Source organism: Vicia villosa, linkage group LG5, assembly GCF_029867415.1.
Source record: "Vicia villosa cultivar HV-30 ecotype Madison, WI linkage group LG5, Vvil1.0, whole genome shotgun sequence".
Classification (NCBI taxonomy): domain Eukaryota; kingdom Viridiplantae; phylum Streptophyta; class Magnoliopsida; order Fabales; family Fabaceae; genus Vicia; species Vicia villosa.
This window is the reverse complement of record NC_081184.1, coordinates 150,333,884-150,405,972: the sequence shown is the minus strand read 5'-3', so window position 1 is coordinate 150,405,972 and position 72,089 is coordinate 150,333,884. Positions and strand designations below refer to the sequence as shown.

At 31.9% G+C, this 72,089-nt stretch overlaps 5 protein-coding genes across 8 annotated transcripts; 1 reads left to right on the top strand and 4 right to left on the bottom strand.

Moving 5' to 3' along the window:
* Positions 1–5,283: 5,283 nt before the first annotated feature.
* LOC131607774 (protein EXORDIUM-like 2) lies at positions 5,284–6,529 on the bottom strand. Its single transcript, XM_058879732.1, has one exon. It carries the CDS (start codon positions 6,472–6,474, stop codon positions 5,566–5,568), a length of 909 nt encoding a protein of 302 aa, XP_058735715.1. The 5' UTR covers positions 6,475–6,529; the 3' UTR covers positions 5,284–5,565.
* A 28,110-nt stretch (positions 6,530–34,639) lies between these two features.
* Positions 34,640–46,640, bottom strand: LOC131603160 (7-deoxyloganetin glucosyltransferase-like). Its single transcript, XM_058875430.1, has 2 exons — positions 45,957–46,640; positions 34,640–36,308 (listed from the first exon to the last, which is right to left on the bottom strand). The coding sequence occupies exons 1-2, from the start codon at positions 46,498–46,500 to the stop codon at positions 35,362–35,364; spliced, it is 1,491 nt and encodes a 496-aa protein (XP_058731413.1). The 5' UTR covers positions 46,501–46,640; the 3' UTR covers positions 34,640–35,361.
* A 2,446-nt stretch (positions 46,641–49,086) lies between these two features.
* Positions 49,087–51,861, top strand: LOC131603158 (metacaspase-3-like). 2 transcript variants are annotated; one of them, XM_058875428.1, is made up of 5 exons: positions 49,087–50,435; positions 50,582–50,921; positions 51,004–51,121; positions 51,256–51,453; positions 51,560–51,861. In XM_058875428.1, the coding sequence occupies exons 1-5, from the start codon at positions 49,997–49,999 to the stop codon at positions 51,617–51,619; spliced, it is 1,155 nt and encodes a 384-aa protein (XP_058731411.1). In that variant the 5' UTR covers positions 49,087–49,996; the 3' UTR covers positions 51,620–51,861. The 2 variants fall into 2 exon arrangements, with proteins under 2 accessions (XP_058731411.1, XP_058731412.1); XM_058875429.1 differs by lacking the exon at positions 51,560–51,861 and having other exon boundaries at positions 51,252–51,438.
* Positions 51,862–51,874: 13 nt separating this feature from the next.
* Positions 51,875–57,843, bottom strand: LOC131603157 (outer envelope protein 64, mitochondrial-like). Its single transcript, XM_058875427.1, has 13 exons — positions 57,469–57,843; positions 57,106–57,258; positions 56,892–57,016; positions 56,260–56,385; positions 55,701–55,883; positions 55,393–55,534; positions 54,547–54,715; positions 53,837–53,971; positions 53,529–53,729; positions 52,849–52,976; positions 52,720–52,771; positions 52,475–52,544; positions 51,875–52,252 (listed from the first exon to the last, which is right to left on the bottom strand). Exons 1-13 carry the CDS (start codon positions 57,714–57,716, stop codon positions 52,170–52,172), a joined length of 1,815 nt encoding a protein of 604 aa, XP_058731410.1. The 5' UTR covers positions 57,717–57,843; the 3' UTR covers positions 51,875–52,169.
* A 7,035-nt stretch (positions 57,844–64,878) lies between these two features.
* LOC131603156 (probable protein phosphatase 2C 9) lies at positions 64,879–67,726 on the bottom strand. Of its 3 annotated transcripts, none has more exons than XM_058875425.1 (6): positions 67,493–67,726; positions 67,317–67,405; positions 65,972–66,211; positions 65,584–65,860; positions 65,318–65,472; positions 64,879–65,235 (listed from the first exon to the last, which is right to left on the bottom strand). In XM_058875425.1, exons 2-6 carry the CDS (start codon positions 67,341–67,343, stop codon positions 65,095–65,097), a joined length of 840 nt encoding a protein of 279 aa, XP_058731408.1. In that variant the 5' UTR covers positions 67,344–67,405; positions 67,493–67,726; the 3' UTR covers positions 64,879–65,094. The 3 variants fall into 3 exon arrangements, with proteins under 3 accessions (XP_058731408.1, XP_058731409.1, XP_058731407.1); XM_058875426.1 differs by having other exon boundaries at positions 67,317–67,402; XM_058875424.1 differs by having other exon boundaries at positions 67,317–67,410; positions 67,493–67,725.
* Between the last annotated feature and the right edge of the window lie 4,363 nt (positions 67,727–72,089).

The window sequence follows — 72,089 nt, the reverse complement described above, 5'->3', positions numbered from 1 at the left end:
CCATTTCTTATGTCCAGTAAATAATTATAATTAGAAAAGAGGAAAAAAATTCATGTTAAACCATAAACCTAAAACTTAAAATAAAGCTACGCATAAACATTAAACTTAAAACTGAAAATGAAAAACCCTAAAACCAAAAATAAATAATAGTTGAACAAAAAACCCTAAAACCTAAATTAGAAATGGGTTACAAATTACTAACTGTTGGGATAACTGAAGCTTCAAATGTGCCTTACCACTTGTTTTCCCAAAATACGCTTTTCTCACTCCAATTTTGCTTACGCACTCCTTGTCTCCAACGTCTTCTCAATAAGCTTATTTTCTCTTAGGGTTTTGTGAGAGAAAAATGAAAATGAAAAACCCAAATTTTACTGTGCCTTTTCCTTTAGTCATATGTGTTATTTTAATTTAATCCCACATTAACACCAAGTGCACTTTACATGGCCAATACATTTGACTTTGACTCACAAAGTTTACAAAAAGGACAAATGTGACTCAGTTTGAAGACATAAGGGATAAAATTGGTCTTTTTAAAAATTTAAAGGACGAAAATGGACTCTGAGTTAAAGATAAGGGATAAAGATGATATTTATCCTAAAAATTAGTTAATAATTGTCAAGTGTTAATTCCTTGAGTTATAGGACAACAGATTTCCTTATAGAATTAAGAGAAAAGGATTGGAGATAAATTTTTGCTTGTTTATTTCATTCATTCAATAAGAGTTATATAGATACTTTCATATAATCTAGCGATGAATCCACTACTCAATCTAATGGCTCTCACAGATTACAAGAAATGAAAAATGTTATTCAAGCATCATTTTCTACTTTTCACACGAAGTCCTTGAGGTAACCAAATCGAGTATTAATTCTCTTGGATTTCCCTTTCTCATTGGGTTGCTCAATCTCAATGGGTTTAGGTGTGATTTGTTCTCCAGTAATGTTGGTGTCAATAGTAATTGGGTTACTAACAACATATGGCTGGAAACGACACCTTATCCTCTCATTGATAAGTTTCACAATGTGGGGCTAAGCTTTACAGCTGGTGTCCTCATAAGTAAGTCTTTGCCATTGAACGAGTAGGAGGTGTGAATGACGTATCCCATTTAGAAGCCATGATAGATAAAGGGTTGACAAGTGGGTGATTATTAATTAAGGTGGATTGTATGGAAGGATTTGTGGACTCAAGGGGACCATGGTGAGGTATCAATAAGGAACACTAAAACACAATGTGAAATTAGAGTGTAGGGGGAAGGTCTAAACAATAATCTACATGGCCAATTATGTCGAGGATTTTGAAACATAGTAGCATTGAGAGAGTGAATTCTTCAGCATAAAAATGTTGACATTCCAATAGATGATTGTTACCCACCATAACTTTAGGGTGTTAACAAGGAGAGATGAAAGGTTGAGAAATTCAGAAATTCTACTTTGGATGAAGTTATGTGTACTACCCCTATAGATAAGTACAATGATGGTGTGGTTGGCTATTTGACATAGGATGTGTATGGTGATTCTGACAGTAGAGCCGAAGAGAGCTTGGAAAGGAAAGACGTCTCTTTCAATGAAAGTTTGCAAAATTGTACTTGTGAAGGACTAGTTAACAAAGGAAGATAAATTTGTGTTGGGATTATAAGGGGTGGAAGAATTTTTTTTGTGGTTTGAGTTTGAATCAATGATAGAGTTTATCAATATTGTCCTCTTGGAGTTTGGAAAATGTTGTTGTGTGGGATAATGAGGATGATTCAGGTGCTTGAACCTCATGACGAATCTTTGGATATAGGCTGAAAATAAAGCAGATAAGGAGGAAAGGTTATGGAAGACAGACAATACGGTTGGAAAAACATTCAAATTCATTGTGGTATTAATTAAGAAAGCCATGTAGGGCAAACTTAAATGGAGCTTGATTGGGATTATCATAGTAATTGAGAGCATGATGGATCTCAAGATTCTGTAACAATCTGAACCAGGTGATGAGGTTATTGCAATACATCCACTGGTACTAGCTCAAGGCGGATCCATCCATGTAGAAATAAGCTATAGTGATTCATTCATCTTATGGTGTTTAGAGATAGTAAAAACAATTGTGAAAATTTGAAGATCCTTCCATGGTGTCATTGCTAAAGCATTTGTTGCTTGGAAAATATTCAGTTTGTGGAGCCCTAACCTCAACTCTCTCTCTCTCTCTCTCTCTCTCTCTCTCTCTCTCTCTCTCTCTCTCTCTCTCTCTCTCTCTCTCTCTCTCTCTCTCTCTCCCTCTCTCTCAAAGTCTCCTTTTATAACAACTAGCACTGAGATTAAACGCACTTTGTTTGTGTAGATTAAGTAGAGGTATTGTCGTTTGTTGAGCGCTTGTGATCATTTTTTATTATGCATCAATGGTTAGTCACCACAATAGGTAACCATTATATTATTAATCATGTTCATTTGTAAGAATTGACTTAAAAGAATTTTTTGTTTTCTGCTGCATATTTTATTCACAATTTCCCTTCACTGTGTCCTTACATTGTCTCAGAAAAGGCCCAAAGGCATTTTTCACAAACTATCAGTCACCTGCTATGACTTTATCCAAGTCTTAACCTATTGACTTATCTCAACCTACACATATCAAGTCACCCTATGAATAAGAAAATGAAATTTCTCTCTCCCCTAACATATCTCAATCAAACTCACACACCCTACCTCATCCAAATGTACTTAACAATATCCCTGAAACTTCTCAAGAAAGAATAACCTTAGACAATGGGGGTGCATAACTTTACCTGTTCAAAACCATGACTCAACAGGTTATTCACAAGACACAACTATACCAGGTTTGGTACAAGGCACAACTGCTTACTTTCAAGATACCAACTCTCCCAACAACTCATCCAACACTTACCCTTAAGTGTGGTTATTACGTCTATGATCATATTGTACCAACCAATGGGAAATAGACATTATTAAAACCTAAACGAACACAAGCTATGAAACTTGAATACAATGCACTCATGGCTAATCAGACACAAACCATCATAAAGTTACCTCCTCACAAACAAGTTATTGGGTGCAACTGGGTCTTTAGGGTCAAAGTAAACCTTGACAGAAGTTTAACTTCAACGATACATCCAAACCAATTGTGAAACCAACAACAATCAGAGTGATAATCAATCTAGCACACACCTACAAATGGGACATTGAAGAAATAAACATCAATGCCTTTCTAAATGGCAACCTTCAAGAAGAACTGTACATGGTTCAACAACCATACTTTGTTTATCAAAACAAGGATCTAGTGTGTTAGCTCAATAAATTTCTTTAGGGGCTTAAGCGAGCTCCAAGGGCTTGGTATGAAAAATAAGCTCAAACAATTGTTAATCTTAAATATTTGCGATGCATAAAGATCATCAATCAAGCCAATGGATTACTTTTTCTAACCCAATCAAAATATATCAAAGATTTACTTGTTAGAGCAAAGATGAATGATAACAATGGTGTTCACACTCTTGTGTTAAGCAAGTGAAATCTCAGCAGACATGGCTTCTATTTTGGGTTGGGTAAAATAGTCTCACGTTGTTTAGGAATTGAGTTTAAGGGTAGTTTAACTACAACATACATACACATCAATCCAACAATGCGCCTTTTTTTAAGGACAAAGTCATTCGGGTTCTCACACCCAAAACGGACAATACCTTGTAGTCGTAGTGACATAAACTTGATGTCGACCAGAACATTAGCCTTGTGTGTGGAAACTCAAAGTTCACACTATGCCCCTCGACATTAACTTGAGGGCCACTATTACGGCTTGGCTAAAATAGTCTCACATTACTTAGGAATCAAGGCTAAAAGTAATTTATATACAAAACGGATACACCTTAATTCAACAAGGGACCTTTTCTAAAGGACAAAGTTCTGAATGTTTTCACACCTAAAATAGATAATACCTCGTCGCCATAATGGCGCAGACTTAAGGTCGACTGAAAAAACTCCTCACCATTATGTGGCCCTCATCTATATAGATAAATAATTTGTGCTTTACAATATGTGACATTTATACATTGCATTCAACGTGAACAAAACTTCCTCATCTATATAGATAAATGATATGTGCTTTACAATATGTGACATTTACACATTGCATTTAACGTTAACGAAACTTGTAATTTCATGCCAGCATCTCTTAACACTCATTGGGTTGCGCAGTATGAAGAACTCTAAGATATTTAAGTGTTTCAATTTCTGATTTGCTGCAAACCTTCTTGTGAGGTGTATGAGTCAAAAGCTCAAAGACTAGGCAAGTCTCGTTTGGTTAAAGCTAACAAACTCAATTATTATCTATTAAGTGCAATGTTTTAAAAATCGGATCGGACCAGTTGAACCGGGAACCGGCCAAATAACCGATCTGGTTCAATAGCTGAATCAAAAATGTCATTGAACCAGTGTGAACCGGTCTAAACAGTGTAAACCGTTAAAACCGGGAAAACCAACGGTTTTTCTGAACCGACAGTTTAAATGTATTTGTTAATTTTAAAATATTAAAACGATGTTGTTTTGATTATTTTAATGAAAAATTAAAATAAAAAATAAAAGAAAATAAAAGAAAAAAAATAAAAAAAAATTGCAGATGCGGTTGATTTTGTTACCGATGATTTTGATATTGAAGAAGAAGATCGCAACATGGAAACAATTTTTCCTTTCTTCAAATTAAATTTAGTAGACTATGAAATTATTTTGTTATAAATTATTCAATTAGATTATGTTGTGATTAAATTCTCTATGCAATTATACTTTTTTATTTTGTACTATTTTATTATGCGTGATACCTATGTTTAAAATTTGAATTTTTGAATTCATTCATAATATGATATTTTTTTAAAATTTAAGTGGTAGTTATATTTTATAGAGACTGAATCATCCGGTTCGACATGTTTTATACCTATATAATTTTGCTATAACGATCGGTCTATTCAATCGAGTTATCCGATTTAATCCGATTTAGTCATGCAGTTCGACGATCAGTGACCCAATGGTTCGACCAATAAACTTGATCCAATACTCTCACCAGTTTGATGTCCGGTCTAATTTTTAAAACATTGATTAAATGTTTGTAAAGTGTTAAGATAGTTGGTTAAACTCCATTAAAAGTTAGTTAAAAGTATAACTTCTATTATCCACTCAAGGTAAAAACTGATGCTGATGCTGACAATATTGATTAGCAGCGGCAACCTTGATGCAATTTTTAAAAAGCATTATGCAGAAAATGAAAGATTTCCATTTATAATAAAATTCGTTCATACTACCATAGTTTTTAAATAAAATTATTCAAATTTTTTCATAAACTTCAATGTTTACATGGTACATTTACAATCTTTATAAACGGATTAATACACAAGTTGAACAATGTATTAGATGAATATATAGTAGGCCTACAAATGTGGGAAGGCCTCAAACACAAACACCACCTCCTAGTCAGTCCCGGAGATCGAGCATTCATCTACTCTGGTATTTATCAACCCACCATATCATTATATATCTACACAACCCGGTACACAATATAATGACACGTGTCCATTCTACGGTCCCATTTTCAAACAAGAGTCCTACATACCGAAGTCTGCGGGTCCCACATTGCGGGCAGAAGGAACCTCCTCCCGTTAGCACCATGCGCATTATAACTCGAACCAGTAGTTTTATCGACAAGAACCCGACCCGCATAACCCGGGTAGGCTCCACTACCGAAAACCCCCGTACAAGCCGTAACAGCTTCTAGCGGCGCTGTCGCCGGCCCCTGAAAGTACCCGTTGTTAAAGGGATTCGTGACAGTACCAGCCAAAAGCGTGGCTAAATTGATGATCATTCCGTCAACACCTACGTCGCCATTAGGTGCCACAAGCGGCGGTGACTGTGGGCCGTAAATTGGCTGGTGAAAAGGCCACGCGCACTGGCCGGGACATAGTGTCTCAGCGTTTCCAACCCATATGTAAGGAGTTCTTGCTCCAGTGTTGCCACGTGGAACAGAGCCATGGGTCCCGCAGCGACTCATACAGAAGCCGTCAACGTTAACGTCTTTGGCGGTAAGAACAACGGTGATGGAAGAAAGTTCGTTGAACTTGGTGGCTAAACTGAGGAGATCCTTTCCTTTTAGATTCTTCCCGAGAGTATAAGCCGGATGCAGGAACTGTTTTCCTACGATTATGGCAGAGGATCCTACCTTGTATTTCTCGGTGGTTTTCCACCATGCTGCGGCTGATGGGAGAGGAGCACCGGTGGTGCTAACAGAGTTGATGAAATCGACGATTATCGATCGTTGGATGGGGGTGAATGTTCCGTACCATACGAGATTAACGGTGATGCGTCCTTTAAGGAGTTGGCCGTTATGGTATTTGAGAACTAGAGGCTGTTCTTGTACAAGCTCTCCCACTGTGAGTGTGGGTAACAGTACAAGAAGGGCCAGCAGTGCAGCGAAAGTTAGGGGAAGTTTGTAATTAGAAGCCATGTTCAGAGTCCAATAAGGTTGTTATAAGTTTTTAGGATTTGAATTTGAATAGAATTGGAAAATGGAAGGGGTATTTATATACCCGGTTGGAGGAGACAGCTGTGAGTGGAGAAGAGGATGGTGATATTTCTCCGCGGATGTTTTTGACTTGATATTTTTTTTGCCAGCCTGTGAAAGTTTGAACCCGTATGACGTGGAGGTCTAGAAGTAGGATGGAGTAGATTATGATTTAACCTCACTTATACTTTGAATTTATGATCCCAAGAAATAGAATGGTTACTTACTTGTTTTACCATGCGTTTCAGTAGAAGTTTGAATCTGACTGAATGGGTCCCATGGGGAATTTTACTGTCAATATTGACCTTAGGATTGAAATTGAAGGGTGAGATAGGAGGCATATAATTTGAATGGATTCGTATGACGTCATATGCAAAATTCAAGGAATAGTAATTCAATAAAGATGATGGTGAAATCGAAGTTTTTAACTTGTTACATCTCTTGCACATCGGATCGAGTCGGTTTGGATTTGAGACCGAAACTCCAAATAGTAAATCTTAACTTTGAATGGAAAAAAAAGGCAGACCTAACTTCTAATTGGTTCAATTTTGGACTTTTTGGAGTTCAATTTAAATAGGTAGACCTAATTCTTTTCTAGCGCCATGTGCGAAAATATATTTATGCTATTAGATTCTAGAGATATATTTCCTCCGTCTCATAATAACTGTCTCATTTACACTTTTTTTATGTCTCAAAATAAATATCTCTTTAGAATATCAATGCAATATTTATTATTTTTTTCCACTACTATACTCCTATATATTAACTTTCACGTTTTTCAACTACACTACTATCTATAATAAATAAGGGTACTTTAGTAAATGATACTAACTTTTTCATTAAAACTAACACATCTAATCATTTTCTTAAGAACCGCGCAAACCTCAAATAAGACACTTATTATGAGATGGAGGGAGTATCTTTGAACGGCCCAAAATTTAATAAATTGTTGAACAAAATTATGAATCAATAAAAAGAATTTATCAAAGATACAATTACGTAAACTTTACGTAGATGCATCTCTGGACGTACTCAACTTCAGTACTTTTATTGTTAAAGACACCAAATTTCATGCCAAATTTTTCGAAGATGTATCGACGACAAACTTACGTAGATGCATCTTCGGACGCTATTTCTTCAAATACGCTCTAGAGTCCCTTCCTTACTTACTCATACTCTTTCAAAATTCATTTCTATAAACACTTCTCAACTCCATTATCTGAAACTCACTCATAACACTTTCAATCTTCATTAAACAACATCAAACTTCATCAAACAGCAGTATTCAAATATCACTGAGCAAGAATAATCAACTTGAAGAGACAAATTGTAAGTTTTTTTTAAGTTTATTGCGTTTAGGTAAAATTGTGTAGAAGTTGAGTTTTAGGTTATGTAATCGAAACATTTTTAGTGTTTGATACTCCCTCTGTCCCAAAATAAATGTCACATTTGGAAAAAAAATGTCCCAAAATACTTGTCACTTTAATTACCAATGCAATTTTATATTTAATCTTCTAATTGTACTCTCTAATAAATACTATTAATTTATTATTTTCTCACTTAATATTAATGTTCTTTCAAATACATCAATAGTTAATCAAGATAATTTGGTAAAGTTACCATTCTTTCTCTTTCATTTATTACTGTTTCTTAATCTCCGTGAAGTGGGTCATTGCGACAAATAATTTGGGATGAAGGGAGTAGCTTAGAACTACTGAGGAACAATTTAGTTGGATAGTTTTCACGATCAATGGATTATTTTTTATGATTTATGGGTCGACATTCCACCATTGACGGTGCTTGGAGTTGCAAGAATTTCTAGAGCTGCATCTCAGAAATTTTTCAACATTTATCCAGAAACCGGAGATGCATCTCTATAAGCAGTAAGTTTGTAATGTTTTGTTTTTTTATTATCCCATGGTGTAACGTTTGTCTTGTTTATTTACAAGAATTATGGCTGAAAGACCATCCCGATTGAGACACAATCAGGTTGTACAACATGCATCCGTTTGGAGGAAAAAGAGTCAACCTTCCCAAGCTCCTTTTACCTCAACACAAGTTGATGTGGAGGCAGCGTCAGGTTCTAGGGCTCGTGTCTCTCCTCCTGCTTCGTCCTCCTATAGCAGGCGATGGTCCCTTGCTCATGCCTTTCCGCCTCCAGCTTCACGTAGAAGCATGAGTTCACTTATTCAGGTACCTGAGGCAAGAGGGGCATCACAGGCCCAGGTGACACCTGAGGCATCACATGCCAAGGTGACACCGGTGTATATGTAGAAACGTGATAGGCTAAAATTCATCAACCATGTGCGAAAGGTCACTCACTTGGATGAACCTAACGAGTCGTGGTTTCACAAAGTTTTGCAGCTATCAGGGTTGCGAGACTTGAGTCAAACTAATTATGTTATAGTTAAACATGGTATCCATAATGCGTTTGTGGAGAGATGACATATAGAGACATCATCATTCCATCTACCACATGGTGAGATGTCTATCACACTAGGCGATGTCTCGTTAATGCTGCATCTTCTAGTTAGGAGGAGACTTTTAGATCATGGGAGGTGTACCAAAGATGAGGGGTTGGAGTTAATGTTAGACTATTTAGAATTTGACCCAGAGGATGCTATTTAGGAGCTTGACTTCACCCGTGGGGCTCATGTTATGTTTATTTTTTTACATAAGGTGTTTATGTATGAGATATTGAGATCACGACAAGCTGTTGGTGATAACAAGCAGGTATGATGGATAGAGAGTATGCTATGAGAGCATACATGTTATATTTGGTTTGCACTGCCATTTTTATGGACAAGAGTGCCACTTATATGGATAAGATATACCTGCAGTACTTTGAGGACTTTGAGCAGATATATGAGTACAACTAGGGGCCGCTTATTTGTTCTACTTATATTCTAAGTTATCTGAAGGCTGTATGTGGAAGACAAGGAACGTGACAGCCGATATCACACTTTTGACAGTAATATTTCTTGGTCTTTTATTGGTTGTGTGTCATTTTGTTAATTATTGCAATGTCGTTACTAACTAATGATTCGTGTTTTTAGGCTTGGATGCTCCTGCACTTTCCACGTATCTCCGGTTGGCCACTTAAGCCGACTTCTATTGAGGATAATATGTGTGCTTCTGTATTTGCCCCTCTTAGAAGGAACCATGCGACAAAGTCATTCAGAGTGTATATTGACCGCTTGGTATTTGAGGATATACACTTCCACTGTTACTCGATTATTGTGAGACGATTCCATTGGATGGTTGGCTTGCGGGTCACAATTGACGGCTTCTCATCTTCCTGAGCGCATCATGGGTCAGTTCGGCTACATGCAATCCATTCCTAGAGACCATTTTGTGTTTGCTCCTTCCACTATGAAATGCAGGGATATGGATGCTATATTTGATGATTATGTTAATCATCTAGTACTAGATGAAGCACAGAGTTCCATGACACCAAATGAGGGAAGCTATGTTGATGGTTATATTTGGTGGTTCTTCCGGGTGTCACATCCTTATATGGTACATGATGCTCCAGGAGACCCACCTAGATCAGCTCATCAGAAGATACAAGAGGAGAAGCATGTTAGGACAAATCATTTTCATGATGTCTTGCCTAGGTGTCATCGCATCATGAAGATTGGGCAAATGGTATTATTATTATTATTATTATTATTATTATTATTATTACTAGTAAAAGACCTGTGCGTTCGCACGGGTCGCCAATGCCGATATAAATATTAAATAAATATTATATATATATATATATATATATATATATATATATATATATATAAATACATATGAATTAAGAAAAAAATATCTTAAATGATGATTGTCATATAAATATTAGTTTAATTTATCAGGTTGTAGTTGTTGTCCGAATATACATAGAAATTATGTTGAAGAATATATATGTATTTGGATAATACATTTCACATAGAGACATAATTGTATCAACAATTGATTTTTTTTCTCATTCATAAAAGGTGCAATGCCTTTGTGCCCGCCACGCCACTCACTCATGGTTTTGTAGAGCGGAGGCAAGATTTTACAACTCGTGTGTAGGATTGGAAAAATAGGTCATGGCCCGCCGGCCACACCCGCACACCTGCCAAATCCACCCCGCAAAAACCCGCGTCCGCCAAAGTTCGCCCTGCCAAAGTCGCCGCCCGCCAAAACTCGCCTCGCGTATTTGTTCAGTCTGTCTCGCCTTAAGTTCGCCTTTTTTTAGTTAATTTCAGTAATTCTAATTTTGGATGGTTTTATTTTATACCTTTATTTGTAAATATATGTAATATTTTTTAAGTAAAATTTGTTAAAAAAATGCTTTTATAAAAAATTGTTTTAAAAAATAAGTGAAAAATTTAATTGAAAAGGTAAAAAAAGCGTATTAATTTATTTAAGAAAATGAAAAAATAGGCGGGAAAACCCGCCGCCCGTCATCTTGGCGGAGCGAGCATGATTTTTATGCCTATTTCACTTGGCGGGCTTGTCTGCCCCGCTTGTTTTTTGGCAGGCTTAAGGCGACCCGTTTTGCCACCCCTACCCGTGTGTGCATTTATAAAAATATTTGTAACTTATTTTTCGTTTATATAAATAATTGTATCAACAGTTAACTTTTTCTCGTTTATAAAAATAATTGTAACTTAATCTCGTTTATAAAAACAATTGTATCAACAGTTGACTTTTTCTCATTTATAAAAATATCTGTAACATGTTCCCGTTTTATAAAAAAAATTGTATCAACAGTTGACTTTTTCCCGTTTATAAAAATACTTATAATTTATTACCATTTATAAAAATAATTGTATCAACAGTAAATTATTTCTTGTTTATAAAAATATTTGTATTTTATTCTCCTGAAGAGTAATATTAATACATAAAAAAATTTGGCAAAATAAATAATACGAGACAAACAAAATAATGAAAGGTATAGAGATGATTTTAAACAAATTTTACAATGAACTAAAAAATAATAATAATATTGGATAAAAATTAAAAATAATATTAGAGGTAATTAATTATTATTGTTCTGAAAAAATATAGTTCTTAATTAAAAATAAAATATCAATAAAAATTGAGGTAATGTAGTTATTATGTATCATTATCAACAATTTTTATGGGCTCCTACCCCTACTATGTCTACCCGCCATTTTTTTTCGTAGACGCGCATTCACAAGATGAACATGATTCAAATTGCAAAGGTTGAAAATATATATTGAGACCAATTTACAATAAAATAGATACTAAATAGGCAAATATTTATTGCATCTGTAATGGTTGTGTTTTGTAACCTACTACCTCCGTTCCTTTATATAAGAGACAATTCACCTTTTTAGGTTCATTGAATAATCAATGTATCTGGTATGTATATTGACTAGAAAAGTGAATTGTCTCTTATATAAAGGAACAGAGGTAGTATTAATTAAGAATTATTATTACATATTAAATATAAATATAAATTTTAGAGGATCCACACACCATAAAATCTCCACTTTATTTTTTAAATCTCTTCCCTTTGAGTTTGATTTTTTTTAAATATATTTCATTAATAATAATGATAATAATAATAATAATAATAATAATAATAATAATAATAATAATAATAATAATAATAATAATAATAATAATAATAATAATAATAGAATGATGGACATACGATATTCATATTCTCATACATGAACATACAATTATAAATAATAAATAAATCTACTATAAAATATACAAAGAATAACAAATTTGTGTTTCATAGAGAAATGGTCAATACCAACTCTTTCTTTATATTTGATATATTTAATGGAAGAAATATAAATTAGAATTAATGTCATTATTTTTTATGGATATTAAAAGAATGAATATAAATTAGAATTAATGTCAACTATTTTCAAGGTGGAAGATACAATAATGTGTGTTGAAAGGTTTTATATGCATTTAATTTTTAATTTTTAATTCTATACAAAATCTTTTTTGTACGTTTATTTACAATTATTTTATACTGATTCCTCTCTTCCCTTTAAATTTGAATTATGTGAAACTATATATTTGTTGATATTGTATGGAAGTTAGAGAGTTATTTGAATTCCACCTTTTTATGATTAATTAATCATAATGATTACTTTTAAATATTGGAATTGATTGGAAAACTTGTAGCATGCAACAAATAATGATTGTTATTAGATATTGTTAAATATTAAAGACATAAGGCATGCTAATATTCATATTCCTAATTAATAGTAAATATTTCTTTTCCCATAAAATATAGTAAACCATAGTAAATACACCATTACAACGTCTTTATAGATTAAAAACAATTAATGCACTTATTTAAGAAAATAAAATTAAATCAATATATTAAAATTTGAAATTAAATCAATATATTTTGTTGGTTAACCATTTTTTGATTTTTTTTTTTTAAATTTGGTGGATGTTAATTTTCTTATTATAATAGTAGATGATAGGAGATAATAGTAGAATTCAAAACATAAAAATAAATCAAAATAGATTAAAAAAAATTATGCACTTATTTAAATAATTAGTTATAACAAATATAATGTCATTAACATGTTTCTAAGGATCATATAATCAAAGTGTATATTTGAAAACGTATATTTTACAAATTTGAAAATAATGTTAATATTGTAGTTAATATTATAATTAATTATAATTAAATAAACATTACTTTTAAATACACAAAAAGGGGTCCATTTCTTTTAAATAATATTTATATTAACAAATTTTGAACAACATCATAGCAGAAACAACCAAAGTAGTTATCACATAATTCTTTTTTTTATCAAAGTTATCACATCATTCTTGTTCACTTGCAAATACCACTAAATTTGTTAGGAAGGAAAATTGTGCACAAAAATATCATCAACTTTGTATATATCTCTCAATAATCTAACCTTTCTATCTCGATCATCAACAACCCCACATGCAATTTCTGTCATCATCACTAAGGAAAGAACTTGCTGATCATCTAAATTCACCAAAGATATAGAATTGATTCCTTCCAGAATCTCATGAAACCCACTCTTGAATATCATAAATAGTGCATATGATATGTGTCCTAATAAAAGCATAAATCAAATACAGAATCATTAATATATGACTAAATAATTAGCAAGAATGCACATTCACCTCTCAATACTTTTATACTGGGTTGAATCTCATCTTCCTCGAGCAACACTTTGTTATCAACAACATGGCCTTAACAATCGTTAGTTGGTCCAGTGGTGATTGGTGCTGGACTTGGTAGGGAGAACCACGGTTCGATCCCCCGCAACTGCGATCAGGAGGGGGATGGAACCACTTGATGCCAGAACTCGCCCCCGAACCGGACTAAACCGGTGGTATAAAGCCAAAAAAACAACAACATGGCCTTAAAAGTTAGTTCCTTATGCACCCAGGCCCGTTCAATATATATTGCCTCAACAACGCTGGGAGTTTTGATGTTTCAACAACTACTGTCTTAACCAAACCAACTTATATTTACAACAATCTTGAGCATAATATCAAATATCCACATGCAAATTTAAGAATTTTGATTTAAATTTTTTAAATACGGCCTTAGGCTGTGCCCCACTGGAACCGAAGCGCTAGCTATCGCCTCTAACATTAAAGACTTTAGAAACTTACTTATGAATACTGTTCTCGACAACCTTTGAGGTAGGTATATAAACCTGCAAGTTTGAAAAATTCCAAGAGTGAGACCAACAAATTGAGGTAGATATATAAACCTGCAAGTTTGGGAAATTCCAAGAGAGAGGCCAGTTATAGAATAGAAGAAAGACATGGCTGCTTCTGAAGTTAAACATCCAAACCACCACAATTATTACAAATAAAATCATATAATTCACAATAACTTCACTTCCACCATCTTTATGCATTTGTTTGTCTCACGAAATTTATATCTACAACATTAAAAATTGTCAAATAATCAAAAACTACTAATTCAATAGAACAAAAACTAAACTATATATAATAATTAGAATGAATTAATGTATGGTAATGTTAAGTATTAAAAACATTAGATACAAACAGATATTAGTACCTTCACTGATTTCGAACTCATCCCGTCTTCGAAGAGATGGATCTTCACATCCTCCACAACCTTTGTCTCAAAAACTGATCGATGAACATAATCTAACTCATGCATAAATGAAAAACAAAACTCGAAACAATTTTAGCATTGAAAACAATTTTGATAAATATGTAACAGATGAGTTTAACTTCAAATTACAATTTTTAACTTATTTCCAGTTTCCATGTATGGTGATTTGGAATTTTGGGAAATTGATGGAGTTTCTTTGTCGACCACTTGGCGTGTATAGTTGCGAAGCGGAAATTACAGTGACAATTCAATGTCGATTCATGAATCACAACAACCACAACAATAAAATAGCAATACGAAAACACTTCCATAGTAGAGAAATCAAAAGAGAAAGAAGAGGAAGGAATTCATTGGCAATCAGTAAGCGAAATGTGAAAACTTGATTCAAGCCAACAACAAACTCTCAAGTATCAAAAAGTTTCTGTTTCCAAAAATTTTGAACAAAATATTACAATTTTCTCAATTTTGAACAAATTTTTTGAAGAATTTTTCCTGAAAGTGTCACTTCTTCGGTCATTGCTAGATCCTTCTTGTCAGTCTTCTTCAAAGCTCACACCATGCTCGAGCTTTCTACTGCTCACCCATATTTCATGAACTGTCACCATATACAATGAAAACCATTAAGATTTCAAGAAACAATGAAATAATAGTTAATGAAAATAAAAAAAGAAGAAGGAATAAGAGTTTGGTTAGAGATACCTAAAGATATATCGAGGAAGAAAATGGATTTCGAAGAGGGAGTGAAGCGAATCTAAAGGTGGAAGCCGCTGATTTTAGGGTTTGACAGCCAAAGAGAGAGGATTGGAGATAAAATGGAAGAGAGAAGGGAAATATTGTTATTGTCTTCAGATTGTCGTGTGAATCTGAATAGTTTATTTGATATTGTTTGGAATATATAGAGGGAGAATAATGATACCCAAAAATTAAGTTTTTATGGGAAACATAATAAATGGGGACATTCAGCTTGGAAAGACTACGTGTTGTAAGTTTTTTTTCATATTCCAATGAAATAATTAATTTGGCTGCTGCAATATTTCAATAAAAGAATTAAATTAATTAGGCTGCTACAATTAAATAGGTTTAAGAGTGTAATTATTTTTAGGGGTATAATTAGGGAAGTTTGGTAGTAATTACTTTTTATATATTAAAGTAGATTATTATTATTATTATTATTATTATTATTATTATTATTATTATTATGCATTTGAATGTACACAGTATGTAAATTCACTAAAAGAGAAATCAACGAAATCTCGGTATAAGTGATTTGTGAATAAATTGATCCTTTTGGTCATTATTGACATTGTCTCATTGTGTGTACATAACTATAATTTTTATTAATTTATTATTAATTGTTTTTGTAACACCCTTCTAAATCCCGCGGAAAATATAACATAAATCAGAGTAATATGTCATACATATTAATTCAAGGGTGTCACAACATAATTCAAAAAACCACAAACACCTGTCATGCTCAATTATTGTCTCATAACACAATTATTCGGACAAAATTCAGACAAAACACAATTATTGTCTCATAATAAATTCACTTTATTGGAAAACTTAGGCATAAAAATCAAACATCACATAAACTTATTAAAATAACAAAATAGAAAAAGAATATGAAATATCCTTCAAAACATGAATAAAAAATGTTAATTATTGTCACCACCGGTTTTTTTTTTTGGTTTATCACCACCGGTTTACTAAATTCGGACAAAACACAATTATTGTCTCATAATAAATTCACTTTGTTGGAAAACTTAGGCATAAAAATCAAACATCACATAAACTTATTAAAATAACAAAATAGAAAAAGAATATGAAATATCCTTCAAAACATGAATAAAAAATGTTCCCCAGTGTTACATGACTAGAGCACGACTCAAAAACCCAAAATGCTAAAATAAATAAAGTAGCTTCTCCAGCTCCAAGCACACTAGTACCAACTCTAATCCTTGATACTTGAGTGATGCCGTTGTAAAACATCATTCAAACAGAAGGGTGAGAATACACATCATTATAGAAATTATATAATAACATATTATGAATAACATACATACACAATCGAAATTCACCACACCTCATATATTTTACATATATATCATCACTCAATCGGAATACAAGTTTCAAGAATACACCACAATTCTCATTTTCACAAAATGCATCATTTCCACATAATTCACACAATTCCATATTTTCAAATAAACACAATGTGACTCATTGCAAGACTCAATGCAATACTCATGCATGTGGTACCACTCACCTGTTACTTTATTCGATTTTTATGTTTAAACTGGATTCGTACTCTAGACCAATAACATAACAAAAGCCCATTCCCTAAGCTTTCAAACCCCACTCTATTTGGGACAAGTCACTAGCTCCCACAGAACTAACGAACATCGCATCTTAACTAAATGATATATATATGCAGTTACAACAACTATATGCAATTAAGACCATTCCTTAATCTTAATATTCATGCATATCTGCAATTATTCATCATCAAACTTGAATTACCACCCATTTGCACATACATACACATACTCGCAAATTGTTCACATACAATTCATATTCATAGTATCCTTGCACCAAAACATCCTCACAACATATAGTAACAATGTACAAAACATCATTATAATCTAACACCAATCACCAATACGCATAACACATATACATATCATTTTACACAATCACACAATGATTAAATAACCTACTGCCACCAAAACTATTTTTATTGAAAAGATTATCGCGCTAGCTTTCTAACGCTTCAAACGACACTCAAAATGGACTTACGGTTTGGAAGTTATGAATTTTTGAAGTTATATAAAAATGTTGTTTTCGCGAGCTTGCTGAGCCAACCGAAGGGGCTTAGCGGGATAACCTTAAAGAAGAAAAATTTCTTGCGCAGACAACATTCTCTATGTGCGATTCCTCCACCCAAAAACATGTTTTAACACCTAAATTTCTACGATTTAAGGCATTATAACTTATTGTTATAACAAGATTTGTTGCTACAATAAGTTTCTATGTTTTGACGATAACAATACATATATTTTGTATGTAACAATTTAATTTCTAATAGTTTCTTGAGTGTGCAGATATTGTGTTCTAAGACATAGGCGGTTCTTGGGCCCGGCCAGGCTGGGCACATGCCCAGGCTCTGACCCAGTTATTTTTTAATTTGGCCCAGAAAGGTTTAAAAAAAAGAGAGAAAAAATAATCAGAAACGGCATAAAGAGGGGTACGGCCATGGCGTTTTGTTTGCGGAGAAGATGAATTCCATTGTGAGAGAATGATAAAGTTGTTACCTCACGTGTCCATGTTAATTAAATATTATGTTCAATTATTCCTTAATTAGTCAAACTTCTCCCTTGTTTTTTGGCCACTTTTTTTTTATTCTTTTAATAATAAAACTGTTCTGAGAGAACTATAAAGAAGACACGTTACTGCTTGGTTTTACCACATTATCTCACCAACTCTTGTTTTCATTTTTTTTTATTTCTTATTATTATAATTATTCTTTTTATTATTTTTTATTAGTAACTAAATGATAATTAGGTTTAGTTTATTTCTTTTTTGTTATATTATTTTTTCGAGATTTTGTGGGCCTAAATCTATGTTTCTACTTAACCTCCCTTTTTGCTATTTTATTAGTTTTTTAACAGTTTCTTTACTATTTAATTTGTTGTTATTAATTTCAAAATGAAAAAAATATATAAAAAAATGGTTAATTATTTTTAATGATTTTATTTTATTCAATTAATCATTTTTTATTAATTTTATTAAATAAATTCATTTAATTTGGTTAATCACTCTAATGCATCTTGGTTTGAATTTAGGTTTTTTATGCATTTTCTTTTTCCAATACTTTATGCTTATAATTTTTTTATTTATATTCATCATTATTCACACATTCACATAGCTTAGTTTTTTACTTTCTTACAATGAAATACTTATTCTTGGATCTTTCTTACAATAAGACACACGCACACTTGCACACATTCATAGTTTGATACTGGACTTTCTTAGAGTGAGACCTATTCGATTAATCGTTCAAATTACTCGTCTAGAAGACTAGTCCACTTTGTTAGTACACTTGTAATTTAATTTGATTTAATTGTCTTATTATTTTCATGTTTAACTCCTTTGTGTATGCTTGTTTGTACGGACTTGTATTGCTTTCATTTCATCCTCATTTGTCAATTTATATTTCCCATTTACGAAACCTTGTAATAATTTTACCGCTTTCTTTATTTTCTTGAGCTTTATTTGCTTGCTTGTTTTTATGCTTTAATAAATTATGAACTCGTGCACTCTTGGTCCATATACCAAGTCATACCCTAAGTTTTGTAAGTCGATTGTCTTGTGCATCGCCATCGACCGTACCACTGCATTCTTGGTCCATATACCAAGCCATACACCATATTTTATAAGTTGATTGCTTTGTTCATCTCTTTTATTTTAAACTATAATTTTGTTGACAAAACAACGAGTCTCTTTTATTTTGATTGATAACTATTTATATATTATATACAATGAATTTGCGGTCTTTGAATTTTTGCCCAGGCTTTAAAACTTTTCTGGCTTCGCCACTGTTCTAAGAGATTCTGGATTGTTGTCCGTGAAAAATCATCAGAAACAAGCAAGGCGCCTCAGAAACACCATTTACATATGATTCTGAAGAAACATTAGCAGTTTGAATAATACTGAATGCTCATCAGAAAGTGGAAGTTACGATGTGCTTCTCAAATAAGAGTTGTTGCTCCAGAAGTCACAGATAATCAAAAGAAAGAACTCTGTTAGAGCTTCTGCTCCAAGATCAAAAATCAACGTACAAGGGTGGGCTTTCAAGTTAAGTTCAGAAGTCAAGATTTGTTCATCAGAAAAGTTGTTGCTTCTAATTCTGAAGATAAAGTCAAGACTATGAATACATCAAAGGTCAAGCCTTAGAAGATCAGAAGTTTCTTCAAACAATGAAAGGACGTGTTTCTCATATGCTCACATATCTAATCACAGTGTTCTAACTCTTAAAGGATTCTGATACGAAGTCTGAAGAAACCAATCTGAAGACCAGGTGATGAAAGACTCTAAAGACGCAGTTCTGAAGACTTGAAGCTATGAAGATTCATGTTTCTGAAGACAAAGGGTATTGAAGACCAAGTGCTGAAGACTCTAAAGACGGGGTTCTGAAGACTCTGAAGACTTGAAGATCTTAAGACTCAAAAGCTTATTTTCTTTCTTCCAACTCATGCTGTCAGCCTATAAATTTCAAGAAGAATATAAGATAAAGCTATGAAGTACGATGTACAAGGTACAGATGAACATTTTGTTCCATTACCATAAAAGGACGGACAAGACGTCTTGCACCATTAACATCTATGCTTGATTCCATCCGTTAGGAACTAGCCGTTGGAAATCAAAAGGACCTCCTTGTCTTCCAATGTCTCTTTTGAGTAACTATAAAAAGAAGCCCGAATCATCCAACAATATTGATGACAACTAAAAAGGTTGTTGTTTCAATCATCACGATGCCAATATCCATACTGTCATAATGGTTATTTTCATTGGAGTTGTTAACTGTCGCTTGGATTGAATGTAATTCAACCAACACAAATGGAAAACAATCAACGTATACGGAAAAAGACAATGGTACCTTGAGAGATTGAGTGAAGATCGAGTGAATATCAGAAGCAATCATGTAAACATAAATCTTATCAAGTGTATTTTGATGGTACCTTGAGAGATCAAGTGAACATCAGAAGCTCAAGAAGACAATGGCAGTGAGTCATTGTGGAAATCCTCTTAGAAGACCGAGTGAATGTAAGAACACTAAAGTGTTAAATGAATGTTATATCCGTTGAGATCACTGAACGTTTCATTTCTTGATGGTTAGTCACTTGCGGTTACTTGTGCATTGTTGCTATTCACATGCGGTTGCTTGTGCATTGTATTGTGAGTCACTGGCGGTTGCCTGTGAAATTGTAATCAGTTTGGTTATAGTGGATTAATACCTTGAGTTCAAGGAGAAATCACCTCGGAAGGGTGGACTGGACTAGCTTGAGAATTTCTCAAGTGAACCAGGATATATCGTGTGTTCTTTGCTTTTGTTTATTATCATCATTTAGTTAGAAGCTATAATAAAACTCAAGTTTCGAAGAAAGATGACTGCTTCTGAGAAATGCTAAGCTTCTGATAATACGAATTGAAACCTTCTTAAGCTTCCGCGTAAGAAATTAAAGAAAGGAAAAATTATTGAAAACTCAATTCAAACCCCCCTTTCTTATTTTTTTCTCCACCTTCACTTATATCTAACATGCATTTTAAAATAGTCATATCCATAACACCATTATTCACCATAAACCCTTAGCAAAATAATGTTATCTCTAGTAACCAACTAATGGGCTTACTAACACACCCCCACATTACTCTTCACATTTCATCATTAGGCCCAATTACTTACTATTCTACTATTTTCTACAATCCTCAGTTAATAAAATAATTCTATCATTAATCGACATAATTACTAATTATAACTCTATGGTTTCGACATACTTAACCCGACTAACCCATCATATAACACGCATATCAAATAACTTAAATAAAACTTATTACTCACAAAAATCAAACAATTAATTAATTAATATAAAGAGAATAATATTCATACACTGTCAGTGTAAAATTATTTTACACAATCAACCAATAAAAAATCAACAAAATGCCATGTCATTAAAAGTTTTTTAAAATAAAAGTGGGGTGTAATTGAATGCATTGTTGTGATTGGTTGACAGTGTAAAACTATTTTATACTATCATTGCAAGACTTATTTTCTCAAATATAAAATATATAATTAATTATTAAAATTGGGGTGTTACAGTTTTTTCTAAATGTTGAAAGTTTTTTACTGGAACTTTCTACTAAGTCACTATTAAGTCAGGAGACTGAGCTGATCTCCTTACTTAAAGTTGAGTTGGCTTAAAAACCGGGGATCACGTCCCTTCTTTCTCAATGGTGAACTCTTTCGATTCTTACTTGAGAATGACCAAAACTCGACCATCCCTTATCGAGTTTTTTCTAGGATTTTGGTGAGTTATTATTATTTTTTGGTTATGCAGTTTAGTGGCATAAATTAATCTTTCTAAATGTAATAAAGTGAATTGTCGTGGGTTTGATTCTGCACCTTCACATTTGATATCTTTACACGACTATCAACTAACTGATTTAATTTAATGAGACTATTTTAATGAGTTGTTTCTTCAAAGGGTTTGGTTGACTGATTTTAAATTAACTTATGCTTAAATAGATATATTGGTACAAGAGTTTAATGGTAGTGCATTGTCAGTGTAAAGAAGTATTACACAGACATCCAATCAGATTATTTTAAAGTGCCAAATCATTTCAGTATTTTAAAATTTAAAGGCTGATTTGGTAAGATAGATGGTTGTCTTTGGTTGACAGTGTAAAAATAATTTACACTGTCAGTGCACATCCCCTTTTCTCTTGGTACAATTTAAAATTGGACTAATGTATATCTTTTCCCCTTCCGTAATATGGTCGGCCTATTTTGTTTTCTTCGTGTTACAGTTTTTCTTACAATGATGGACCGAACTTTAATCAACGGCTTATAAAATCAAGAGTTTAAAGGTAGTGCACTGTCAGTGTAAAATATTTTACACGGTCAGTTCATCACAACCCTTAAAAAGAAATACTTTATATGTGATTTAAAGAAAAAGTCAAACTTCTAAAAAAATTAACGGTTATGATTTCATTAAAACTGCTTTACACTGTCGGTGTATTTCCATTAAATCCTAAAATCAATTTATAAATAAACATTAATAATTTTATAAATGCATATTCAAAGGTTATAAATATACTCAGTGACTGAAACTTAAACCACCTCACCAGAATGACTTCATTGTGATTTAATATATATCTTAAATAAATTAAAAAAATTTAATACAACCTTTGTTTTTTTTTTTTTTTGATAATTATGAGGGCCAAAGCCCAAAACAAAAACACAACTACACAATAACTACATTAGAGACCAAAATTCCAGATCTATCAGCATCCAAAAGATCTTGAAGAAACCCTGGAGCTTTATTATAAAAGGTTATGCTATTCTCCCTACTGCCCATTTTTGCTAAGGCATCAGCACAAGTGTTTGCACTTCTGTAAACATGTGATATAATCACCATCTCCATCATATCCATTTCCGCCAAAATCCGTCGAAGTATAGCGATGCAGTCCATTTGCTCAACTTTACCTGTATTAATAGCTTCTACCACTTGTAGCGAATCCACATTAATTTCCACGCGACGGTATCCAATTTTTTGGGTGAGCTGCAGACCTTCAAGTAAGCCCCAAAATTCTGCAAGTAAATCATTTCCTCTTCCCACAAATTTGGAGAAACCTCCTAACCAGTCACCCTCATGATTCTGGATGACACCTCCACATCCCGCCACCATGTTATTAATGCCAGAGCCATCAGTATTGAGTTTGACGACATGCTGAATTGGAGGCTTCCACTCCCTACCTGTCAGTTTTTGTTGATTGTCACCCGCTGTTTTAAAAAGCATCACAGCTTGCATATACTCTTCTCTCCTTTTTATTATATGCGTTATCGAGTTTAGAGGCCGCATGTAGTTTGGGTATACAACCTTTGTTTTTAATTATTGAGCTTACTTTATTTCATTTTATAAAACTCCTTTTAAATATTAAAGTGGATTAATAATTATTTTACATATATACCTTTAATTATATTATTTTTTATGTGATATATAATAATATTCTTCCACAAATATTAAATAAGTTTTTTTTAAAATTAATTTTAAAAATTGTATAAATAAAAACAAAACGTATTATTTCAACCACTTTTTTAATTTTTATAATTTATTTTGATCAGAATCAGAAAGTGGGTCAGAGACGTCGGCACAGTGTTGGTGATGAGAATGAGGAGTGTACCTGCAAGGCATTATGACAATTAAGTAAGTAGAAACACATACGTTTTCGTGTTTCAAGAGTTTGAAATTGTGTTACGTGACCTCTCAAATGAGAGAGTTTTGATATTGTCCCCCAGCGTTTGGCCATTAGTCCATGTTGTGGACTATGTCGTGGATCTAGGCCCAAAACACGTGACTGCTACGATTTTAAAAGTGTGTTTAGGAATTTTAGAATGCTACCAGAAACTAGCTATTGGTCGGCAAAGAAATATCTTTGATCGACAGAGATGTCCAGCGAGCAGGGAGTGTCTGTCCTCGACTGAGGAACAGAGGAACTGCCTTGCTGTAGGCGCAGGGGTAAGTCAGGTCGAGGGCAGCAATGATAAGGTGTCCTCGGACCTTATGGAGGAGTGTCCTCGACGTGGGGCAGAGGGAAAGGTGTTTCTATTGCCCCTATGTGATTGGGCTATGGCTATTGGACTGCCTTGAGAATAGAAGTGGATTGGACCATGCCTAGCTACTGGGTCGGTTCAGAATAATTTTAAAACTTATTATTTAGAGAGAACAATATCTATGGATTAATTTTGTAATCCTTCGGAAACCAATTTTAAGATGAGGACTGGACTGATTTATAACTCTAAAAACACGTGTTCATGCATTATGATATTCATGTGACTTTGAACACCTTGCTCTTTATTTTAGTGTTCAATCTTTTTCCTCTTCACTTCAACGTTCTGAAATATCAAAGAAAGTGGTGGGAAAGTGCTTACTCAAATGTTTGGCCACGCATTTCACATGGGATTTCAAAAATGCTGTGGACTGTGGACATTGTAAAAAGAAAAGGTGCTGTAGTGGCTTCTTGTTAGATCTCAAAGAAGACACGAATGAAAAATCAAGAGTTAATATATTCCAACCATCATAATTTATACAGTTGACTAACTTTACGTGAAGTAAATGAAGTTCACAAAGTAGAAATGATTTTTAAGAAAGAAAAAAAATCCAAATTCATGTACTAGTCACACAAAGTGATTTGAATTGATTTAACACGAAGTTAAGTTTGCACTTTATAATTAAATTTGTCTTTTTCATTCGTGTTATGATAGTAAATAAAGATAAAAGAAGATGTTTCCCACATAAAAAGGAAAAAGGGGGTGAGAAAGAAACAGTAGGCGTGTGGATAAAAAGGAGAGTGAAGTAGAAGGCAAAGGGTCACGTGCGATATAGACGCAGATGCGTAGTGTCGTGTCGTCATCGTCGGCAACACACGGAGACAAAGGTTTAGGTCGGTTTCAAAGATGAAAATACAACAACTTGTTTAACATTTATCCGCACGCCACTTAAATAAGAATTGAAGAATAATCTAAATATCATGATGAGTTAGGATATACCTGTACTAGTATAGTACACACATACGAAATGTCTGTTCCAATTGGACAGGTTCATTTGACATTCATATAGTACATGTATGGCACAGTTACTATGTCCATGTCCTATTTAAGTTTAGACGTGGATATCAATGCACCTTAAGTAGCTAGTGAGGTAGCTGGAAGTTTAATTTGAATACTCCATGCAATAATTTTGCTTGTTAGATGGTTTATAGTATTAGTATTAATTTCAATAGGACAGAATACAGTATAGAAAACTCAAGGTTTCAAACTAGGGTAGGTCAGTAACACCATTCATAGGAATTTATAATTGAGGTGGTGAAATTAGATTTGATTGTAAATTAACACAGTTGTCTCAAATTTAACTACGAATAATTTAAACATGATTTATTTTTAAAAATATTTTATGAGATTTTATTTTGCTATGATTTAAGCGTGATAAATTTTGGACTATGTGTGGTAGTCTGTATTGTATGCTTTAAAAGACGACCTTGACTCTGGTATGTGACTGATATCATGATAATTTGGTCTAACATTAGAAATAGCTGTAAATACTTTGACGCACATGTCAATAACGATCAAACTCTAAAATATATTTTAGAGTTAGAATAGTGTATGTGAATCTTAGACATTTGTTTATATTAGGGTTCTAGAGTTTTAGGTTCCTAGAACTTTATATTTCAAGATACTTATTCTGGAAGATAGATGTTCGATGTTCCTTCACTCATTTTAAGGAACTTATAGTCAGGAAATTTGAAGTAAAGAAGAAAGAAAGGGGAGTTATATTAGCCAAAGAGGAAGAAGGTTATAACTTATTGAAGAGATAAGTGATTGTAAGAAAGACATGGTCCTAGAATTTAAGAGGCATGTTAGCTTGAGAAAGGAGAGTAAGACCAATTTCTACAACATGTCTATGTTTTTTCTCTATTGAGCCATTTTGGTGATGGGTGTGAGGGTGATTTATTTTGTGAGTTATGCCATGAGAGGACAAGAAGTGAGTGAGTGGTTTAAATTAACCACCACCATCTATTCAGACAGACTTGATTTTAGGGTCTAATTACAATTTCACTAGTGCTTTAAACTGAACAAAAGTAGTGAATGTGTGAGACTTAAGTTTTAAAGGATATATCCAAGCATAACGATTATAAGCATAAACACAAGCTAAGAAATAGCTATAGCCACAAGAAGATGGGAAAGAAGAGGATTCCCATAGATCACAAAAAATGAGTTCAAGAGGTTTTGTATACTTAGAAGTAGAAGAACTAGAGGGAAGCCTATGAGCTTTACCCATACAACACGCATTGCAAAAATCAATTAGCCTTTTATTAGGAATTTGAACATTACATAGTTTGAGTATATGACTTAGGACCTCATGATGAAGATAACCTAGTTTATGATTCCATATTTTGATACAAGCTAGGGATAAAATTAGGAATATTATTACAATTAGAACTCAAAGTAGTACGTTAATTCAAGGATGTTATAGACTTATGCTTAAGATTTGATGAACTAGAAGCTAAAGAAGTAGTGCAGTCAAGCCTGAGACTAGAACCAAGTATGATACTTAAGGTCTAAGACTTGATATTTGAGGCACAAAGTTTGACACTTAAGGCTTAAGAAGATGATGACAGAGAATGCAGTCAAGTATGTAGAGTTCATCACTCCCAAGAGATCCACTAAGGAGCACCCTAAATGTAGCTTGAAATTTGACAAAACAAGCATCAGGGTGAAACTCAAAGAATACAGAGTCTCCATAGCAAATTGGCTTACACTTACCAAATTTTTAGTTATGGAAGGAACTAGGAGCAGTTTGTTTAGTTTGAAAGTTTTATGAGAAATATAAATTGTAAGGAAATGGAATAGATCCAAATGATATAATAGACAAACCTTGACTATTATCAATTTGGACAGGGTTAAAGCCAGTGAGAGAGATTGATCCATGAGGTTTGAAGCATTAGATATGGCATGGTGTGTTGTAGCTGAGTCAGGATACCAGGTTTAGTTATAGAAAGAAGATGAGCTAACACCTGTAACATAAGCTTGAGATCTGAGAGTAGGGTATGGAGTGTATAAGGAGGGGTTTACAGGTCGTAACATGTTGGTAAGCAAAGGAGTTTGTGCTATGTAGCTAAGTTGTGTCCATACATTGGGCTGAGGAGCACCATAACCACCATAAGCATTTGAGGAATGATGATAGTAACAATTTGCATCATGTCCAAGTTTATAACAAATTTGACACTGATATTATGTGCTATATGGTTTTATGGGTCTATTGCACAATGGGGTGGAGAGGAGCCATCATCCTCCATTAGGTTTTATTCCATCATTTTTGTGTTTTTATGTATTTTGATGTGTGTATGAGAAATTCATGTTATATATCATGTTAATGTGTGATTTTCGTGTCCTGTAATATGCTGAATTTTATACATGAATTGGTGATTGAATTCTGAAATGGCTTGATGCCATTGTTTTTGCTTGGATTTTTTAAAATATTACTTGAAAACCTTGAAAAATGATGATTCTTTGATGTTGGGTTCGTATAATTTATATTGGTTGTTGTTTAATTGTTATATGATTATTGTGTGTCGAATTTGGAGCTTATGGCTTTTTAAGGAATCGAAATTGGAGGTTCGAAAGGCCTCCGACAATGAAAAAACAAAAAATTCTGCGTTTTGCAGCAGCTTAGGGTGTCACGAATGAGTTGACGAGTGTCAGCTACGGTGACATTCCAACTGTCACCGATTAGGCTTAATTTATTAAAATACTATTTGCATCGTAACTTGAGTTCCGTGACTCTGCTTGAGACGCGGTTTGAAGCGTTGGAAAGCTAACGTGTAGTACTATCTCATGGTGAGACCCTAAGAGACTAAAGATGCAATTAAATGCGTGATTTAGTTGTTTTCCTTATGATATAATATTATGTGATGATTAATGATGATGAAAGAACTTTAATTGTTGTGATCGACTAGATTGGTGAATTTAGATGTTAATTGAGTATTGATGATGAGTTAATTGATTATTATATGATTAATTGGTATATTACGTATGTAAATTATATGATTAATTGGTATATTACGTATGTAAATTATATGAAAATTATAACTGGTGATAAATTTGTTGATGTAGTATTGTTGAATATATGCATATTATATTTGTGGTGTTAAGGTGACATTGTTGGCGAAGTACACGGTTATAAAAGGGCCCGATTGTACATATGTATATCTTCAGGTTATTGTTGAAAATCATGCATCTTGGTGTACGGACTTTAGTTCGATTTGGTGTGCTCTGTTCTAGCGGAGTAGATCGGGAGTGAGTAGCATATTCTAGTGAGAGTTTGGTGAAGCGTTGCTAAAAAGAGATTCATAGTGATTTTTGGTGTGCTCTGGTTTTGAAGAGGGGATTGGGAACGGGTATGGGCATGTGATATCCATAACGGTACCACATGTATATAGAGTTGAGGTGTTTAGTACATTTGCATACATGTTTGCATATGTAATTGAGTAATTATGATGTGGTTGAGTGACTGAGAATACGTTATGTGTTTAATAATTTGTTGTAAATGGCGTGTGTATATGATAATTATGTGATTATGGTACCCTAACTTTTTTTTTACACCACTAACATATTTTGAGAATATTCTAAACCCCATTTGTTTATTGTGGTGTTTGTGCTTCTATGGTGTACACACGAGCAGGTTAAGGAGTAAGTGTTCGAGGTAGATGACGACTTCAACGTCTCCTTAGTTACTTATTCGTTCGGATCTTTAGTGGAGCCGCTCTTATATGTAACATCACAGTCGAACTGTTCTTTTGTTGTTCTTATTACATGTTTTCTGTTATTTGGAGTTGTTAAACCAGTTTTGATTATTCTGCGATTGAGGAAACTTTTTTTTAACTTATTTGTTGTTCTGCATATTTCGTAAAAAAAATACTTTATTTGTTTTGCTTTTATGATTGTTGGATCATGCATGACATTTTAATTGATTGAATTTATTTCCTAAATTATCGTAAGTTCTGACGAGTCAAAAATTAAAGTATTACAATAGTCATGCATAAAGAGAAAGAAATATCTAACTGAATTATAATTGAATTATGTAATCTTGTTTTTTAAATATTATGTTATAAATTGCTTTATAAAAAAAGCCTTACCACCTAACACTAAATTGAATAAAGGTATATGGTTTATATGAGGACAATTTCTTTATACAGCTCATAGGCTTCTTGAGAATTCCTAGCGAAATTCCATAAATGCTTTTATAATTCGGAGATACATCTCCGAAGACACTTTTTTTGAAAAAAAAAAGTGTTATTTTAAAAATGCATATCCGAAGACACTTTTTTCTTTTTAAATGTGACTTCAGAGATGCATTTCCGAAGACATATTTTTTTTAGGAAATAGGTGTCTTCGGAGATGCATATCCAAAATATTTCAATTTTTGGTCTTGAAATTTTTCCAATATGCATATCCGAAAGAACTCAATACTTATTAAAAAAATTAAAATCAAGGTGAATCAATACAATTAATAGAACAATTAATTATATTAATCAAAATATATTATTAAATATATATTATTATAATTAATATATAATAATAATATTAGTCTAATAAATATTTAAATTACCACCTTATTTTTATATATATAATTAATAATAATAATAATAAAGATATTTATTTACTATTTATTTGTTATTTTTTATGATACATAAAAAATCATTTCATAAACTAATTTTCAAAAATAATTTTATAGTAAAAAAATTCATTTTTTAAACCAAATTTCCAAAACAATTTTAATGTTAGAAATTATTTTATATATACATGATTTTTTATTATAATTAGTTATTAAAATAATTTTTATATTTGTGATTTTTATTTATTATTTTGAAAAATTATGTAATTTGAAATTTATATTAAAATATGAATAAAGTAATAAATAATTTTATTCTTATTTGATCTCTTTTATTTTGAATTTAATTGGAATACACTGACGGTGTAAAGAAGTTTTACACCATCCGTAAATCACAACCGTTAATCTATTGGAAGTGTTTGACTTTTATTTTAATTTTTTAAAAAGTAATATAATTGAGTGGTTGTGATGCATTGATAGTGTAAAAAGTTTTACACTGACAGCATAGCAATTAAACTCTTTTATTTTAATTTTTTGTTGAATAATTATTAGAGTTTAATTGCTATGCACTGTCAGTGTAAAACTTTTTACATTATCAATGCATCACAACCACTCAATTATATTATTTTTAAAAAAATTAAAATAAAAGTCAAACAATTCTAACAAATTAATGGTTGTGATTCATTGACGGTGTAAAACTTCTTTACACCGTCAGTGTATTCCAATTAAATTCTAATTATTAATGTATTTATTTTTTATATAATTGTAATTGTTATGTAATTGTTATGTATTAGTTATAATTTTAGTAATTATTAATATGGAATTTATCAAAAAATAATGAAATTTTGTATGAGTTTTATTTTTTAATTTATAATTGGAATTAAAATAGAAATATGAACTGTTTAATTATCATTATTACTATTTATAACTTATAAATTATATCAATTTTAAGATATCTGAATTAATCAACATCCCAAATTTTTTAATTCTAAAAAAATTTCTGATAATTTTTTTGGTGTTTTTTCGGATATGCATATTCGAATTGACCAAAATCCCCTTTTTTTTTTTGGTGTTTTTGGAGACGCATCTATGAATTAACCAAAATCGTAATTTTTTAGATATTTTCGGAGATACATCTCCGATGAGTATTTTGAGGTTTTTAGCAATAGTTTTCACCACATGAGAGTCCATAAAAAAACTGTCTTACATTAGACTGAATTGAGCTTAAGGCCTAATATCTAGGACAAGAGATAATCCCAAGCCTTAATCTTATTCTAACATCTTTCAAAGATAAAAACTTATCTTCCACTAAAATAAATAAATTAGAAAAACGGTGTTTTAGGGTTTTTCCCTCTCAATTAAGGGTCTAGTCACAAGAACGAGCTTTTCCTGTACCCCACTTATAATAGCTTATAGTAGCTTCTAACAACTTGCTATGGCCTTACTTTTACCACCATCCAAACAAGTTCGTTCATTTCTGAAAAAAATGGCCGCAAATGGCGAATTAGGCTCTTACTTATTTGGTACGTACGACTACAATTTTAATTTCGTTTGCCCCTATTTTTTATTGAGACCTAATGCTATGGTCCCTCCAAGTCTCAATTGGACACAATTGAAATATGATTCTATTCCCACGCATCACAGAAAAGAAAAAAACCATATGCAAAAAAAAAAAACATTGTGCATGAAAAATGCAGGAATTGTTGTCATACAGCTGGAGTTGTCCATTCTAAACAGCATGCATTTTAAGTTTGAATACTGTTTCTTTGTCAAAATGGGTGGCAATTTGGTGTTGGTGGGTTCATTTTTATTCATTGCCTTCCAATGATTGATATGTACAAATATTATCATAGTGCACGTACTGTAGGGCCCCTTTCATCAATTCAGTACAATGCAAGGCACAGTTCATGAGTGTTAAACGCTCTAAAAAACAAAACGCCATTAATAGCACTTTAAAGCTTTCGTTGTAGTGAATTACCGTGAAAGCAGCCATGACAATAACTTCGTTACTGTTTATGTTTATGTGTAAACTATTGTAACATATGAAGCTCGAACTTATACACGGACACGAAGATCACGCTAATATAAAAAATATAGAACATGGACACGACTATATATATTAATATAATAATGTAGAGTTTAAAACGATAAGCAAAATTTATATATATTTAAATTTAGTATCAATAAAAAAAAAATACATAAATTCACAAAAACAAAATAATACAAATCATATCATAGTTACTCCATATTAATAAAACCAACCTTTAACTCGTGGAATAAGAAAAAAAAATAAGAAATCTTAATTGTGTTATTTTTACAATAGAGAAGTAAAATATGAAAAGTAAAATACCTAGAGATAAAGGGATATACATTGCTAGTGTAAAATATTTTTACACTGTCAACCAATCACAACCATGCATCTAATTAAAACATAATTTTAATATAAAAAAATTAATATGACATGACAAGTGTAAGGATTTTAATTGGATGTATGTGTAAAGTTTGTTTACACTGTCAGTGCACTACCTTTAAACTCAAATACCTATTATTTTTTAAAATAAAAATCTTATAATTATTGAGTTGGACTTGTTTTTAAATAGAAAAAGTTTAAATTTTTTTGAGTCAGGTATATCATTTATTTGTAATAAAGTGTCGTATCCGTGTCCGCTGCGATTAAATTATTTTTTTCGTTGGCCACTGCAAAAACGTGTCAAATACATGTCGTACGAGTATCCGTGTCCAACACGACGACACACCTTCTGAATGGCGTGTCGGCGCTTCATAGATTGTAACTGGTCACTTATGTACCGGATACACCAACTGAAAAAAAAAAAAAAGCTTTTCTAACAAGATTCGTCTTTTATCCAAACTACTGAAAAAAAAAAACATACTATTTTAATTGTGTTTTATGCGTCCAAATTCTTAATAATTAGTTCTAGAAATGGCCCGAAACTATATAATATGGTATATGTCATTATCTTTGTTATTATGAAATTAATATTTAAATGCTGCAGCTGCAACAGAGTGACGTGAAAGGAAATGGCATTGTTAGTGACACCCAAACAACAAGTTGTGACAGAAAATATATGCCAAGAGAGAACATAATTAGAGTAATTAATCTCATCATTATCTTTGATTAACACCGGATTAACTTAATCTAAATCAAATGGTCATTTCGTTATTAAAATACTCCAATCTTTAGGGTCATTCGGGGAAACAAACTAGCGGTTCATGACAAAAACTAAAATTAATTGAACATCAGAAATTGACTAGTAGTCGAGGATTGGATAGGCTTAAAGTAAAATCAATTATATGCACTGGAAAATGATTGAAATCTAAGTCTTGAAAGAGGACAAATAATCAATGGAACTAAGGGTGTGAATACATCACATCATACCTACAGACATGATGAATTTGTAGTTAGTCACCGAATTAGACCTATTTTTTCTGCTAAATTTTATGGTAATTTAGGGTTTGATGATCTAACAACGATAGCTTATATAAAAAGATAACATCATAATAAATGATTGGAAGAAGAATAGTTATTCAACAAAATATTAAAGTGTGCACATTTATTTAATAGAAAATAATTAAGTTTTTTTTTTTAGAACTGTAGTGTTTGATAAAAAACCAAACTAGAGATTATTATAAAAATGTTTTAAAATATACATACATCAAATTTTGACATATTTACAATAATAATTATAAAATAGAATTTTAAAAACAATTTTATCGAGGATTAAACTTAGTCATTTTTGAAAAACCATAGTAAAAAAATTGGATCATCATGAGGGAGAAGCATTTACATTGGGTTAAACATTCACATAAATGTCAAAGACTCATCCAAATAAGTGAGATAGACACCACATATTCATCCAAAACCTTAAGACAGTGTGAGAATTACACAACTCACACTTGTTTTTTAACAATCTCCTCATCAAGTGTGAGTCAATCCACTATGTTCTGCCAGAAGCGAAAACTCTTTTATCCGCATACTTGTACCACCGCTGACAGACACTTTTACTCGTCATAGGCACTTCAATGGGACACACTGTCTGACCACCACTATGTCAAGAAAAATTTCGATACAAGAATTTTGATACAAGGATACGCTGTCTGACCACCACAAATTATTTCTCCATCATTTAAAGATTTTATACTTTGCATCACATCTATAATCACCCAAATGCCAAAGGAAAAATAAATATTTACCCTTAAATAGTTATTTAAGTAGCTGAATTTGTTAGTTGAGAGCTGCTGAGGACTTTAATCTCTGATAGCATTTTTCTTTTTCTTTTTTTTTGTATTTTTTGTATTTTTTGGTTGTTGCTATTTATTAATTAAGGATTTTAAAAAATAGGGCCTTTTTTAACTCATAAATGGCTGGGCCTAAATGGTACGGTATACTTGAGCAATTTATTTGCACCCCCATGTTTATACTTCCCAATTCTATCTTTCATGAATTGACTATTATATTTTTTTTTATCAAGTAATAATTTTTTTTTATTTATTAACTTTTTCAGTAAATTTAACACAAATTTTCAACAAAAACATATAGGTTAAAAAATAAAGATGTCATGTTTCTGCTTTTTTCACATATATGCGGTAAATATGTGAAAAGGTTTATAAAAAAGTGCAAAATGATTTTGAAATATGTGGAATATCTTTTAAAAAAACAATATATATATATATATATATATATATATATATATATATATATATATATATATATATATATATATATATATATATATATATATATATACACACACACATTAACTATTGTACCATGGTTAACTTTATTTGTTAATTTTTTGAATTTTTAATTTATATGAAATTTCTTTTAAGTTATTGAGTTTATGAGGAATCAAAATATGTCTTGAAATGATTGAGTCTTGAGAGTGTAGTTCTTTCAAGATTTTGAGTTCGAATTGAAGCATTTTATTTTCTTTAAATAATTTCCTTTATATATGTGATTAAATTCATGTGCACCAATATAGAATTGGTTTTAGTGATTCATTATAAATTGAATTAGATATCTATTTATGTGAATCCCATGGTAATTGAAATGGAATCAGTCATTAAACATATCAGAACTACAGTGGTGCTTTTAACAAAAACATGTAATGAATACATAGAGTTTTAAAAAACATATATTTGGAAGGACGTAAATAAAGAGGATAATAGAATAAAAAGACTAACACAATCTTGTGTTGTCTGATCATATTGATGTCATGCGATGTTACACTTAGTGAAGAATAAATGGTTTGATTCAAACCTATTTCAAATTCATTTGTTTCTTCAAATCAACACAATCTTGTGTTGTTTGATCATATCGATGTCGTGCGACTTTAAACTCAATAAAAATTAAAACCTACTTCAAATTCATTTGTTTCTTCAAATTAACAATTAATTAACCAATGGAATAGACATATTCTTCAAGTCAAGACACACTTCAAACCAACACTCTCAAGTAAACCCCAATATGCAATTCACCCAGCAACAAACATACTTTAGTCCTCACTTCCCACCACATTCAATTTAGACCAACACCCATCAACCATACACTTACATCCAACCCACCCAACAATAAATATACTTTAGCCCCTAATTTCCACCACAATCAATTAACACCAACCACACCTCAACAATAAATAAACTCAATCCAACTACAATTTTCAAACACTATAACACCAATTATGATTTACAAAAATCAAACATATGAATCACATTAAACCCAATCCACTCCATCAAATTTAACCAAGTGACTTATTGACCACTTAAAAATTGCAATTGCAAAACCAAACTATTGTAGCTATTATAAGAAGACCCTCCAATAGTTGTAGCAGCCTCAGCCTTATGCTTCCATTCCACACACTTTTCCTTCATTTCTTTCCCTTTCTCACCCCTCATAAGTTCCTTCACTAACCCTTCAACTTGTTCTCTACTAACATCACTCTCAATTTCTATTCCAACCCCCCATTTATTACATGCATAAAAACAATTAGTTTGTTGCTCCGCAAAGAAAGGCCAACAAGCCATTGGCACACCTTCACAAATACTTTCCAATGTTGAATTCCATCCACAATGAGTTAAAAACCCTCCAATAGATGAATGACCTAGAACTTTCTCTTGAGGGGACCATTCCAATATTAATCCTCTATTTTCAATTTCTTTCACAAATTCATCATTTGATATTACCTCTTCTCCACATTCAACAAGATTAGGCCTAATCACCCATAAGAAATTGTATTTAGTATTAGCTAATCCCCATGCAAATTCTCTTAATTGCTTTGTTGTCATAATCACCAAGCTCCCAAAATTCACATAAACAACCGAACCTTTTTCTTTTTTATCTAACCATTTCATGCAATTAACATCTTCCTTCCATAAATTAAAATCAATAGACTCCAATTTATTATTTGAACTTGATGAAATATTTTTATGGAGCATTGATAATGGACCAATGGGATAAAGGTTAGGGTAGGTGATTTTGATTGCATCTAGTACCTCTGATTCTAACTCTTGAAAGGTGTTAAGGATGACACCTTTTGCTTTCATTGTATTGTTCACTGAATCTCTATTGTAATTGAACATTGTATCTGAAGAATTTGTAGTTCTAAAGAAGGTTGGAAGATCTTTTAGTTTAATACCTCTCATTGCTGGTATCCAGTCAACCTCAGTTTCAAGATATCCATCATAGAGATTCTTCTCATCTAACCATAAACAAATTGATTTGTGTAAAATGAGAGAGATAAATGATAATGCCTAAGATAAATTGTTAATAAAATACAAATTTAAATGCAATAAAATCACACGTCATGTTTAAAAATTAAGTATTATTTATATAGTAATTTAATATTTACAATTTATAATATCAAATTTATTTTATTTGTATTTCTTTAAGGTGAGATGCAACACTATATAACTCTCTCAAAGTTTTTTCTCTCATTAATGTAGGATATGAAAATTTTCAAATACTGAGATATGTATAGAACTTCTTACAAACTCGCTAAGATAGTTATGTAGAAACTCTCTTAATTAATGGATTGTGTTTGTATGTAGTAAAAAGATATGACTATTGTACTTGCGGTGAGTATAATAGATGTTATCATATTTACGATAAGGTATATAAGAGAGTTTATTTAGTTTTGATATGTAAAAATTGAATGGTTTATTCGATTTTTTATCTGAGTACTCATAGACCCTACCTTTGATGGAGAAGCCAGTGGATAGACTAATTCTTACGCCTGCGAAATGGATTATATCATATATGTCTCTCAGGCAGCCTCATTAAAGGAACGATTGGGATGAGTAACCCTATTGTGTTGGAAGTGGAATCACTCAAACACTTTAGTTATTCTTTGACTAAGTCTCATTCAATTCGCTTAGGACGTTTCCCACCACGTCTTTCGTGAGAGGGAATGGTCAGACTTGATCATGTACTTGCCAAGGAACCTTGCCATTACCCACTAAGATACTAGCCATGTTAATTAATTGTTGGAGAGCAAGTGGTCGAGCCCTTTGAGTTATTGAAGATATTTCAGTAGACATTTTATAAAGTACAAAGCTTGTAAGAGTGATGTGATTGTGATAGGACATTTCAGTCTACAGTCCCTCAAGTACAATGCCTATAAGGGAGATTTTATTTAAGTATGTTTATTGATGCAAAGAGGTGAGCTTGGTTTTGGTCGTGATTCTTTATGATATTGAAATACTGACTCGTACAGGAGTGAAGATTGGATTTTGGGATTGGTGATGTATTTAATAAGATGCAATGATGAAAATGTATTGGAAATTACCAAGTGATATAAGTCATTAGTCTATTTGCATGCTTCCAATAAGATTCGTTGATAGTTTGTCCTTGTAATGATGTTTATGACCCTAGAGGAAGTGCGATCATGATCCTCTAAATACCTACTCGTTCTAGGAGGAAAATTACCCCCATTAAAAACATAACCCTTATTCTTTCCCTTTTCATAGTTTTCCTTCCACATTTTGTCTTTTTGCGTTTAGGGGTCGTGTTTTCTCATACAAGTTCACTTTTAACACTTCCTCATGTAAATCACAATTGTAATGAGAAAGGTGATTTGATAGAGCCAAAAATACGTGAGGAAAAAATGTAGGGGTGGAAATAATATGTAGAAAACTCAAGGCATCGGGACAAGAGGTTTGATAGGAAGCTTGTAGAATTAGGAATATTTGGGACTTATGATATAAGTTCTAGTAGCTTTGACTCTAACGAGAGTAGTGATAATGACCTTGTTTTCCCCCCTCTTTTTCATAGGAAATACGAGATCATTGATGGCAACTACAAGAACTGCCCGCTTTAGTAGCAGGGTTGAAAACATTAACTTCCTCTTCACCAACGCAACCAACCTGGCCTACTTTTGTAAGAATTTATACATATCACTAAGGACGAATGAAATATCTTATTGGATCCGTGCAACAAGGTCACAAGGGTTAATTTGAACATATTGTAAGGACTACTTTGAATCCTGTTTACTATGAATATGAGGTCATGTGAGCTATCAATGTCTCCTCTTCTCAACTTCATCAAATAGTTGGGCCTTCATCAAGGTCTTACGATTATATGTATAAGTCTAGAGATAACTCCTACTATATGCATTTTTTTCTTTCTATTGTACTTAAGACGTTGACAAGGGTAGTTGGGTCTCTATAATTCCCTTCACCAAGAGGGCTCTACTTACTCTGTATCCATCCAATTACAAGAATTAGAAGGATTGGTTTGTACAAGTATGGGGTAAAAGGGGAACTCCCATGAGTTAATGTTGAAGATACTAAAAAATATTAGTTTCCTTTGTATTGGGCAAGTGGTCTCCCAATAAATGGTTTTAACCACAACAAGCTAAGTGAGGCGAATAAAGAAGTCATTGACTTTTTGGAAGAGTTTTATATCATGAATGCGAGAGAGGTGTAAGACAATGAAGAGGATGGCCAAAAGCTTGATGAATAATTAAGTAAGTGTCTCTATCTATGAAAATTTTAACAAGTGTTGCTATTTTTGTTAACCTTTTGAGTATTTTTCAGAGAACATGACTCACATGTCAGTTGCTGAGAAAAAGGTTTTGTTAGAGAATAGAAGAGTTGAGTGGGGCAAGGTGTGATCCACAAAACCAACGAGAAACCCCTTTAGTTTTATAATTCAATGTGCGAAGAAGAGAAAAATTATGGAAGAAGCTCAGGTAATTTTGGCATCTCCTTTTACGAGAGCCATTCTCATTCTCTGGCTAAAAAATAGAATATTTCTAAATATCAAACTAACATCGACCTTGAAACGGATACATCAATGGATTTGGAAGACGTGTCATCCCAAAGAGCACCATTATCAGTTCCTTCTTATGGTACGATTAAGCTTTCCCTCTAGAATGAGGGTTTTGATGCCAATGGATTTTGTACGCAGAATAGTTGTTCAATATGGCAAAGGCTCATCATCTGATGGGGGTCCTTCTAAAGCAGGTGATGCTGACATTCAGAAAGACACCTATGTGGTGCAACTAAAATCCAAGTTAACCACAATGAAAGAAATTCTTAATGAGACCCATACACTATCGAATTTAGACAAAATAAATTTTCAAGAGGGGCAACATTTAATGGAAAAATTAGAAAGTGATAAGAATGAGAAGGACGAGGCATATCGAAAATTGGGCAAGGAACTTAATCATATAAGGGTAGAGATTATAAATGTGAAAGAGATCACCAAATAATATTTCCATTACTAAAGATAAACTACAAGATGATTTGGATGATACTCGTCTGAAGATAGTTGACTCCACCAATCAAGCATTTGAGAAGGTTAAAGCATAAATAATTTTCCTTCATCTTGACTTGGACCAAGGTGTGCTTTACTTATTAAAGGTTGTTTGGGATGGAAGGTTAATTAATTATAAAGATGAGCTTGGAGATATCCTCCCTTCAGACACAAGATAAGAAACTTATGTGAAGCACGATGTTGTCAATGTTTCTAATTGTGAAAAGAGTTCCGTCCATGAGGAAGACAAATCCATCCCTAAAAACCATTATATATTTTTATATGTATCTTGACATTTAAATTTTGTTTGTTTAATAACTCTCTTATTATGGATTTTGATTAATTTACTATTGCTCCTTTGAGGGTTTTTCATTAATTAAACTTTATGATTTCGGTCAGTTGTTTTTGGAACTTTAATCGTCTCTTAATTTTAGTGTCTCTTTATCAGTTTGGTTCTCATTTTCTATCATCATTTGGATGTTTCCTAATAGGCTTAATATCTTAGGCTAGCTTGGTTCAACCAAACAATTTGTGGTTGAATCCATTTTCCTAAAAATATAAAGCTACCTCTTAAGGTGTGGTGATACCTCGTAGGGAAAAATGGTATCTCGTAAGGAGCTATGATAACCCGTAGGGGGCTATGATACCATAGAGGGTGTGAATATACTCCTTAGGGTGCAATAATATTCCAGAAGGCACGATGATGCCCTATAGGGTGCAGTAATACCTTATAGGATGCAATGACACTTCGTAGGGTGCAATGATACCTCATAAGGCACAATATACTTCCATTAACTCTAAAAACAATAATATTTATAAAATAGTGTGCCTTATGAAAAAAATTCCTTGCATAGGAAACGAGTACCGTCCTACCTCTCTTTATTTATTGGTTAGGTTAGAAATACATATTGTGACAGCATGATTTCCCCGCCTTATTGATTTGACAAGGTAAAAATTGGCATAATAATAACACATGTTCACTGAGTTCTAGGACCTGGGGATGAGACTACCGTCAAACTCTTCAAACTTATATGGGTCATGTGACAACCTTTCATGTATTTTGCAAGGTCCTTCCAAGTTAGGGAGTAGCATTCCTATCTAGATAGGTACCATAACATATCTGAGTATACGGTCACCTTCTTTCATATCCCTTGGGACCATCCTAGAATTGTACCTTCTTGCAGCCCTCTGTGGGGAATATCTTATGCTTTGTTGAGCAGTTAGGCCATACACTAGAGTCATGTTTCATTATCTTTGCTTACAAAAATTTGTATAATTTTAGTAAGTTATAAATCATGAAGAACATCAAGGTTAGAGATGGGTTAGAAATTTGGTTAAGATTTAAAGGAATAATAGTATCACTTGGCGAGTTATACGTTCCTCGGTAAAATGCTTTTGTCTCCAGGTGGGTGTGTCGATCTCTATTGGAAACATGGCGTCGACACTATAAACCATCTTGGAGGGTGTCTCTTTAGTGGATAAGTGAGGAATCACTTTATATGCCATAAAACCTCGTGTAACTGTTAATATTGCATGATATTTCCTCATTAAGCTTCTTTTTGATACCACATAGGATGGCCTTGTTAGCAGACTCAATTTTTTTGTTGGCTTCGGGATGCACGGATGAGACATGCCTTCTTTGTTTGATAATCGTTCACAACCTATAATGTAACCTGATGGGAATCACTTATGGCCCTGGTATTGAATGCGCCTAGCTTTTCAAGGTCAACGCGCCATAAATGATAAGTTTCACACACGAGAGGCTTCCTCGTTGGAAGGGAGTTCAACTCGGCTAAGAAGTAGGCTGACATCTAATATTTTACAATTCTCCTAGATAGGGAGTGTATGTCATACTTTGATAGTTCGACATACGACAAGACAATACTTTCGTCCAAGTCTAGTTTCTTCAATACATGGAGAACCAGGAAATTCATTTTCACGATAAGTATGTGTCCCTGAAAATAAGACCTCAATTTCCTTAATATGATTACAAATGCCGACATCAACCTTTCTATCTTATCATATCTCAACTATGCACCTTTGAATACATTACAAACAACATAAATTGGTTTTTTGTTGCCTTCTAATTCCTGGACTGGCACTGAACTCATGGATGAGAATGCATATCCCTAAGGGGATATTATTGCATGTCCCTAACATTTGTAGGGGGAGCACCTCTAATACAGTTATTTTTTTCTTGTCTTATCAGTTTTGTTTAATATCATTTATTTAGTCTCTCTTATGATTACACATCTTTTGAATCAAGGTTGAAATTGATTCGTTATTTATTTTAGCATGCATGAAACAATGGTTATGTTTGAACTTGATTAAGATGGTTTTAGTCAATTGCATTAGTAGGTGGAATAAAAATTATATGTGTTTTTTACTCAAGTTAGGTGCAAAGAAAAATCAAGTACTTTTAAAACCATGAAAATTTGAGATTTTATGTGTTTAATTTGAATCAATCAAATTAAGCACACATTTTGATTCAAATCAAATCCAACAGGGGTGAAACAAAACTTTTTAAACAATTTGATTCAAATTAAGTTTTCTTCATGATTCGAATCAAGCAATTCTTTATGGACATCTTGGTGAGTTTGAAGGTCATCGTATCTCCGATGGGGGATGTGAAATTATTCTTGTGTTATAAGAGGATTCAGATCCCCTAATGCCACGTTCCTTCAAATCCCTGGTCTTCTTCTTGGCATTTATTTCTTTGCCTTTTATGCCACATTCAACCTGCGTCATAATCTCTTCCATGAAATCGGCATGTTTTTGGGCGAGAGAGACATTGAAGTGTCCAACTTTGAGTCTCTCTAAGAATGCTCCCATTAACATCTCTTGGATGGAATCAACCATTTTGATGGTCCCTTCATTGAAACTAGTTAGTTACTCTCCTAGGGATTAGGAATGTCCCCGGTGAACATTAAACAAGTTGGTCGTTTAGGCCTTTTGTGTGTTTGCTTGGAATGAATTGGTGAATAATATTTCTAGAGAGGTCATGGTAGCTGGTCAAAGAGAACCTAGGTTGGTTCATATACCATCTCATCGCCGCCTCCTTCGGAAAAAATTATACACTTTAGGGAGTTAATGACGCCTATTATCTCCATTTCAGTGTTGATGGCAGTGATATGCTCTTGTGGGTTGCTTTTCCATCAAAGGTTACCAGCGACGAAGGCTTGAAATTCTATTGTATTAGTACGTTCGATATTTCTTTATAGAGGGTTTAGGGATCCAGGATCTCCGTACCCTCCGGCTGATCGACCTTCTGACATCGTTTGTGAATATACAAAATATTATCTTGTAGGGTTTTGTCGTAGCGAAATAAATCTTCCATAGCGACATGCATCTCTACTATGGCTTCTTAGTCGCTGCTGGAACTACTAGTGGAACATCTCACCATTATGGATCGCTAATCATGTCAACAAATGTTTCAGGTAAGAGTGTGGCAGGGGTTAGTTTTAACGCGCCCACGATGGACGCTAGTTGTACTTTAGACGAGTACAATATATGATATCATGCATGTGATAAGGTATGCAAGAAGACTTTTTTAGATGTGATGTGTAAAACGTGAATGATTTGCTCAACTACCTAGCTGATTATTTATAGACACGAACTCTGATGGAAAAGGTAGCAGAAAGACCGATTCTTACGCCTATGAAAACTGGTTACATGTCTCATGGTATGAATCTTTAAAGAAAGGACTAAGATGAGTCACCTTATTATGTTGAAAGTGAGACCAGTTCAATACTTTAGTTATTATTTGACTGAGTCTAATTCTGCTCGTTTAGGATGTGGCATACCACGTCTTCCACGAGAGGGTGTGGGCCAGGTTGGATCAGATACTCGCAAGCGGCCTTTCCATTTTTCGCAAAGATAATCACTTTATTGCTTAAATACTTGAGAGTTGGTGGGCTAAGCCCTTTGGACCTTTATCAAAGATATTTCAGTCCACATTCCCTCAAATACAAAACTTATAATGGCAATGTGATTCCGCTAGAAGATTTCAGTCCAACTATGTTGCCGTCAGTCACATATGATTATTCAATTAGTCAGGCATTTTATATTTTTTGTTCGAATTTTAAATTTAAAAACAATTAATATATGAATTTAAATTTTAAACCATTCTATTAAGATTCGGCGATCTAGATACACTAATTTTATGTTGGTCACATAGACCAAGAAATACTATGAATAATTGTCCAATAGATTATTGATTACATGCATCTAATCAAATGACACTACATTGTCACATTTTAAAGATAATTCTAAAAACATTTCATAAAATATTTAAATCGTTATGATTTAATTAAATACATGTGTAAAAGTGTTTGTACTCTCTTTACATAAAAATAATAATAAAAATTTCAATCAATCATTATTAAAAAATAAGAGAATTTCTTCACCCACCTCCTAACCTTCTTGCTCATCTCTGGTGAATTTACAACACTACCCCTTGTTTCGGAAGTTCATTTCCGAAAAGGTACTTTTTTTTTGAAAAAAAGGTGTTTTCGGAAATGAACTTCCGAAAACGTGTTTTTTTAAATATAAAATATTGATTTCGGAGATGCATCTCCGAAATAAAGTTACATTTTCAGAAAATGTGGTATTTCGGAAGTTCATCTCCGAACTCACCCCCCTTGGGAGAGGGAGGTGTTTTCGGAGATGCATATCCGAAATATTCCAAGACCAAATTGGTCTTGGAATGTTTCGGATATACACTTCCGAAATAATTCAATAATTATTAAAAAATTAAAATCAAGGTGAATCAATACAATTAATAGGTATAAAATAAAAGTGAATCAATAATTTTCTCAAGATTCTTACTTAAAATAATTTTCTCCTATTTTTAGTAATAAATAATTTCCTCTCTAATAAATCATAATTCCCTATTCTCATACATAAAATAGATTTTTCACATTTTTGTATAACTATCTAATTATACTTCATATAAAAAAAATCATAATGCTAAATATTTTTGAATTTTTTTTAATTTTATTTAAATTTAATCATATTGAATTCACTTAATATAAATAATAAAGTTGTTTCATTTTTAAATATAATATATACAAATTCACAAAGTGTCTATAAAAAATATACAAAAACTAAATAATAATTAGCATAATAATTTTATTGTGAAAAAAAATATAATTGTATTTTAAATAATTGTGAAATTTGTTTCAAATAATGAATACACGTTTTTTTAATTAAAAAATCACATTTTTTTCTTAATAAATAATAAAAATAATGTATTATAATTAATAATAATAATAATCACGTAATTTATATTAATTTTTCTTAAAAATACGTGATTTTTAATATTTATTTGTAGGAAATGTTATTTTTTATTAAATAATGATTTATCTCAATTTTAAACAAATGACAATTTTGATAATTAAGAAAAATTATATTCTACAAACTTATTTTAATTTTTAATTTTCAAATTATAAATTTTTTAATATTAATAAATAATAAACGTTATATTGAAATAAAAAAAAATCTGACCTTCAATCAAACTTTGTTATTTTTATTTAAATAAACTTATATTATATATACTTTATATACACTATAAAAATTGTTATATTTTTAAATAGTGCGTTAAAATATAAAAACTATATAAACAGTAAATATAAAAACAATTTTATATATAAATATTAAATATAAAAACAAACAAGGATTAATGATTAATCCAAAAATATTATATAAAGTGAACAATAAAATTGATAATATTTTGTAATCATTTTTAAACATTTAAAAAAATATTATATATATTTTTTATTTTTACATATTTGTGTGCTTATTATTCATTATTTATGCACATTTTGAGCATTATTTTTTATTCTATTTAAAATTGAAACAATTTTATTATTTACTTTAATTAATTGAATATGATTTTTTTAAAGAAAATAAAAACGTGAGTTTTGTTTTAAAATAAGAATATGTTATTTTTTTATAAAGATTAACAATTATTATAAATATATAAATAAAAAATTATAACTTATTTTGTAAGTGAAATTATTTTAATTTTGATAATTAAAATTATTTTAAATTTTAAAATTTGAATTAGGATAGAAATATATAATAACTATTACTCATAACTCATAAATTATATCAAAATATATAATTATTATTATTTATTACTCATAAATTATATCAAATTTATGATATGAGAATTAATTAATATCCTAAAATTAATTTTTGGGATTTTTTAAGATTTTTTTTGTTGTTTCGGAGATGCATCTCCGAATTAGTCAAAATCCCAATTTTTTGGATTTTTTCGGAAATGCACTTCCGAAGTCTGGAAAAATTTTGAAAAAAAAAAATATTTGGGAAATGCATTTCCGAAGCGGGGTAAAATGGGTTTTTCGCTGGGGGTGACCCCGGAGTAAAGAAATTTTCAAAAATAATTCAATCAAACCTCATCTAGCACATTATTTCTATGAATGATTTACAAGTGCTTTATCCAAACACTTGTAAATTTCAATGCACCACCGAATCCAAAAACATGCAAATGGAGCAATAGATTTTTGTACTATATCCATAGAAATCAATGTAACATATGATGCAATATTGTTTAATAGATAGATGTTACCTTTAAGTGGAAAATATCCTCTTTTGTGAAGCTGATCAAAGTTAAGATATCCCAACATGCCACAACCACTAGGAGTAAACAACTTGAACTCAGGAATATTGAATTCCTCAGCAACTTTATATGTAAAATTCATCACACCATCAGAAACTATGCAACTAACAGGAGGCACATCACTGTTTTCTGAAGAAACAAGCTTTGCTATAAGACCTCTGAATGAAACCAACCCACCAACAGGCATAGCTATGCACAAATCTGGTAAGTCCATTATTCCTCGTTGGTTTTCTGGTGGCAATCCATCAGATATGGTCTCAAATCTAAAATCTGGAAGACCCTTTAAGGAATTTGGGCCACTAGATTTCATCAAACGATCAAAGTTGAATTTTGTGTGGACAAAGGTTATGTGGAAGCCACTGTGATGGAGGAGTTTTGCTAGCTTTAGCATTGGGTTTATGTGACCTTGTGCTGGGAGAGGAACACAAACTGCATGGGGCTTTGGTGGATTCATTTTGTTATTCATGGTTTCAATCTCAACATTTGAGTGCATAAAAATTCATGGTTAGTGTTACTTTTATATATATTTGATTAACATTCTTGTTTTAACTTTAGTACGAGGTGAGTTGAACCTGGTTAGCATAGTTGTGGGGACATTTTATACGATAGAAAAGAAAAAGACATGTCAATAAATACAAATAGATGATATAAGCAATGCAGGCATTGAATATAGAAATAAGTTGGCATGTCAATGAATGAAATCTTTAATGTGATTGAAAGTCAATGAAAGTTTCCATATTCCATTAAAAATGAGAGAGGAAGAGAGTTTAAAATGAAATAGGTTCTTGTAGGAATGGATAAGTATGACATGAATATCCACCATTCATTGACAATGAGAGATGAAGAGTTGCAATGAAATAAAGGGGAAAAAAGAGATCAGCATGGAGACTTTGAAAACATGAGGCAAGATTAATACATTTTTGTAAATTAGGGGTTTTTTTAAATTGATTTTTTTAATAGCAAAATAAAATTTATAAAATTAAGTGTTATACAAGATAGGGAAAATACTTATATGAGCACAATCATAACACCTGTATTTACACGCAACCAATCACAAATTTTTTATTAATTAAAAAATTAAAATAAAATTATCTCTCTCCTCTATTAAACCAACCACCCTCGTGATGACAATTAAAACGAACTTAAATTTTTAATAAATTTTAATTTTGTCACTTTTTATTAGTTGTTCCTAAAAGTATAGATTTAGGTTCGTGTCCATGCAAGTATTTCTCGATAGATAGGATGTTAGATTGCACAATGAGTGTTATATATATAAAGAAAAAAGTTATACAAAAAATAAAGAAAAAAAAAACACAAAAACAAAAAAAAAACAAAAAAAGCCCAAGAGAATAACACAGAAAAGAAACTCATACAACTAAAAATCTCTCCCCAAGTTTTGGGTCAGTTCTCAGACCATCAGAATCACCATCGACAGATCAAAATCCATCAAGAAAAGCACTAAAAATCTCAAACTAAAATCAATCCCAAAATCACTTCAAAGCACTTTGTCCACTATTGATTAAGCTAAATGATAGGATTTTGAAGTCAGTCACAAAAAATACACGAGTTCACCTATGATCTACTTAAAAATTATATTCAGGCCAAAAATACTCTTCACTTCTTTCAAAGTTGTTGAATCACCAAAAAAAAAATATTATCGTTACAAGCCATCCAAAGACGCTTGATAACAGTTGATAATTTATGGAAAAAGAAAGAGTTTGTGTGAATTAGAATATGTTTGAAATGATTTATATGATATTATCTCCTAACATAAGTATTTCAGTATTTGCGAGATTTTTTTAGAGAGATTGCGAAAGCAACTTATGTTGTATTTATAAGTTGTTTCGATTTATTCTTATAAGTTTATTAATATAGTTTATGAAAACAACTTAAAACAAATATGAAATTAAGCATTTCACCCTTGCAATTTATTCAATTTTAACTCGGTGTTATCTACCAGTGACACTTTTTCATACTAGTATTTGTTTTAGTAGCTTTTATAGTCTTTTAGATAGATTTTTTTACTAACATCGCATGAATTTTAGCAAACTATAAGACATGTAACAATTTTGTAAAGTCTCATTGCACCTCAAATCACTCTAATCAGATATCTATATGGCATTTGTGCATGTGGATTTTAAGGTGGCGAAAGCGGAAGGAGAAAGACACACAAAAGCATGAAGAAGATAAAAAGCATTCCTGTATAAACCACCCCATGATCACAAAGGATCATGGCACGATGGATGTCTATGCTAGAAAAAGAAAAAGTTAGTGAAAATCATTTCAAGTAAATTAAATGACAAATGGTGGCACGATGGGGAAAAGTTTGGCTTCATCTACCTTTCACACAAACACCCGACTTTGAGCATGACACACTGCCAGCAAAGGTCACACAAGTTTATTTCTATTTTGGTAACTTTCTGTTACTCTTTGAATCCAAAATTCAAGCCAAGTTGAAATGCAAGATACTTAAGAAATGTTTTTATGTTGTTGTAAAATCAAAGGAAAACAATAACATTTGGAGCAACTAGAGATATTAAATGTGAAGGGTACCTGGTTCTTGCTTCTTAAAATTGGAAAGAATAACGAACAAAAGCATATCTTTAATTGGACACAAATGAGATACACCATTCAAAACACATATTCTGATTTACCACTCAATTTGTAAGTTTCTCTATCACATATATAAAAGAAATATAATTTAAAAATATGTTTATTTATACAAGGTATATAATATCTTATAAGTCAGTTTTATTAAGTTTTATTAAATTGAATTAGATAACACAAATGAAAATCGGATATATTAGAGTATATTCGATGTCCATTGGATCATTCACGATCATTCAGATCAAGTTCCATAAATCAAATTCTGGATGTAAGTGGATATATTGAAAGTATCACATCAAATGAAACGTGACTTTAAAACGTGTTTATATAAAATAAAAAAAACTAAGTTGAAATAATCCTAACATATATTAAAAGTATCACATCAAATGAAACGTGACTTTAAAACGTGTTTATATAAAAAAACACTAATTTGAAATAATCCTAATTCATCGACCTTAAATATATTTTATTATACAATGTAACATGACAGCAATCAAGTTAATTCAATCAATACATTCTTGCAGAGGAGTTTGGACACTTCTTATCATAGATGTGTCTCATGTCTGATGCGACACTAACATGCATGATTATATTTAGTTAATTCATTTTGTAAAATCACTATATGTGTCCGTGTCTCTACGGTGGTGTGTGATCATAGTTGTATTCACATTATTGGCTGATTTTGATGAACCTAAATAGATAGGTTTTTGGTGGGAAGGGAATGAATGGTGTTTTGACTTATCTTTTGACAAAAACAACTAGAGAATATCCAGCAGGAATTACTTATAGGGGTCAACTAGCAAAGATGCATGAGAAAATTAAAAAGATTAACAGAAGCAAACCATGCAATAACAGCATCTTGCATCATATCTTCACAGTAAAATTATGGCACAGGTTGGATTCCATCACTACCTATTTATTTCCATGTTTATTTATTAATGTTTTCTTTACCTTGTGCTCTAATGATTATACTTTCTTTGAACTCATATAAATAAGTAAGAATAACTTCATGCATATTGCAGGATCCTCTTTTACCATCACCTGAGAAATTTGATGTTTCTTTCTACAACAATATTCACATTGTGATCATGAGGATACAGGTTATAGATTTGCAATTTGCAAGGTCATGCATATCTTTGGTTTTTACACCTTTTTTTCTTCACAATAATTGTCTATTGACAGAAAAACAAATAAGTCAAGATATTCACTCTCCACTAGCTAAAGTCAGAATCATATTCTTCTTCATCTGACTCACCAACAAAAATAGAGTTAGCTGAAGTTTATGTACACGTTTTGTAAACTGTTTCTTATCAATCCATTCATAGCTTCATATCGCCTCTACCATTCTTCATATCTTCAAACAAGAAAACCAAAATATTACAATGGCAAGTAAGCAACAAAGATGTAACCATTGTGGAATACTACTATTTATTCCACAAGAAGTTCAAGCCTTTAAGTGTTCAATGTGCAATGGCATCACACATGTTCAATCCCCAGGTCCAATGAATCAAGCCTATAACTCTCTTAATCATATTGCAGGTCTTTTTAGAGGCTTCATGAATACTATAACAACTAGTTCAGCAATCAACAGCAATTCAGGTAATTATGGAACAAATCAGTTTGGGTATTATCCTCGGCCTCAGCCACAAAGGCCTTTGAATCCTCCTTCCCCATATGGTTCAAAAAGGGCAGTTTTGTGTGGAATCTGCTATCATGGAAGGAGTTACAGGCTTAAGGGCTCCATCAATGATGTGAAGTGTATGAAATATTTTCTGATCAAGGAGTTTGGGTTTCCAAGTGATTCCATTTTCATGCTCACAGGTACACCACCTTTCTCATACTTTATAAGAACATTGAGTTCTTTTTGTCTGTGTTTCTTATGAGCCAAGTTTCTGATCTATTAGTACTATATATTGCAATGTAAGATCTCTTCATTCTAGATATGAACTTTGAAAACTTACCTGCAGATGATAAGGAGGAGAGAAATCCACTGAAAATCCCAACAAAATATAACATTCAAATGGCTTTAAGGTGGCTGATTGAGGGTAGCAAATCAGGAGATTCACTGGTGTTCCATTACTCAGGACATGGCACACAGGAAGTGAACATGAATGAAATTGATCATAGCTATAAGTATAATAATGCAATTAGTCCTGTTGATCATGAGCTCAAGGGGAAGATACTGAATGATGAGATTAATGCAACAATTGTTAGGCCACTACCATTTGGTGCTAAACTTCATGCCATTATGGATGCATGTCACAGTGGGAATGTTCTTGATTTATCATTTGTGTGCAAGATGAACAGGTCAGTCCTAAGAACAATGATTACTTAGTGAGAGTGTTAAGTGTTAATACTCTTTTCTTGTGAACTGAATTTGTATTAACAGGGAAGGGTATTATACATGGGAGAATCATACGAGTTCAAGAAATTATAAAGACACAAAAGGAGGGGTAGCAATTTGTATTTCAGCTTGTGAAGATGGTCAAGTCTCTGTAGATACCTCTGTTAGTAATCATCTTTCCCTGTCCATATATTTTTCTTCTTGTTTTAAGATATGTTTGGATTGCTGGTACAAACAAACCAGCAATCCAAACACAGAAAGAGGTTGATGAATTTATTTGTGGTTTGGTATAGATAGGCCTTGAGTGGCAAAGAAGTTACAGGTGCTTTGACTTATAGTTTCATACAAACAGTGCAAAATGAACCTGGGTTGACTTATGGTCAATTGCTTAGTACCATGCGTTCTACCATTCATGGGACAAAAACAGGCATAGTTACACTAAATGGACCAATTGCTTCACTCTTAAATAGACTTCTTGGCCTACGCATCAAACAGGTATTATTCATACTCACACTCATCATAAGTTTCATATGGTAGAAATCTATTTTTACTATTAAATATTAAGTTGATGCTACAAAATTGTTTGTAATTGAATTTGCAGGAGGCACAATTATCATCCTCGGAGTTGTTTGACATGTATAAGAAGCAGTTTATACTATGATATGGTATATTCTTATCACAACATAATGAAACATTGGAGATTCTTGAATGCCACTTTAGGTTGTAACATCTCTTGATAATGTTGTATGTTTCTCTCTATAATTTGTATTTGATTATCAATTCTATATTTCAAGCATAATCCGTTGCTGTCAAGTAAAATTGGAAAATGGTACAGATATTCCAATTCCAATTCTAGAAAAATGTTATCTGTTGTAACAAATTCTTAGACTTACTATATGCAACATTTAAAGCAATATGATGAGACATGCGCTTTAAAATGTACAGGGGCGATTAGGGTAATCTTATATATGCAGGTGCAAAATTATTAGCATAATCCAATAGGGTTGAATAACATTTCTTACAGGATATATGCACAAAATGAGAACAGTGTGGCACTTCATCAACAGAGGTTTATCTTTTCTTTCCTTTCAAACTACCTTTACTTTGAAGGTAGTCGGTGTAAGAAGAGAACCATAGTCGCATATTTCCTCCACATCAACAGCTATTGATTTTCTCTAGGAGGGAGGGAGGTCAGAAGACAAAAAGCACACTCAACTCATAAGTTTTTTGACTCTGCGCTCAGCAAAGCTTGCATCCTTGTTCTGTGGTTCAAGAACAAGAGCATGCTTGAAATCTGCAAACATAAGAAAAAGAGAGAAAAGGGAACTTCATTAAGGATAAACTATCTAATACTTAGACAGATGTGTTTGTGCCTCAACCAACCATTTTTCATTACTTTGCAGGAACTAAAAAAATATTTAAGCTTACACAAAAAATTTAAAAAAAAAAAAAAAAAAAAAAAAAAAAAAAAAAAAAACTAGCAGAAGCCGAATACATTTACATAAAACTTGCTCACCTTCAAGAGCCTCCTTATACTGTCGCAGTGATTCTCTAGCAGTTCCACGTCTCAGATATGCCTTCACATTCTGCATGGAAATTAAACACTATTTTTAGTACCGCAGATTGTAACACCTCAAAATATGAGGAAGACTCCATTTGTGGAACCAGTTGTTATTTAGTGTAAAAAATAATAATTAGACATTAAATATTATAATAGAAAATAAAAGTTTCAATGCCAGTGTCATATGCCCATCTTCTCACCTTCTTGTCAAGCAATATTGCCTTACTGCAGTCTTCTTCTGCTAGCTGAAAGCTGCATAAGTTAACAGGTGAGAAAAACAATGATTAAAGTGTGAGGGCACTTGTTGACAGACAGGAAAAACCTCATACCATCCTAGCTTTAACAAAGCAGCTGCTCGGTTGCAGTAGTAAGTTGCATTCGTCCCATTCAATTCAATAGCTTCAGTATAGTAAGAGACTGCCTTATCCCATTTCTTTTCTTTAAATGCTGCATTTCCCTGTAACGCATTTTTAATAGCTTAATTGAAATTATCCAAGCCCAGTTTATGACATATAAAGCCCGCTAGATCAAGAAATAAATACTAAATGATGCCAAGACAGTTTCTGGGTTACTCGTTAATAAAATTTGAACAACAATAATCAGGAACTGTTTCATGAATAATTACCATAGATTTCCATATATAACATAGGACTATATAATGGCATCATCACTTATCCGCTATATTTTTTAACTGGGTAACAGGAGAAAGAGACTGGCATTGTTAGTTAAGGGGATAAATCCAATTGTACTTTAAATCGGCATCAACAAAGGTTAGATAAAATTGAAATCAGCATGACAATTCCACCGGGTCTGGTCCCTATAGATTACTAACAAGGAATTGAAATGGTTCATTATAAATAACTGAAGAAAAAATAGATGGAAGATAATGGGCTTTTTACAAGAAAGTAGCGTTAATTTTATTAGATACTCGCAGATTACATTCGGATAACTGAGCTGACAAACGTAGAAGAAATAATATCCTGCTGAAAAATGTACAGAGAAAACTAACCTTATCCTTTAAAAGTTCAGAAGGTTCCCTGTTTCCATTGATATTTGGTAACGGAATGGAATGGAAGCCAGAGCTGGCTTGCTTTTGAAGAGATGCATACATATCCAAGATCGTGTCTAGAAGAAATTTGTCAGTTCCATGTGGTGAGATGAATGAAACAGAAATACAACAATCATCATGATATCCTAACGGAATCGTAACCTGGAAATAATGTATAAGCAATACATAAGTCCAAAAAAGTTTTAGAGCAATAAATAAAAATTGAGAAAAGAAAAAAATATTACTCTAACTAAATGATATCAAATTACCTGACAACACCCAGACATACTAGCAATGCTGGATAATGCAAAAGTTTTATCATTGAACTCAGAACAAAAACTTTTCTTTGCATTGAGCTTTAGTGGAATGTCTGCTACAGAGGGAATAACTAGTATTCCACCATCCTGTTGGACAATCAAAACCAGGAGATAGTAGGGTAGATGGATACATAGACTAGACTTGTTTAAACTATTTTGGATACTTCCTTTTTATAATCAAAGATCTAGGTTATCTTGCAAAATATACATGCATTGAAGATAATCCTATTGTGCACAGGTGAGATAAGTCTTGCATCATGCACAAATTAGTTTGCACTATTGGATCAAATGAGATATGATGGGACTAATTATCCAATGGTAAAAAAACACGTATGCATGGTTCAGGACTATTTTACTTGTGCACATTAGGCAAAGCCGTGTATTGAAACTCCCTATCAAGACTATTTTACTTGTGCACATTAGGCAAAGCCGTGTATTGAAACTCCCTATCAAGACTATTTTACTTGTGCACATTAGGCAAAGCCGTGTATTGAAACTCCCTATCAAGACTATTCAAAAGTTCACAAAAAAATATTGTCATACTGGGCTGCTGGCTTGTCTATTTTCCAGCTTTCTTCTAATCTAATTTATAACAACTTAAAAAGGGTTCCTTACCATAAAACAATTTGAACAAGGATTGTACAAAATGAACAGACAAGTACCTTTAACAGGCTTTGAAGTGCACCGCGCATCTCAGTCCGGACTTTATACAAGGATTTTATATTATCATGTGTAGCACTAATGGCTTTAATAACATTATTAGGCACACCACCGCGTAACCTATGTTTGACTGATTTAACCCATTCTTCATAATTGGCTTTAAATTCATATCTGAACAGATGAAACACATTTGGCACATACATAAATGGCTGTCAACAAAAAACAATGATGCAACATATTCTATCAAAACTAAATAACTACATAAACAAGAAATTTCGACACACTGCATGGCATGCTGTATAGTAGAGAGAATTACCTGTTAATTGCAAAGGACATTTCATGTGTCTAAGAACTTTTCAAAAACAAAATTAGAAAAATATTCCAGGGGCGGGCATCCCCGGTAATACATGGGATCCAAACAGCCTAAATGATACCAGGACTAAATAAAGAAAAGAAAATTTAGGCCACTGGAAACAAAGAAGTGATAGAAATGAAATCTTTTCCGAAAAATTCGATGAAATCTTTTCCACTTAATTCCTTAGTCTTTACTCGTGCACCTTCATCTTCACTACCATATAATTTTTCTATTTTCAAAATGACAACTATTTCAACATACAGTACAGAGCCATCTATTATAATAAATCAAATGATATTGTTAAAACTGAATATTATATTTCGGTATGAAGAGTATGCGGATACCAGTCTCTTTATAAAGAGTACTCTAACCTCATTAGGTTTAACTGAAGGTCCAAATATAAATTACTACTAACAGCATTAAAAATAATAATAGTAAGATATAAATTATTTACAACAGATATAACTTTATGTTATAACATTAAACTGAATACCTTTGTAATGAAAGCATAACCGAAGAGAGTGTTTTCAATATAGATGTTCCATTTTGTTGGTGTGCTGATTGCTCATGAAGCCTTAGACTGGGCACTTTTGAAACAATATACTCACAAAGATTCATATGCTTTGGAGCTTGATCTGCAAAACCAAAATGACCAAAACATTAAATAGCTAAACAAATTCCTTTAGTTTGGTAATTTGTTTTAACGATCCACTTTTGTCTTACAGAATATTTGCATTATAACAATCAATTTTACTAAATCTCAAGGACAATAAATTGGTCTTAAGAGACCCAAAAACTTACATCCCGACATACTCTCGATAGTTTTACTAATGACATGAATTGTCTTCTGTGTAGCATCTTTGGATAATTGAAAGAGATCATCAGCAAATACGATACACCTTGACCGTTTGGTATCCACTGAATTCGATTGAAGTAAAACATGTCCAACACGATGTAGGATAGTTGGATCGCGGGCAAACCATCCTAAAACGCAATTATGCAAAGAAGTAATCAGCAATCTAAGAAAATATAGTGAAACATTTATTCAAAAAATGTTAAAAATATTTGAGTCCCATTCACCTCACTATGCGTAATTTCTTATTAACTTAATCAATTTTTCAACTGAGATGGCAGACCAAGACCTGGAGCATATGTACAGAAGATATTCAACCTAAGAAAGCACTGCCAAACCATATATTGTGCTATGGAACTAGTCAAATTTTTAATATGTGTATCTAATTGCTCTATTCTTAAAGCAAGAGCCACAAGGATAAGATGATGCAGAATATAAAGATTTGAAACATATAATTTATGACCAATCATAATCATAGGAAAAACAACACAAAACTATGCCTCTTACCAATGGTGTCTAAGCTTTGTGCATTTGGAAAAACTCCAATGGTAGATACAGCCCCGTGGGATGGTCTAAAACCAAAAATACCACAGAGTGATGCTGGAATTCTCACACATCCTGTAGTATCAGTACCTGCAAAGATGCAATAACCTTACATGTTCATATAAATGTTAAGATACTAAAATCAAGCAAAAAGTTATCCTAGATTGCAAGTGCTCATTAAATCTAGCCTACATTTAAAAAGAGACAGGATTATGCATGGCAAGCTTTGCAGCAATAATATATCTAAGAGATCATGATAACAGACTAAGACTTGGAATCGTGAAACCTTTACAGCCACTATATTGTATAGATCACAACAAAAATTGAAAACAATTATTTAAAACAAGGACAAGATGACATTTTTCTCACTACCGCTAAGTCTAATATTCATAACTAAATTCAAAGCTTAAATGAATGAGCTCCAGAAAGTTGAAATATTGTTAGATATAACTATTATTACCATATTACCATGCATGGATGGATCCAAAAGTTTATTAAGTGGGGGCAAAATTCATATATAAATTTGTAACACGAAGTATAAATTTGTAACTTTCAAGCAATTAGAGGTAGAAATTATAGATACGTCACAAACCCACCAATGGCAAAGTCAACAAGTCCTGCAGCAACTGCTACTGCTGATCCACTAGAAGACCCACCAGGAACACACGACGGCATCTTAGGATTAGTTGGAGTTCCATAATACTTATTCTCACCCGAAAACCTGAGATAATAGCACCTTAAGTAAATCACATGAAAACAATTGTTTCAGATAACTACACAGAAATAAAAAATTTCAAAAGAAATCCTAACCCAAAAGAGAATTCATCCATAACAGTTTTGCCAACACAAGTAGCCCCATTGAAGAGCAGAGCAGTCACAACGATTGCAGTCTTCTCTGCTTCCTCGTGCGTTCTCTTCCATAAAGGATTTCCAAACCCCGTCACATAGCCCTTTATATCAAATCTGAAAAACCCCCAACAATAGAAACCTCAACACTCAACACACCCAGATAAAAATATCACATACTGCAAAATTTCAACCACAAGAAACCTAAAACATACATAAAATGATCTTTTTGACTCAACAAACACTAAAAATGAACCAATGCTTAAAAACCATTAACAACAACAACAAATACTAATGATTCTTGCTGATTCAGTTTGAGGGACGAACACATCGCTTATGGCAAAGGTGAGAGAAGAGAGCATTTGCTTGGCTGACGGAGGAGGAAGTTGAGGGAAAGGAAGTAGCTCAAAGCGTTCAATGAAAGCGCCAAAATCTTGTTTAGGAGTGTTTCGGCGGCGTCTTCTACGGCGAGTTTCCGACAGAACTACGACCCCGCCGGCGAGTCCTATTCCGACTATCAACCAGAGTTTGGGATTGGAGGCGTGGTGTTTGATGAGATTCAATGATTGTGACATGGTGATCGATCGGAGAAAATGCGTGGAAATGGAGAAATGAGGTTTGGAAGAAGAGAGAATGGGTTTTGGAAGGGTTTTACTTTTACGAGAAGAGTTGAGAATCTAAGGTTTGTGACGGCTTCAATTGCTTCGGTCTTTAATTGGAAATTTTAAAATTAAAAATTACAAGGAACATGTATTATTATTTTTATTTTCTCATGTACTACGCTTTTAGTTTTAAAATATTAATATAATATTATAGAATATTATAATTTTATTAGATGATTATGTAAAATTAATCTATCTATAACATAAGAAAATTAATGGTCGTGAAAAAGTCTAAATTACCCTTATTTGATTTTTTGCCGCCACATTAAAATTGTGGTTTTTTGGTCTTTGTACCATAAAGTTCTTATTTTTATTATTAAAATAATACAACTCTTATATTTTATCAAACTTATCAAATCTCTCCCTATTCTCATTTTTTCTCTTTCATCACTTTCTCACTTCTTTTTTCCAAAAAAAAAAAAATTATCAATCTATAATATAAGAAAATTAATGGTTGTGGAAAAGTCCAAATTACCTTTATTTGATTTTTTGTCACCACATTAAAATTGTGTTTTTTTTGTCTTTGTAACATAAAGTTCTTAATTTTATTATTAAAATAGTACTACTCTTATATTTTATCAAACTTATCAAATCTCTCTCTATTCTCTATTTTTTTTCTCTTTCATCACTTTCTCACTTCTTTTTTCCAAAAAAAAATCTATCAATCTATAATCTATAATATAAGAAAATTAAAGGTTGTGGAAAAGTCAAATTACCCTTATTTGATTTTTTGCCACCAGATTAAAATTGTGGTTTTTTGGTTTTTGTACCATAAAGTTCTTAATTTTATTATTAAAATAATACAACTCTTATATTTTATCAAACTTATCAAATCTCTCTCTATTCTCTATTTTTTTCTCTTTCATCACTTTCTCACTTCTTTCTTCCAAAAAAAAAAATCTATCAATCTATAATATAAGAAAATTAATGGTTGTGGAAAAATCCAAAATACCCTTATTTTTGTAAATGATACCTAAACAAGAATGAAGTCTGTATACGGGAAAAAATCTATTATTGACCTAAATATTTTTATATACGAGAAATTGTATTTATGATAAAATATTTTTGATCAAAAAATGGTATACGGGAAAAAATATACTATTGATCTAAATATTTTAATATACAAAAATTTAATATTGATCCTAATATTTTTGTAAATGATACCTAAACAAAATTAATATTTGTATACGGAAAAAAATCTATTATTTACAAAAAAAATGGTATTTATGACCCAAAATTTTTTTTATTTAAAAATGGTATACGGGAAAAATTTTATTATTGATCTAAATATTTTTATATAAGAAATTTACTATTGATCCAAATATTTTTGTAAATGATACCTAAACAAAAATGAAGTCTGTGTACGGGAAAAAATCTATTATTAATTTAAATATTTTTATATACGAGAAATGGTATTTATGATTAAATATTTTTAATCCAAAAATGGTATACGGGAAAAAATCTATTCTTGATCTAAATATTTTTATATATGAAATTTACTATTGATCCAAATATTTTTGTAAATGATACCTAAACAAAAATGAAGTCTGTGTACGGGGAAAAAAATATTATTGATTTAAATATTTTTATATACGAGAAATGATATTTATGATTAAATATTTTTAATCCAAAAATGGTATACGGGAAAAAATCTATTGTTGATCTAAATATTTTTATATATGAAATAATCAATTATTTATCTAATTTTTTTTCTTTTTTAAAATTTTTATTTAAAATAAATGATGTATCCAAATTTGCGTAACCGAACAGAACCCGTGCGTATGCACGGGTTTGTTGCTAGTTTATATTGATAGTACACTACTTCTTATAATTTTTACAGAAAATAATTTTCCTTCTTGTATTAGTTAGTTGTTCACAAGCCTATTTTGGCAAACATGTTGTGAATACGAGTGGAAATAGGCTGGTTTAAATTAGGCTTTGTCAAGTCTGTCATGTTAAAAATTTCAAAGCCTAAGTTTGGCTTGAGGTCCATTAAAGGCCCATCATTCCCTCCAAATTGGAGGGTATAAAAAATAATAAAAAGTGATGGAATGGGATGAAATACATTCCATTCAATTCCGCTACATTCCATCCGTTTTTAATCAATCCAAACAATGGAACATAAGTTTATATCATTTCGTTCTGTTCCATTCCACTCCTTTCCATCAATCCAAACATAACTTATGAAAACAACTTATGATATTGTTCAAAAAGTTTTTTTTCTTATTTTCATAAGTCCTTCTAGACTACTAAACTTTATTTTTGTATTTTAATTTAAAATGCAAACACCATATAATAATAATAATAAAATTATTCATATTTATTTAAATAGGTTGGTCTGATAGGCTTAAAAGACTTTTTTGCGGCCTGTAACGTAGCATTTTTAACTAAATAGATTTATCAAAAAGTTTGAGTCTTTTCTATTTAAAAAAAGTCTAGCATGTCCTTGGCCTATATAGGCTAGACCTTAGACCCTTATTATTGGTTTGGCCTATTTTCACCCCTAATTGTGAAACTCTTATTATGATTGATATTGGTTTCTAGAAACAGATAATTATGATTCTCTTTATTTACTTATTTATTGTAATGTCTTGCATATAAGTTATTAGTGCGTGAACACAAGATAAATATTATATAAATTTGTTATTATTGTAAGTAGAATTGTCGTGTCTAAGATATTGTTGAAGTATGTCTTAAAACTTTAAGTGATGATGAAAAAAATGATATTTCGAGATTGTAAAAATCAAAAAAAAAATATAAAGAATTTCAGTATATTGATAGAATGCGTCAGAACTGCGGGTAGGTAATCATGCGGAGATGGTCGGTGATGGCAGGAGACGATAATCAAAAATCGGAAATTTGTGGTGGTGGTGGTGGTAGTGGTGCATACTGGTCTACGACGGTTCGGGTTTTCGGTCATCGTGTATGATTTTCTTGGTTCGTGAGTTTATTTAGCTTCTTTGTTTTTGTGCATAAATTTGTTCGTTGATTGGTTGAGTTTTTGGCTTATTATGGATTTGTTGGATTTCAACAATTATAAATATGGATCACTTGCATGTTTGTTATCATAACCTTTAGAACTTTAGAGTTGAAGATAGAGGTGGAGGCTTTGAAATCCTAATGGTAATTCTAGAGAGGTAAGGGTAAATTTATAAGAGTGTGTTCTTTGAATTTTGCAAACCCTTGGAGATGTCTAATAGGGGTTGGGAAACATTTCTAAACACGTTGGACTTAAGTGATTTATATATCAAGAGTTTGAGAAATTGGGAAACACTTGAGTAGAAAATAGGGTATTTTCTTGGGAACTTAGGTGACTATTTTCGTGTAACTCATTTGTAATATTTTGTAACAACTCTTGGAAGTATATTGATTTACATGGTTGTTTTCTCCCTATAGCAGATCGTTTGATCGAATTGGGTAAACAAGTTATTGTATTTATTGGCTTTACTTTATATTCTTCTGTCAAGTTAAACTAGTGTCTTATTGCACATAAAATTAATTTTTGTCGAAGGTCTTTTATTTTGGTTGTCATTGCTCTTTGTCCCTGCACATTAAATTTTTTGGTGTGACTGAACTTTAAATAATTCTGCTGAAGTGCTTTTAATTATTCTACAATTTTACAACAAATGATGTGCACTGTGGCGCTAAAGGGTTTTATTTACAAGTGAGCACCATGGGTTCTAAATGGAAGATCGAAAGGTTTTTGTAGATAACGGTTTTGGATTGTAGAAAATGAAAATGCAAGCAATCATAATCGAGAGAATTGTATGAAAGTATTGACGGGTGAGACATCAGTGCTTGAACTCCTAATAGAAGTATAGAAGATCGAGATGGTTGATAAGAATAAAAACGTCATTATCTTGTACCTCATGGATAAGTTCTAAGGGAAGTCGCCTGAGAGAAGATTTGGGCTTCGATGTTGATAAAACTTGAATCATTGTATATAAATAAGTCTTTGGCTCACAGGTTGTGTCTTAAATAACGACTCTACTAATACCAAATGGTAGGGAACATATTTATAGTGAAGAAGTTGGCGAAATTTCACAATATTATTAATGATCTTGAGAAAATTTCATGTAACTTGTGTTTTTGTTTGTGGTTTTATTCCTATGTCCAGGATTTATTGTGCTTTGGTTGTTTTAGCCATAATTTTCTAAAGGGAGAGATTTTTAGATCCATGATTTTATGATTGGCATAAATTTTGCTAAAACATGGTTCTTGATATTGAGAAGATGTTGTAATATCTTGACCAACTGTCATGACAGGTTTCGCTGTCATGCATTTGTAACAGATGTTCTGCAAGATGTTGTGATATGTTACACTAGAACATCATGACAGTTCAGTTGGTTTAAATCCTTGAAGATTTAATTGAAAAATATGATATTTTGGAAGATTCTAGTACTCATATAAGCGCAACCAATCAAGGATATTTTAGGGGCGGTGCAAACTTGATTTGGTTTCCTAAAAAGGATCTTGGAGACATTTTAGGATACTTTGATTTGATTTGATTTGATTTGTTCATAATTTTTGTAAAGATCTTACAGCTGATTGAAAAGGAGAAGATTGGATTTGATTCAAGTCCAAGCCCATACTGCAAGAATCTATAAATAAGGACTTGCAAAATCTAGAAGAGCAAGCATTCACAACAACAAATCGTGGGTGCAAAATAAGGTTTTAGGTTTTGGTAGTCTTTTAAGGTTTTTATATTTTTCTTTATAAGTCAATCATGTATCTTCTGATACATTGAGGTAGACTGATTGTTCTAACTCACGAGATTTTATGAAAAGAGCTGAGTATTGTTCTTAGTTGAAGCTTTTATGCAAGACTAAGTATTGTTTATTGGAAGTGTGATCTTCTGCTTTTTGGGAACTGGTTTGTGACTGGTTTATCACTGAAGTGATTAGGTTGTAGGAAATGAGAGAGGGGTCTCATATCTAAAGGATTCTAGGTAGAAGTCGCACAAGGTAGTGATTAAGCGAGAAGTTGTAAACTTGGATTGTATAGACTTTGAACCAATATTATCATAGTGGATTTCCTTCCTGACTTGGTAGCCCAAAGAGTAGGTGACGTTGCACCGAACTGGGTTAACAATTGATTGTGTTCTTTTACCTTCTGTAATTTACTTTTATATAGTTTCTATTTTGGTAATAGAGTTTTCTGTCAGCAGGTGATGTCATGACATCGGTCTTGACATTGCATTAGTGTTGGGACATCTGTATTGTAAGTCCCAAAATTTCATTGATCCCTGTGCGTAAGTGCATGAGATTGGGTATATGTGTAATCGAAACCTATTGCCATTATGGTGCGTAATGTTATAAGAGGTAACGATAAGTAATCTTGGATAAGAGAAAGTATTTCTTGGATAAGTTCAGAGGAGATCTCTAGTGGGAGTATTTATGGACTCTCGGGAAGGAAGTATGTCAGTCTCAGAGCAAGAATCGTCGAGTTTGAAGTGAGATTGGGTATATGTGTAATCGAAACCTATTGCCATTATGGTGCGTAATGTTATAAGAGGTAACGATAAGTAATCTTGGATAAGAGAAAGTATTTCTTGGATAAGTTCAGAGGAGATCTCTAGTGGGAGTATTTATGGACTCTCGGGAAGGAAGTATGTCAGTCTCAGAGCAAGAATCGTCGAGTTTGAAGTGTAATGATTTTTTAAGAGGTTTGCTAAAGACACGATATGAAAGTCATTGCATTGTGATTACGCTTAAGACATTGGAAGCCCTACCTTGAGAGATGCACTCGAAGAAGTCAGTATTGTGATAGGTGCCAGACTGCTGTTGGAATAGCTGTGTGTGGCCTATGTTAGTTTTGTCGTGCTCCACGGTGGATGCCAAATGTACTCGTAAAAATACATCAATTATAACTAGTGAGGACCAGTAAAGTCACAAACGAATTCTCTTCTAAATTGTGTGTCTCTTCGATTAGCGATCTTTTCCTTGTATCGTAGTTCTCACCCCCTTACACGAAATCTCATCAAATACAATTTAATGTGACTGCTCTCGATTTGTATGGCATGTTAATGATGATTGGAAATCAGACTTGATTGCCTAAATCTCGAACTATGATATCCTTAGTCAACAATAAATGTGTTCTCTATCATATCTCAATTAGATATCGCCATGTTCTAGACTTGAGTTGACATAATCAACCTATCCTATCAGCTATTTCATCCCAACCTTGTTCTCCTGAATTGATCATTACTCGAGGCGAGCTCCGTTGGGCCCGAGCTTAATCTGATTCATTCAAGAACCCGACCCAAGAAACCATACAAGTACACAACCCCTCAATCATGAATCATGTAAGGATGAAGTACTTTTCTAAGATATATCAAAAAATCAAGCATATATACAATCTCTCAACCATAAATCGAGTAAGGGCAGAATGTTTTTCTAAAATATACCTATAAATGAGGCATGTGCATTTTTCTTTTTTTTTTTTTTTTTTTGTTGTTGAAGCTTTTAGTACATCTCAAACATATATATTTGTATGCTTGATTCTTGTTTAATCATCATTAGTTTATTTATATGATTTTATTTTATAGTAGTTAAACAGTTTTCATTCTATATGTTTTTATTATATGCTAGTTAAACTTTTACGTTCTCTATATATTTTTATTTTAATATATTAGCTTAACATTTTCATTCTTTACTTGTTAAACTTTGATTGGCATTTGATGGCGTGATTCTATTAGAGTTCACATTGATTGTCTGGTTTACACCATTAAGTATGATGAAGAAATTAGTGTGGTGATCCAGACTGGGTCATTGGAAGCAAAGAGATTTGTTTATGTTTGTATGGTTTAGATGGTAGTAATGGGTCAAAGGTAGTATAAGTGTGGTTTATGTCACATCACACCTAAAATAATTAGATTAAAGTTTAAAAAGACTTTTATAAAACATATAAGACAATTTCAGTCTTAGAAAGTTCAACTTCACCTATTTTGATTAGAAAAGACTTTTATAAAACATATAAGACAATTTCAGTCTTAGAAAGTTCAACTTTACCTATTTTGTTTTGACTCTAATATATTCCAAGACATATTCAAGTATAGTATATAATAACACACTCATTTTTAAAATAAATCCCATGTTCAATAATGTATGAACTGTGGCCATCCATCATCACACTACTCCATCACATAAAGCATATTACAAAGAAAATTTATCATGTATGAATCTATATCACAACCAAGAAATCAATAAATTCTAAATCTCACACCACCTAAACTCAAGAACCTCAATTTTATAACTTTTTTTTACATATGTATGTGTGTATGTTCCCTTTTTCATCCCTTGAAACGAACTACAACGCAGGAAATATCATCCTTACTGTCTCTGTTCAATGCCTCAGTAGCTAGTTGTTTAGCTGCCTTTTGTGGATCCTTTATTCTTTTCGCGATATCAACCGCTTCTTGATTCGCCATTACCTGGAGGAATCAACGAAAATTAAGGTACAAGTGTGAAGATTGAGATAATAATAATAGTCAAGAAGAGAGATGAATCAAAGACCTTCCATAGACCGTCACTAGCGAGAATCAAAAGCTCGGTATCTTGGTTAACATCAGCATACTGAATGTCGGGGTCAGATCGCAAGTGTGTTTTGAGGTTTTTGTCTCCAAATGCTCGAGAAACTGCAAGCTGTCCATTCACTCTCGCAACATCTCCTGATATATATAACCCACAAATGAAACAAGTTATAAAATTGAGCAGTAAGATAAATCAGCATTGAACTTGTAAAATCAACAGCACATAGATTTCGGGGTTAATTGAAGAACCTGGCATGTTTGAGACAAAGCCGCCTCTATTCTCAATGCTGCCACGTTCCGTATTAGGTTCATGATCAGTAGTCATCTGTACAGCTACCCCTTCTCTTGACAGAACCGCTCGTGAATCTCCAACATTGGCGACCCAGAGTTTTTGATTATTTATGAGAATTGCAGTCACGGCAGTTGATCCTCCTCGCCCCAAATCAGGACTGTGAGAAAGAATTGCCTGATCTGTTGACTCATATGCTTTAGAAATGGACATGAATGGATCGTTCCAGAAGTCGTCCTGGATAATCAATCACAACCACAAATATAATTAGCAATAGGAACTAAAAAGATCACGCGATACCATAAATAACATAATATTAATATCTTTAGCTTTGGTTCAACAACTCACTTCCTTCAAGATATTAGAAAAGAGATATTTTTGCAGATATGACGGTACACTGTCTCCGAGGTGTCCATCGTATATAGCAAAAAGTCCTAGCTCTTGTCCTTTGAAATGGACAAATTTTGCTACGTGATAGTCTTCCATTGGATGGTTGGCTTTCCCTTTAACGAGGCTAAATCCATATTTGACCGGCGACTGACTGCTTTTACCTTTGCCAGAGTTGCATGAAGAACGCCCTCCAACTGCCTATAAACATTGAAGAATTTATAAGAGACTTGTTAAACAGATCACAACAATCAACAATTATATATTAAAGAAAGGAAACCAAGCCACAGTTGGAAATGAAATGGAGAAGCACATTTCCTACTCAAAAAACCACATATTTCAATCTCATCATCATCACCCCACCATCAATATATTGCCTAACCAAGCCTAACTCATCCCCACAAAGTTGTCTTGTAAATCGAGGACTAACCAAGATTATAAGCATTGCCCGAGTCATACCTCTAGTTGATGCGGGAGTTCAAACACACCCTCACACACAGGACTGGACTGATGCGGGGGGAATAACAATTGTCTATGCAGCTTCATGTTCAAGGTTAGACATTTGGAGCACGGACAAATGAGGGTGAAATGACATATTGTTCTAAAAACATTTAGAATAGGCTCCGAAACCGTATTAAAATCAGCTTTGGGTTCTAACTTAACCTCATAAAATCACCTTGTAAGGTGAGGACTACTCAAGCCTTACTATACATTACAAGGACTGCCTAGGCCACAACTCTAAATGATATAAGATTCCATTATATCTTATTTTTAACAGGCTCAAGTTCAGTAAGCTTTAGCGTGAGGGAGAATGATGAAACATTGGGACTATTGCAGTTTGCGGTATTGAGGAAAATTGATTATTAGAGCTTGTTTGTAACTTTACTGTCAAACGCTCAAACCTAAAAAACAACCCTAGTCTTTTAATCACTAAGCAAAATTTTGCTTTAAGTTTATTTGGCCCCCTTTGATCAGAAAAATACTATTGATCTATTTTATCCTTCCTACTATAAATACAAGAAACTTAAACTAGGTGACTTTTAATAAAATATGATCCCCAATTTTCACATCCAAGTATAGTGGCACTATAGATAGCAGAATTTGAACAAATTGTCACCGTTCTACCTATTTTCTGCAATTGACTAGCCTATTTGGAATTTAAACAAAATAAATAGAGAAACTCAAGAGTCCAACAAGAAACTATTCTCAAGTCCACATACTCTATATGATATGAGACTACAAATAAGTAATAGCATATTCATGAAAATTAGAAGAGGTGGAAGAGTTCCTTCCTGGGCTGACTTACAGAGCTGAAGCAACAGAAACTATCCATATACTCCAACCCCCACCTCAACTTTTCTGTTTATAATAATAACTCAGCATCAAACTCTTCTGCTAACCTTCAACAACAACAAAAAAACTCAGTCCAAAACTTTTCTGCAACAAAACACCGATCACCAAAAAAATAAAAAGAGTCCTTACCGATTAAAAACTAGAGTCAAGAAGATCTGGGAGGTGAATGATTGGTGTAACAAAGACGATGGTGATGATGAAGTGGTTCGGTTTAGTTTTGGTTGATAAAGAAAATGGAAATGGAAATGGGTAAAAGAAAGAAAGGTTTGGGGTTATTGACTTTAGAAGATTGGTTCCCGTGTTGAATTAATTATTATTATTATTATTATTGCTGAATGCTGACCTGACATAGTTTCTTTTGTTTGTTGTTACACAGCTGTTTTTGTTTTCATACTTTGTTTTCTTCATTCTTTTCTACTTGGTCGACTGCTTTGAGTTGTGTTTCTCACCGCGTGTGTGGTGGGTCCGCTCTATAGGGTCGGCAGACACCCACTCCTTTTTCATCCATCTTTCCATATAACCTTTGTTTCTATAAGATAAACTGTATTTTTTTAATTTCTTTTTTTAATAATTAATTCATTTGACAGAAAAATATATATTTTTTTAAATATTGATTTAGAGTTTGATAAGATAAAAAAAATTAAAAAATTTAAATAACAATGTTTAAAAAATAAATTACCAAAAAAATAAATTCTTTAGAAAATTTACCAAAGTGTCTAGGTTTTGCAGGACCCCCTAGAGTATGTGTCAAATCATTTGGCATTAGTATAAATTTTCTTGAATTAGCCAATTCATTTGGCGTATAAGTGTTTGTAAAAAGTCAAAAAATAAATAAATAAAAAAGAAACATCCATATTGGCGCCAAACCATCTGACGCATACACCTAATTTCTGTACTAATGCGTCAATTCATTTGACATATACTCCAGGGGATCTTGCAAAACCTAGACACTTTGGTAAATTTTCTGAAAAACTTGTTTTTTTGATTTTTTTTTTAAACCTTGTTATTTAACTTTTTTTCTAAAAAAAACTAGTTTTTAACCTTTTTCAATTTCCGTCAATAAAAAAATTGTTTGATAAGAAATTTTAATTTTTTTAATTAATTTATTTTTTTTTCAAAAATTGTTTAAAATAGCTTTTTTATTTATAACTTTTAAATTGTCATATTTTTCATTTTCATTATTATTATAAATTAAATTTATTATAATTAAAAGAAATATGATTTAAATCCATGAAAAAAAGGTAAAATTTATATCAAAAATAATTATGAATTATGAATCTCATACTACAATTTCTTTTTATTCGATTGGATCTTACATGCAATTGTTTCTGATGAAAAAAAAGTTTAAATAATTAATATAAAAAATCAAATTATTTTTTGGTTTAAATAAATATTTAAGAAAACAAACCTTGAACCCAAATAAATTTCTGGCCTTGCAATTCATCATAGAGAACATTTCCAACTGTCCTTATGTTTCAAACGCTTCATATGTTTCATTTAAGTTTGATTTTCAATATTCAGCATGCTTTTATAATGGATGTCTCTTAGACTTCATGTGGATCACTAATGTCAGCCTCTTAGCTTTGATAATCATTGAATGGACGACAAAGATTTATCAAGGTTGGTGTATTTAGTACAAAAAAAATACTTAACTATCACCTCGGTCATGACAAATCACCGAGGTGAATGCACATTTTATTGTATTTTTAATTACATTGTTAGAACTTTGCACTCAAATTCACCATTTTTTAGCAGTTTGTTTGAAAGGAGAGGAGTACAAAAGAAATGTTGTACTATTTCTTTGGTTGGAAATGTACAACAAATCTTTGAGACAATATTCATTTTCTGCATTTGCAATCTACCAAATAAGCAAAAATACAACAACAACATCACCATTATGTGAGATAGATTTCAAGGGCATAAAAAATGTTTTGTTATAGATAGAAAAACGTTGAAGATATTTTATGTCTTGCAATCCATCATAAAGAATGATGCATGCGAGTTTAGGACGACTTTATATAAATAAGGATTAAGTTAAAATCTGTTTGACCAATGTTTTTATAGTGAAATATGATTATTTGATCCCTCGGTGATATTAAAAAACTCAAAGGGTTAGTTCATTTAGTTTACACTTATAAACAAATAAAAATAAAAACTGCAAAAATTGGGATTCGAAGCGTGTCCTAATTTGTTTTTTTCTTCGATTTTCTTAAAAACCAAGAGAATATGTTGTTTTTAATATTATAAAAATAAAATATGACGCACCTAGATATATACCTTATTTTTTTCTGACTGAGGTGAAAGTTTTATCATAAAATATATTATTTATAGTGCTACTAATAAAGAGAAATTAAATTATTTTACCCTTTAAATACTGATTGTGTAGACACACTAAAAGCGTCTTATAAACAAAAACACTCCTTACTAAATCCCAACAAGTAAAACTTTTGAAAGAGTTAACTTTTACTTTTGACATAAGTTCCAACAAAATTAAATTAACTTTAACCCTAAGTCTAGTGGTAAAGGTTCGAGTTTTGAGAGTGTGTTTCTCTTAAGGCTCTGAATTTGAATCCGGCTAGGTATGACTTTAAACGAGACCCCCACTAGTGAACGGTGGAATTGATCTTTTGGATTAGTCGGTCCCAAAGTCATTAAAATTTTGGATGAATATGTGGTGTATCTCTCAAAAAAGTGTATATTGGTATAAAGATACAAGTTAAAAATTAAAAGTGAACACTTTATTTTATAAATTATGTATTAATTTTATTAAAAATTTTAATTATTTTTTTCATTACAATTTTTTATAAGTTTTTTAACACCTATCTTTTGGACATAAATTAACATGACTCTAAAAATGTAATTTTAATCACGTATCTTAAAAAATTGTTAAGTCACTTAACAATTTTTACCGTCAAAATATAGGATATCTTTGTAATTTTCTATATATAATTATTTATTTATTCTATTATAATTTTTACATATAAAAATAATTCAATATTATAAGTAACGACTTAAATTTAATTACATTGTTAAATAAATAATAGTTTTTATTAATTCCAATTCATAATATAGAGTTGAAGGAGATGACAGTTTAGAAGAAGTATCTCCATTTTCTCTTATGTTTCTATGGAGATTCATATAATTTTAACAACTAATTTTATATTTTAAATTAGAGGTCACTACCTTATGTAGTGGTGAATTTCTCTAGATTAGTTTGTGGTTTTTATTTTACATATATTAAAAAATAACTCTAAATTTATGATTTTTATTTTCTCTTATTAATTATGTTTCTTTTTGTAGGTGCAAACTTTGAATTGAAGCATCACAATACAATATAATATTAAATGGTATGTTTTAAGAATTATCTTTTTCTCTAAATTTATGGATTTTATTTTTCTTTCTAACTAAAGTGTTAATTTTTAATTTTTTGTTGTGTTAATTTGTAGGTGTTGTCTGCAAAATTTTGTTTTTTAATTCTTAATTATATTTTTTATAGGTTCGTAATTTTAAATATCATAAAATATTGTTTATGATTTTTATTTTCTCTTACTATAATTTAATTATATTTTTTTTAGGTGCAAACTTTAAATTGAAGCATCACGGTATAAATTAAATGGCGAGTTCTAAGAATTATCCTTCTCTCTAAATTTATGGATTCTTTTGTTTGTAGTTTTAAAATTTTAAAAATAAAAAAAATATTAAAATAATATATAAGTGAATAATTATCGGTGGTTATTTTTTATTCTCATGGAAATGTAAGATTCTCACCCATTAACATAAGAATAAATCCTTAAAATTTTATGAGTAGATTTTATTCTAAAGAATAAAAAATAACTGAGAATAATTTTTTAAAACTTAGAACAAACATAAAAATATGAGATTCTCAATCTCACATTCCTGAAAATCATATTTAAATTTATCAAACAAACACCTTCTAAGTATTGTTTTTAATTTTTTGCTATGTTATGTTGTAGGTATTCTCTTACAAGAGGAATCATCGATTCAAACACAAGAGGAACCAAATAGAGGGGGGCGTTGTAGGAATAGGGGAGCACTATCAACTCGTGAGCCGTCTACACGAGTTATTAGACCTCCTGTGTGGGGATCGTACCAGGATCACCAGCGCTAGGTCATTCGAAATTTTATTCTTATGATTAATGTAATTGTACTTTTTAATATTTTAATATAAATTATTTATTTTTTATTTTAATATAAATTACTTGTTTTTTATTTATATTATTTTTCTAACTAACAAATTAAAGTCAATAAATATAATCCACAAAATAGTAAAAAATAATAGGTAAAAAGAATTAAATAAAAAAATTGAAAAAAAATAATAAAGGTGTTGTCGCCAGGGGGTGGTGACAACACCCATTTTTTACTCATGCTCGCCAGGCCCAATGGCGCATTTGTTAAGGAGATAGTGTTGTCGTCACCATGACAACGTATATATTTAGCAAAAAAAGTTATCATTTGCGTAAATAATTTGAAAAGTTGGTTATTTTTGAAATTTTTTTAAAAAATTGGTTATTAAAAAAATATTAATTAAAATGATTCACCCAAACACACTCTAAAATAATTATGATAGTGTAGTTACCGAACTTGCAGGCGCTACAAGCTAAAATTAATTAAATGAAGTCAAACCTGTTGAAAGTAAAGAATTTTATTTAAAAGTAATTTACTCTTCTACCCTTCCAATCCAATCATTTTAAAATCAGGACAAATG

What these genes read in the sequence shown, in the direction of transcription:
- LOC131607774 (XM_058879732.1), bottom strand. Translation starts at nt 6,474, where the DNA reads ATGGCTTCTAATTACAAACTTCCCCTAACTTTCGCTGCACTGCTGGCC.
- LOC131603160 (XM_058875430.1), bottom strand. Translation starts at nt 46,500, where the DNA reads ATGCACTCAAATGTTGAGATTGAAACCATGAATAACAAAATGAATCCA. An exon ending in AGGATATTTTCCACTTAAAG is followed by an intron (nt 36,309 to 45,956) that starts GTAACATCTATC and finishes GTTTATGGTTAG; the next exon opens with ATGAGAAGAATCTCTATGAT.
- LOC131603158 (XM_058875428.1), top strand. Translation starts at nt 49,997, where the DNA reads ATGGCAAGTAAGCAACAAAGATGTAACCATTGTGGAATACTACTATTT. An exon ending in TTTGTGTGCAAGATGAACAG is followed by an intron (nt 50,922 to 51,003) that starts GTCAGTCCTAAG and finishes TTGTATTAACAG; the next exon opens with GGAAGGGTATTATACATGGG. An exon ending in AAGTCTCTGTAGATACCTCT is followed by an intron (nt 51,122 to 51,255) that starts GTTAGTAATCAT and finishes TGGTATAGATAG; the next exon opens with GCCTTGAGTGGCAAAGAAGT.
- LOC131603157 (XM_058875427.1), bottom strand. Translation starts at nt 57,716, where the DNA reads ATGTCACAATCATTGAATCTCATCAAACACCACGCCTCCAATCCCAAA. An exon ending in ACTTGTTGACTTTGCCATTG is followed by an intron (nt 56,386 to 56,891) that starts GTGGGTTTGTGA and finishes GCATCTTTGCAG; the next exon opens with GTACTGATACTACAGGATGT. An exon ending in CTGAACTTTTAAAGGATAAG is followed by an intron (nt 52,977 to 53,528) that starts GTTAGTTTTCTC and finishes AATGCGTTACAG; the next exon opens with GGAAATGCAGCATTTAAAGA.
- LOC131603156 (XM_058875425.1), bottom strand. Translation starts at nt 67,343, where the DNA reads ATGGATAGTTTCTGTTGCTTCAGCTCT. An exon ending in CTTTGTCTCAAACATGCCAG is followed by an intron (nt 65,473 to 65,583) that starts GTTCTTCAATTA and finishes TATATATATCAG; the next exon opens with GAGATGTTGCGAGAGTGAAT. An exon ending in CTAGTGACGGTCTATGGAAG is followed by an intron (nt 65,236 to 65,317) that starts GTCTTTGATTCA and finishes TGATTCCTCCAG; the next exon opens with GTAATGGCGAATCAAGAAGC.